This window comes from Colossoma macropomum, unplaced genomic scaffold (genome assembly GCF_904425465.1).
Source record: "Colossoma macropomum unplaced genomic scaffold, Colossoma_macropomum, whole genome shotgun sequence".
Taxonomy (NCBI): Eukaryota; Metazoa; Chordata; class Actinopteri; order Characiformes; family Serrasalmidae; genus Colossoma; species Colossoma macropomum.
Genome location: NW_023494787.1, coordinates 5,839,556 through 5,911,644, shown reverse-complemented (window position 1 = coordinate 5,911,644; position 72,089 = coordinate 5,839,556). Strand labels below are relative to the sequence as shown.

Sequence of the window (72,089 nt, the reverse complement as noted above, 5' to 3'; positions counted from 1 at the left end):
AATAGAGTCTGACCAGTCATGTCATGAAACCACAGTTTACAGTTTGCCTTATTATGGTCTAAACTGCTTTGGGTTTAACTGTTTACAGCATAGCTGAACTGAATGACATAATTTATTAGAACATTTACATTTTTAGGTCATATTGTGCAAAATTTCATCCTTAAAATTTGATCTTTCAGTCAGTTCTTATTTTTAAAATTTATTCTGGAAAATTGAAAGTTTTGTGTACTATACATTTCTGTGAAATATTAATGTATTAATAATGTTATACAGAAACATTATTACATTATATTATTATTATTATTGAAACTGTCATAAATATACACACGGGACATTTTAAATACATATAACTTATAGATACTTACATATAATACAAATGAGACATTATTACAGTGAGGTGCTTCCATATCCTCACTGTCACACAAAAACCTCTGTCTATTTTTTTGGCTTTTCATTAATTTATCTCTTTATACATTTGCATAATTTGAAAAGGCTACTTACCCTTTGCCCTTTGAACAGGATGATATAAATCGCAAAAAAATGCTTAGACTGTGAAAAACATTATCACTTATACTTTCTTATCCTGATCTTTCTTTCAAAACATTAACAAGTACAATTCTAATCACTCAGGTGAGCGTAAAAACATAACATATGAATGGTAATATACTTCAGTTAGATTTCAATCTTAAGAATTTCTAGGGATACCAATTGTGGCGCACATAGATTTAAGAAAAATATTTTTTTTCATGACAAGATAATTTTTTTTTTTCAATCATTATACCTTAAATAAAGGTTAGATTTTTGCTAATGTTTTGAATGAATTTCAAAAAGAATAAGAATATTTTTACAGCGGGCGGCACGGTGGCGCAGTGGGTAGCGCTGTCACCTCACAGCAAGAAGGGCCTGGGTTTGTATGTATGTATGTATGTATGTATGTATGTATGTATGTATGTATGTGTTTTTACAGCTAATTTTGTTCATGATTACAGGGGTGCCAATATTTATGGAGTGGGATGATCACTGTACATATACTTTATGTAGTTACATTTAAATAATATATATATAAGATATATAAATATATAAGACCCTGCGTCCTTACAACTTACAAGGGATAAAAATAATAAACGTAAACTGTGTGTGTGTGTGTGTGTGTGTCTGTGTGTGTGTGTTTGTGTGTGTGTGTGTGTGTATCTGTGTGTGTGTGTGTGTGTGTATCTGTGTGTGTGTGTGTGTGTGTGTATCTGTGTGTGTGTCAGTGCTGATGGTGCTCAGTAGTGACAAGCTGTCTTCACTCCTGACTTTGCCCAATTTACTGACTGCTTCCCTGCTGTTAGACCTGTCTCCACCACCACACTGACACTGTGTGTCACTGTGTGTGTGTGTGTGTGTGTGTGTGTGTGTGTGTGTGTGTTTGTTTCTGTGTCTGTGAAATTGTTGGTTTATATGTCCATTTATGTCCATTTAAATGTCCATGTTTATAGATAACAGTGTGTCATGGAGAGTGAGAACCAACATAATCCAGTCTATCAGAGATGCTGAACAACTCCACACAGTCTGAGGCGAGTATGTGATGATTTAGGCAAGCAGTTAGCACTGTGCTAACTGGTGGGGTATAAGCTTCTGTTACACGTTAGCTACATTAGCCTCATAGCTCCAGTGCAAAACTAAAGAAGAAAACTTCCAGACATGCCTTGACTGAATTTGAAAGAAGGAGGAAAAATGGATCAATTTAATTTTAGGCCAAATCATCGCTGTAATTTTTTTCCATAGTTGGAAAAAAGGCTTTATTTATTTTTTTAACCCTTGTGTGGTGTTGATGTGTTTGTTACTCTGTGGTCTGCTGGACCCACCACATTATTGCTTTATTAAATCAATACAGCCATAACAGTTTATGTAAAAATACCAGATGTTTAAAATATCACAAGTGTCCAGCATAGGGTTCTAATTTAGCAGCTGTAGCCAGTCAGCAGCCTGTCTATGTTGTCCACCCTCACACACACACACACACATATACAAACACACACACACACACACACACACTAACAGCAGGCCATGTAGGACGAGAACAGAGTGAAGGACACAGCACCTCCACATTTTTACTCCCCGCAGGTTCACCCAACACCACACGTGTAATATAAATGTGTGGGGGGTGAACAGAGTGAAGACACTGAAAATGGGTTATTTTATATGTTCTTCACAGAAAATGAGCAAAGACCAAGAATCTGAGGTTGAAAAAATAATAAATTGCATTATTTTTCTTTTGGTAAACATTGAAAATGGATCCCACAGACTTGAACACCACACAAGGGTTAACATAATTTGAAAAATGCCAGCGGTTGTTTACAAAGTGTCAAAATTTCATGGTGAGTGGACCAACATAGATGGTGTACACAAAGGTGTCAGCCTCAGGATTGTACAAGCTTAAAATTGAATTTGAATTTTGGGTGAATAACTTTCCGTGACGTTGTGTCTGGCGGGATTTTAATGTGGGTCCTGCAGAGATTTTACCGGATAAATACCGTTATTTACTGGCTAACAGAAACCCTCATGCTCATGACCCAGACTGAGCCTCTTATCTCCCTTTACCTCCATTTCCTGTCAGCTTTTCTCACCTCTTCCTTTCAGAGGCTTTCAGATTTTATCTCCGGGGTCATCAGGGAATCAGGAGACGGAACAGCCACATTATTATCCTCACTCGGTGGCTCACATGACCTTTCCTTCAGGCGGTGGACTCTGTTACTGCTATCGCTCTCTGGCCAAGTTTAAACTCATTAGTCATGTTTCTAGAGTGAAAAAGCGCAGAGATAAAAATCCCAACGGCAACAACACCCGCCTTCAGCGCACAGACCAATCGAGTTTCTCCGCAAACTAACCAAATTATGAATCACGTCTGAAGGTGACTGGTCAGGGGCTTCAGGCCTGCACATGTGGAGCCTGTTTGGAGTTTTCCTTCAAAATCACTCCCTTTTTCTCAGACCTACTTATTTTAGACTAAAATCCTTTTGCTTTGAGTGACTCTTTATCTTAATTATGTTTATTTTATTAAAACAAATGATTGAACATTCCATTTTGTCACTAACAGAACAATCATACGACTAACAAAACTTTCTGAAGTGTTTCAGTACTGACCCTTGCTCAAAAACACTAGCCAGTACATAACTAGCAAACACAGCTTTGGCCTGTCCACTCTGTAGACTCTCCTCTTCAGCTCGTCCCACGGGTTTTCTATGGTGTTTAGATAGATAGATAGATAGATAGATAGATAGATAGATAGATAGATAGATTCAACTTTATTGTCATTGCTCAGTACAATTACAAGGCAGTTAGCATCTACCAGAATTGCAAATAGTAGCAATAGTGCAAAACAGACAGTGTAAATCTGCAATAACAGACATAAATATGACGTATCTATGAAATATATAACTATATATATATATATATATATATATATATATATATATATATATATATAGTTATTTATTTAGTTATACATACACACACACACACACACTAATATATATATATATATATATATATATATATATATATAAGGGAGATCCAATTTATGGCCCAGTTTAAGCTTCCCGTCTGAGTCAGGTGTTGATGTTATTTCTGCTGCTGTCTGATGGAGTCTGTGATACAGTGTATCTGAATAAACTGTCCAGGACCTTTGGAAGATAAACAGCCCCACAGTGACACAGATCCACCACCATGCTTCACTGAGGGGATGAGGTGCTTTTCTGCATGGCTGTCTTTGTGTCCACAGCAAACTCACCTTTGGTGTTTGTTGCCAAAAACCTCTATTTTGGTCTCATCTGACCACAGAACTCGGTCCCACTGAAAGATCCAGTAATGTTTGGCAAACTGTAAGAGCTTGAGTTTGTTGGTCTGTGACAGCAGAGGCTGCTTCTTGCACCCCCACCAAACAACTTGTGGTCATAAAGACGGTGTTTTGATTGTAGTTTGGGAGACGTTGTGACCCCAAGACGTCTGTACACACATAAACTCATCATACTTTTCATTAAAACTTGAAATCTGTTTCAGTAATGACCATTCTTAATGTTCCGCATTGAATTTCAGACTTTGGGACACATTTGCTCCAAAAAACGGGATCTAACTGCTCACCATGTGGCCATGAGGGACAGGGATGCAGCCTCACTTCCTGCTCTAAACTGCAGGGGTGTGGCTAAAATAAAGCCCCGCCTACAGACTAAAACTCTTTGTGTTTCGGTGCTGACATGAAGATGTGGGACAGCAGTTTTTGAATTTTGAAGGTTTTTTAATATGTTAAATTTTTCACTTTAAAAGACAAAAAAAAGATATTTAAAAAAAAATCAACATTGAAAAAAAACTAATGTAAATATTATTTTCAGAAGTGTAAATTTAGGGGTAAGGGTTTGGGGCAGACACCTCCCAACAGAAAGAACCCTATAAATGATGATTTTGTACATTTTTAGCTTATTAATATCTCTATTAATGTCTTGGGTTTAAATAGACTGTAACATAATCCCTGTAAATATCTAACGTCTGAATATTTTTATTTTCCTTTTTTACTGTGAGAGCGCAGTTTCAACTTATTCATTAGAATGGTCCATATTTATGATGAATATGGGGGATTAATGATGAGATGAGAAACAGAGAGAATAGAAAAGAAAATAATCCTTGTTTCTTGTCCACTTAATCACAATAATGATCTGACTAATCAGCTTCTACCATCATCAGCACCATATCCACCCACTTTAATAGAAACACTTACAGTCAAATACAAAGGTGTGAGCACCCCTGGTCATACCCCTGTGATAAGAAGTGAACACATCCTCTACAGAGACACACTTCACAGTTTTAATGCAAACTTACTGTTTATTTGTTACATTTACCACTCTGCGAAAATATCAAATATAAAATGCACATTTTATAATTTTTTTCTTTTTTTCTGTTAAACTAACCACATAAATAGAAACTGTGCACTAAAGTTTGCAGAAAAGATATCATATTTAAGTGTGTCTCTGTGGAGGATGTGTAACTTATTTTCACTTAGAAAATCAACAAAACAGGTCATTTAACCACTTTGGCATTCGGCTCTGCCTTCTGCGTCCACTAGCTGGCCACTTTATTGGAAACACCTACAGCTCCACTATGTAGATGTACAGTTACAGACTGTATTAAACCAGTTACTGCACAGCTTATCCGCCTGTCTGACCACAGCACTGCTGTCCAGGTATTATTTGCGTGGTAGTCCATTCGTTCGTTCGTTCTTTCTTTCTTTCATTATTTTTCTTCTTTCTTTCTTTCTTTCTTTCATTATTTTTCTTCCTTTCTTTCTTTCTTTCATTATTTTTCTTTCTTTCTTTCTTTCTTTCTTTCTTGATTTCATTATGTATCTTGATTTATTTCATTGTTTTTCGTTCTTTATTTCTTTATTTCAGTATTTTTCTTTCTTTTTCTTTCTTTCTTTCTTTCTTTCTTTGTTATTTTACTTTCTTTCTGTATTTCTTTATTTTACTTAGTTGATTTCTTTTTCTCTCTTTATTTAATTTTTTATTTTGTTATTTATCTCACTGTCTGCTTTTTTTCATTGTTTCTCTTTTTTGTCTCATTCTTTTTTCTTCCTTTCTCTTTCTCTCCTACTTTCAATGATTTTTTTTACTGATGAATACAGCCATGTTTGTCCTGCATGGTCAGTAAAAGGTGTTTAATCACAGTTGTCTTAAGTCTGATTTTAAACTTCTGACCAATCAAACTCAGCGTCAGTTTCAGCTCCTCCAATCAATAAAGCTTCACTGTCAGTGTTTCAACAATTAACCATTGATTCCTGGAGTCTCTCCACCAATCGAATGAGCTGTTCTGTGACAGCACGTCCAATCACACGGCCCGCTGGATAACAGGCTCCTTGTTCTCTTAGTGAACACACACACGCACACACACACACACACACACACACACACACACACGCACACACACACACACACACACGCACACACACACACACACACACACACAGCTGCAGAGATCACAATCATAAGCCAAAACAAGAATTCTCTTTTTCCACTGATTCCTCTTTCTTGCATCATGAATTATTTTATGTCATAACATTTTGCGCCACAAAGTGCAGCTACAGATTTCTACTACCTTATCATGATCTCCACTGACCACGTCAGCATAAGCACATTTTTAAAACTTTTAAAGCTTTAAGAGTCTTAATTACAAAACCAAAGTAATCTACAGTAGTTATGGAAAAAATCAGTGTATACTAAATAATACTTAATGCATAATGAATAATTCACAGTAGTTAGTAAATAAGTCAGAGTAGATACTGAATAATAAGTCTTCAGATAAATAACTGAACAATAAGCCTGAAGTTTAAGGGGTTAACAATCTTGACTGTATAGCTCCATTTTTTCCTCTAAAATAAATTCAGATTCTGCAAAAAGCTCTTAATATCTGTGAAGCAATCATTTTTCATAATAATGTGGAATTGTGGGTAAAGTAGCCTGAACCTGACCTCCAGTGAAGGTGTTGATACTTCAAATTCTTTTGCTTAGAAAAGGAAAGAATGTTTAAGCTGAACCTTCTGCATTTTTACCTTAACTTAACGTTCTGGATTACAGAGCCAAACAACACACACTGCATCACTGTTCAATGACTTTCAAACTGCGCTGTATGAATGATGCAATACCAATTCAAATGAAATCAGATGCGGCCAATCACAGGCTCAGAAACTCCTCTGTTTCGGTCCATTGCTGAGCGTCAGCCCCTCAAATCCCCCACTGGACAGCCTGTGTGCTGAATGTGTCATAGTGTCTGAGCAATGTAGCTCCGAGCAAAGGAGCTGTTCAAGTCACATGTAGCAGATTATTGCAATGTGAGTGAGATTGCGTTCAGCGCGGCTGCTTCGACTCAACATGCAGGCAGAGTGGATGCTGTTGGCTAATCAGGAAACGGTGAAGAAATGAGAAACACTCAGCACCCAGCAGATTAATCAAAAACACAGGGATTTTGACTGAACGTAATGAAAGTTAAAAAAACCCTAGAATTATTTCATGATTTGCTGAATCACTGTGTACATACATTGGCCACTTTATCAGAAACACCTACCTTGTATTTCCGCTCACTGGCCACTTTATTAGAAACACTGACCTTGTACTCCAGCCCACTGGCCACTTTATTAGAAACACTGACCTTGTGCTTCCACTCACTGGCCACTTTATTAGAAACACTGACCTTGTACTTCAGCCCACTGGCCACTTTATTAGAAACACTCACCTTGTACTTCCTCTCACTGGCCACTTTATTAGAAACACCTACCTTGTACTTCAGCCCCCTGGCCACTTTATTAGAAACACTTACCTTGCACTTCCACTCATTGGCCACTTTATTAGAAACGTTGACCTTGTACTTCTGCTCACCGGCCACTTTATTAGAAACACTGACCTTGTACTTCTGCTTACTGGCCACTTTATTAGAAACACCTACCTTGTGCTTCCGCTCACTGGCCACTTTAATAGAAACACTGACCTTGTACTTCTGCTCACCAGCCACTTTATTAGAAACACCTACCTTGTACTTCAGCCCCCTGGCCACTTTATTAGAAACACTGACTTTGTGCTTCCACTCACTGGCCACTTTATTAGAAACACTGACCTTGTACTTCTGCTCACTGGCCACTTTATTAGAAACACTGACCTTGTACTTCTGCTTACTGGCCACTTTATAAGAAACACCTACCTTGTACTTCTGCGTACTGGCCACTTTATTAGAAACACTCACCTTGCACTTCCACTCATTGGCCACTTTATTAGAAACATTGACCTTGTACTTCTGCTTACTGGCCACTTTATTAGAAACACCTGCCTTGTACTTCCGCTCACTGGCCACTTTATTAGAAACACCTACCTTGTACTTCAGCCCCCTGGCCACTTCATTAGAAACACCTTGCACTTCCACTCAGTGGCCACTTTATTAGAAACACTGACCTTGTACTTCCACTCACTGGCCACTTTATTACAAACACCTACCTTGTACTTCAGCTTACTGGCCACTTTATTAGAAACATCTACCTTGTACTTCCACTCACTGGCCACTACATAGATTTACAGTTACAGACTGCAGCCCATCTGCTGCTTTCCACTGTAGAGCCAAATAGTTCACAGGGTACTGTGCCGTTATGCACAGTAGTGCAGATTTGTTAGGCTGGTTATGTTTACTTTTTCCATCTGTTGTGCTGCAAAATCAAAACCAGGAAATATTCAAGGCAACTACACAAAAAAGTGGCTAATTGCTAACTGCTAACAGCCTAATATCTACACACATACACACTACAAAACACATTTGATTCAGTCTGTCACAACACAGTCTCTCTGCATGCTCTCAGATTCTTTCCCATTTAAATGGTGTTGTTTGAGCATAAAACTGAAACTCAGTCAGTGGGTGGCATCTGTAGCTGGCTAACTAGGCTAGCATTAGCAAAGGCCAGCAGGGAACAGCTCAAAGCACCACAGAACAATTCTATTTTTTATCTTTCTGTCACTTTAACACCAGACATTCAGACTTATTTGTTTTTGGGTTTGAAATAATGCCGCAGGTACAATTTCAATTGCGTTACAATACTAACATATACGTAGATCCAGTCAGCAAGTAGCTTTGTCGTTACACCATCTCACAAACCGTTCTGTGGCCCTGAGCATGGTTAGCTAACCGTGTCAAAAAACTGCACTGACAACGGGTTTAAGTGTTTCATGTCGAACCATATCTGTGTAGAAATAACGGTAGAACGGTTACCCTCCATAAGCCCCCTCTTCCCTCTACAGGATAACTAACCCAAACTGTGCATCAACAGATGGGCTTTAGTCTATAACTGTACACCAGCAAGGTCCCAGACAGCAAGCATATCGCTGTTGCCGGAACAAAACCTCATATCTCCAAAACTTTACAGGAAAAGGGAAAAAACTACTTTATTTTCAATGTAAGTCAATGGTACCAGACTTTTTCCCAATCATTTTAGGCCATTTCTTTTGGTCCATTCATCATGAAATTTACACACAATGTAAAGGGTGACAGGCATTTTCAAATTATGTCAAAAACTGAAAAACGACAAAAATAGACATACAAGATTTTCTTCCGACAGCAGCAAAATATCAGTCCTCTGGCTTAATAAGGGTGGCACCACACTGACTGTTCGCCACTTCTGGTCCATCCTTGGACCACCTAGATTATTGTCCTGCATACAAGCTCTACCTAGTTATACACAAAGCTTTTTATTTTGGAAAATAAACTAAGATAAATATTACAAACAACTGAAAGAGAAAATAATAATGACTAGCCCTGATATAAAATGATTTTATTGAAAATGTTAACACTGGGCTAGATTAAAATTATTTACTAAACTAATATTAAGTATAATTAAGGAAAGGAAGGAAGGAAGGAAGAAAAAATAAATCCTAGTAAATTGGACTGTGAGTGGAGCGAAGGTAAGTGGAATTTTGTCTAATATCCTCCTTAAACACCGTTAAACCGCCAAGAAAACACTGAGCCAAATGCCAGCGGACCACCAGCTTTGCCATCAGTGGTCCAACAGTGGCCCACTATCCATTTGCTATCAGGGGTGCAGCTACAAGAGAGGGGTTTCTAATAAAGTGGCGAGTGAGAATACATGTCAAGGGCATTTAAATCTTGTGCAGCATGACATAACCCAGCTATAGCTGATGTAGGTTGGATTACGTAACTCTTCTGCTGTCTCCTGAGTTCCTCCAGGTTCCGACCCCAGTGCTGATGGGTAAATGACTATCAAGCACGACAGCATATGAACCATCTGCTCTTACTGTGGGGAGCGGAGTGAGTCCTATCACACACCTGCCGGTGTTGCTCTTCTCTGCTGCACCTATGGACTAATGTGTACAGTATCAAACTCACATTAGCTAGAAAACAGTCGCTAAGTTGGACTGGTTAGTTATAGGAGCTGTAACTGAGAGTTTATAGGCCTAAATAAAAGCAAACACACCATTAGGTCAGCCACTGTGGAGAAGTTATTATAGGAAGAGATCTGATAGGCCCATGTAGCACAAGGCCCCACCCACTTCCCTCCAACTTGAGAGCAAACTTTACTGCTGCTTTGTTATGATTTTATGATGGCACTTAAAGAAGCAGGAACATTAATGAAGAGCTGCAAAATGATAAATTAATCACAACCAAACAAAAAGCTGCACGTGACACAGGTGTACTAGTTTGTTTATCATATTACTCAGCTTTTATTTTTTTTTTTGTCTGTAATGTTTTGCATCAGTTGCCTCATCAGTTTGTACTGTCTTTTCATCCCATAATATCCTTTAGTGTCCTGTTTTTTTTTCTGCTAAAGAGAAAAATCAACTGCAATTTTAGCCATTAACTGATCAAATTAATGACTACTATTACTATTACTTACTTACTATTAATTACTAATAATAACTACTGCAAACATTTGTTGTTGATATGAGCTTTCTCTCTTTCAATGAGCCATGCAAAACCTAACTGAGAGCTTGTGGAGAAACTTCAAGCTGCTAAACATGAGTGAGTGAGTGAGTGAAGGAAATTAAGTTTTTTAGGTTTCATAGTTTCTTTTTGTTTTTTTAGGCGTATGTGGTTGAACACACATAATGATGAATTAAAACAGTGAAACAACTTCATACTTTTTTATTTTTGTCTAAAATATGTTCACATAGCTCTGCTTAGTTGTGGCCATTTTGCTGAACATGATATTAAAATAAGTCCGATTCCTCTTGGGGTGGGGGACTTCAGAGGTAAAATCTTGCATAAGGCCTTCTGTGATGTAGAGCTGGCCCTGGTTGGATGCACTGTGGATAGGTGGAAATAAGGAACAAGTTTTGAGTAGACTTTTGAGAAAGTCCTGCAAATGTCCTGCAGGGTCATAATGTCAGGCTATTGGCTATTCCTGACAGCCCATCACCCAATTATTGCAACTCTTCCACCCTAAAGTGATTGAAAACAACAGCAATCAATCAGAACGCAGGATTCACATAAACACAACAAACACTGAAACACTAAATCATACATTCATTCACCACAGGCATGTTTGCATTATGAAGACAGCACAACCAAGCTGATATGTACAAAGACAAAACCAAAGAACACAGCAGACTTCGAAACCTAAACCTAATCATCGTAGGCAAAGGCATATCTTTACAGTCCTTTTATGTCTTAACTGTGATCACTTGATGCACTGAAGTAATGTTAGACATTTACCTTGACATTTTCACAAAACCAATTTCAGCCTTTATAGTAAAAGAGCCATTTGTTTCTGGCTTGGATGGGTAATAAATTTATACTCTACAGGATGGATCTCACTTTTAAACGTCCCCAGTTACACCTTTTAACTGCAACTGGGGCTTCAAATTCAAACAACGGTGCAATGATAACAGACTGAAGGCTTGAAGTAATGGCGGAGAGCAACGGTTGCTCACCAGTGATTGGGGGTCTGAGAAAGGAAAGTGGAGCTTGGTGGGGAACACAATGATTTGATTGGCCATAGTACAATGACAGCACTCAGAAAAAAACACAACACTTTATTTGGAGTGGTCCTTTGTAGATGATTAATAAACTCTTAACAGAGTATCAGTAACACATCAATAACATATCAGTGCAGTAGCAGTAGTGAAGCATCTGAATACGCTCAGGTAAATATCTTGTAGATGTTCTGTTGATACATTACTTACATTAAGTAGATGTTTTGTTAATATGTTACTTCATTACGCAAAACCTAATCATACCAAACGTTACCAACACCTAACCCTAACCCTGGCCCTAATCCTAACCCTAACTTTAACCTTAAACCAAAACCTAATCCTAACCCTCACTCTGGCCTTAATCCTAACCTTAACCTTAACCTCAACCCATAACCTAATCCTAACCCTCACCCTGGCCCTAAACCTAACCCTAACCATAACCTTAACCCAAAACCTAATCCTAACCCTGGCCCTAATCCTAACCTTAACCTCAACCCAAAACTTAATCCCTGGCCCTAATCCTAACCCTGACCTTAACCTCAACACAAAACAAATTCCCAACCCTCACCCTGGCCCTAATCCTAACTCTAACTTTAAACCTCAACCCAAAACCTAATCCTAACCCTCACCCTGGCCTTAATCCTAACCCTAACCTTAACCTTAAACCAAAACCTAATCCTAACCCTCACCCTGGCCTTAATCCTAACCCTAACCTTAACCTTAAACCAAAACCTAATCCTAACCCTCACCCTGGCCCTAATCCTAACCTTAACCTCAATCCATAACCTAATCCTAACCCTGACCCTGGCCCTAATCCTAACTCTAATTTTAACCTCAACCCAAAACCTAATTCTAACCCTCACCCTGGCCTTAATCCAAACCTTAACCTCAACCCATAACCTAATCCTAACCCTCATATAAGAGTCTGTTGAGTGTTTCCTCCAAAAGGACCACTCAGAATAACGTGTCACTAACAAATCTAATTACCTGAAAATATTGACTTAATTCTTTCTTTATTTGATCTGGAGAGGCCATGACCACTCTAGCATAACCAGGCCTAGTCATGGCTACACCCCTGGTGTGCACATTGGGAACTATGGGAAACACATCATGTGGTCCACTGGCCTACGGGAAACATTTTTGTCTCTGTCCAAACATTTTCCATTTCCGTCTCCCTCCTCTATATTGTAAACTCCAGACTGGTCTGGGGGAAGATAAAGACACATTAGAGCACAAAGGCCGACACGGACACACAGGCCGTGATTTGTGTCCATCAGAGAAAGGAGGAGGAAGAAAGGAAGAGGGAGGAGAGAGTTGATTTAAGGAGGACTGCCCCACCATCTGCTCAGCACGTCCACTTTCACTTTTAACCCTTTAATCTGTTCTTCATCACCTTCTCCGCCTCACCTCATCACCCTTTCACAACCAGTGGACAGAGGTTCTGACCTTGGTCACTGATCTGTCCTGAAACCACATGTCCACCTCCTACTTTTCTCTCTTTATTGGCCTGGCCAGAAGGACAGTGTCCATTTGGGAGTGCATCTACAGACCCCATGCCCTATACACAACTTCTAAAAGGGGAATCTTTACATTTTTGGCATAATTAAATGCTTAAGATGTAAACAAAGTCATTCAGAGTGGTTTGGTGTGAAACGCTCTGTTCTAGAGAAACTTACAGAGTCAGAATTTTTCACAGTGGTGGTGATAGGAACCAGACGTCCACCTCTAAAAGCTAAATTCACTGCCTGATGTTTTGTGATAATTTTGAGAAGATTTTGGCCTAAATTGTAGTTTTAAAAGCCATTCTTGGTGGAGGGGTACATGCACGGCAAAACTTAAATAGAAAAAAAAACTCTGATTTTGCACTATTTTTCCATCCTCAACATTCTATATAAACTCAGAAGACTCGTGTAGGTTCACTGGTGGTTCTGGATAGTAAATAAAATGTCTATATTTTGTGTTGTAGTCATGGCGACCCCTGGTTCCTATCACCACCACTGTGAAGAAAGCTGAACCATTTCACACCAAACCACTCTGAATCACTCTGTTTACATCTCAAACGCTGAATTCTGCAGAAATTTTGTTGGATTTTCATTATTTCTGACTTGTATCTCATTGAAACAATGTCAGTAAAAGAGAAGATGTTTTAGTATAGCATAATTGTTTATACTATAATAAGTTATTGTTGTGTGTATCATCTTGTTGTCCTTTACATTTTTGCCCACAAACAGAAAACAGTCAGAAGTTCAGACTCAGACCTGTCCAAACAGAACGTAATCCAAAAGCTCATTATGTAAGTAATCTTGTAATTATTATTATTATAAATAGTTATTAATTTACCATTTAATGTAAACTGAATGAGCACCAAATTGACAACGGTAGACTTTGAAGGGTTAACAAACACTCTGAGGTGAATAATAATAGGCATACTTCTTGACGGTGACGTCACACCTGCTGTTTTCAGGGCTGTGCAGTGCTGTTCAGCTGGAGATGTGTAGGTGTTTCTGGTTTCACTGCACTGTGGTTAGCTGTCTCACACAAGAAGAGGAAGAGTGACAGTTCTGGAGTGTTAGAGTTGGTATACATGGAGGACTTTTATATCGACGTGTCTTTGGCTTTGATAAAGTGCCAGACTGTCTTTGAGGAAAATGTTTCGTGTGTTTGTATTGTCTGTAGTTGTTAAAGTGCCCGCTGGTTAGGGCAGTGTGTGTTAAAACTAATGCACAGTGACAAGGGTACTTCAGACAACCAGTACGGACAAACACACACACACACACACACTCTTGCAAACTTAAGGCAGCATTTTAGAAAACAGTGTTACTCTTTGCAAAGTATATATTCGCTGTTGTCGGAACAAAACCTCGTATCTCCAAAATGGTAACTTTACAGGAGAAGGAAAAAACATACTCTACTTTTAATGTAAGTCAATGGAACCAGACTTTTTTCCAAGTCATTTTGGGCCGTTTCTTTTGGTCCATTCATCATAAAATTTACACACAATATAAAGGACAACATGTATTCTCAAATTATGTCAAAACACTGAAAGACGGATGGAGATGCGAGGTTTTATTCTGACAGCAGCGAATTGTAACTAGAAATGTTTGTGAATGAACTTGCCTAAATAAACTGCCTTTTTTTAAAGCAACCTAACAACACCTAATTAATAAAATAAATGAACAAATTAATACTTTAACTTGATTACAAAAACATGCTTTTCATTAAGAAAATGAGTGTTTGAGCAGCTTAAGAAATTTCCTAGTACTTTTATGGTGTTGCTCAATGAGGGCCATTCTGCTCTAGGTGGTTGCCAGGGCATTGCTAACTGGTATATATATATATCTAAGGTTTTCCAGGTGGTTGCTAGGACATTGTTAGGTGATTACTCGATAGTGGATGTTAGGTGATTGCTAAAGAATCACAATGGTCTTGCTAGGTAGTTGCTAGAGTGTTGCTAAGCAGTTGCTAGGTAAGCCAGGTCATTTTTAAGGTGTTGCTAGACTGGTGAGATGGTATCTTAGGTGGTTGCTATGTGGTTGCTAGGGTGTCATTAAGTGATTGTTAGAGTATTGCTATTTGGTTGCTGCAGTATTTTAGGTAATTAATAGGGTGTTTCAGGTGGTTTTTATGGTATCTCTCATCTCTTATGGTCTTCCATGTGATTGCCAAGTGTCTTGATATGAAGAACCGGTTTTACCTCAATAATGATTTGACAGTTTTCTCCTATTGTTAAAAGCACAAATTCAAACCTTTGATCCAAGGGTGAGATGAACGACTGCAAGGTTAGAGAGCTGACATCACAGCAAGAGGATAAAATGGGCCTCCTTTAACTTCATTCCCAAGCTGGCATTGTCACTAATATTGTTACTAATATTTACACAAGTTACACAGCTTTTTATTTAAAAAAAATAAATAAATAAAAAAAACCTGCTGGGTCTTTTATATGGTCAGTTATTGCAAACCAATGAAGAAATTATGCTAATTTGCATCACAAACATTGTGATGGCCAGTGCATGGAAGCAAAAATCATTCACTGGTCACCACAGGCGGCTCTTTTTCCAAACTATATCCATCCCACTAGCCTCCATAACCTCCTCCCGCCCCCCCACCTCAAATGGACAACTGGTCCTGCCTGTTTCTCAGACAGCTCACTGTGGCAGACTCACAGACGTGCGCCTGCAGACTGTATTTTAAACCTTAAAGAAGGCCTAGTTTAAAGCCATCAGCTGGGAAATGAGAACAAGTGGGCGTTCATCGCTGAGGGACGTGTTTGGATTCAAAACACATCAAACCAAAGGGCCATCTGCAGTGTCCAGCACATCCAGAGGGGTTTATGTCCAGTGTAGATTTACAGCGGTGGGCCTGTGCTGTTCACACACACCCCCAGACTGCCTGTGTGTGTGTGTGTGTGTGTGAGCACAATGGCAGTGTGTGGCTCACACATGCTGAGGAGGGGCAGCAGAGAAGGGTCCTTTCAAACAGAAACAATGGCCACGGCTAACAGGTGCATAGCTGGGCCTGGACGCATCCATAAAGCCTCATTCTACTGTTTATTAGTTGTGCCTCACTGATTAAAACACACAGAAAAGCAAAGGATTCACACTGTTTTACTAAACTGACTAAAGTGCAGTTTGTTTGAAGAGCAATACAGGATCGAATGCAAGCATTGGTCACCTATCATGCATGACAACCTTAAATCCTCCTCCTCCTCCATTTTGATTAACAGTTTATGACGCATAGCTCATTGAAATCAGAGGAGAAATTGTGTAGAATGTGCAGATTCAAAACTTTCAGTCCATACCACTTTTGTGTTCGCGAGCAGAAGATGAGATATTTCTTTATGATTTGAATTTGATTGTTGTGCACAGTCTTGTTTTGTGGGGAAACAAAAACACATCATTTTCATTTTTATGTTTTTGTAATTGCTGCACATCAAAACTAACAGAAAGCAGTCAGACACGCAGACTGGAACCTTTCCATGCTGAACGTAAATCGAATGTGAGTGTAATTCACTGTGTAACTGACTATGCAACTCGTTATGTAATCACATTTAACTTACTGTGTAATGTGAAAAGAATATAAAGCACACAAAACGTACATAAAAGTGAGTGGAAGCACAAGGTAGGTGTTTCAAATAAAGTGGCCAGTGAGTGGAAGTATAAGGTAGGTGTTTCTAATAAAGTGGCCAGTGAGTGGAAGTACCAGGTAGGTGTTTCTAATAAAGTGGCCAGTGAGTGGAAGTATAAGGTAGGTGTTTCTAATAAAGAGGCCAGTGAGTGGAAGTATAAAGTAGGTGTTTCTAATAAAGTGGCCAGTGAGTGTAAGTATAAAGTAGGTGTTTCTAATAAAGTGTCAAGGATTGTGCACTAAAAAGGGATTCAAATGCTCAAAATGCAAAATTTCCATATTAACACAATCATTTCCAAAAGTAACTAAACTGAAAGACAAAGTGTTTTAATGTATATATTTTATTTATGCTGAAATGATGTGCACATTTAACGATTACTCAGTGCAGCACCTTTTCCAGTGTATTTCCTGTTTGTTAGCAATTCAGTGTATACAGTCTCAGCAGGTGTCAGAAATGGTGAGAAAAGTGACAGCTACTGAAACCACAGCACTCTGTGTGTACTATTCAGAAGACCTGCAGGCAGGGCTGTGTTATTTTAGCAGTGGTTTAGACCAAGTCGGCCTGTCTCTGCCAGCTCAGTGTGCTTTTGAGTCAGTCTGTCATTCTTACTGTGTTTCTGTCTCTTTCAGTCACTCCATCACTGTTTCAGGGGCTACAGACTTACTGATCTGTCAATCATTTTGCTCTAGCGTGGTAGTTCATTTGAAAACCAGGCCAGCACACTTCTCCGGTCTTGCACCATGCACAGAAAAACAGCGCTGCACTGAGTACGCTTGATCCAAATGTGTATATCATTTCTTTTTTTTCTAAAAATTAAAGAACTATTTGCTTGAACTTTGTTCAATTATGCCTCACATTTCCATTCCATCAAATAACAGAGAGTTAGCATACAGGCTTTACTGCCGAGACACAAAATTTAACTGCTGATGGAACAAAATGTAAACATTTTAGTGCATGAATTTGTTTTTCATTGAATGTAGTTTAATTTGACTCTATTTTCTTTCGAATTCAGTGATTTCACCTGCTCACTAGGTCTCCTCCAATCACACGATGCTAACAAGAATCACACGATGGTAACAAGGAGGTGAAGGCTAGCATGTTCTTCCTCTGAGACACATAAAGCTCGATTTTTTTCCAAACTACAGGCTAACTCAACGTCATTGGACAGCTCAACATGCTGGGAGGAGAACACTAACTGCTAATTCTGTAACATCAGCTAACAGACACTTGCGCTGGGTACATCATGCTGAGTAATTCGGGGGGGCAACCCTGAGAAAACCCAGAGAAAGAGAGGACAGTCATGCTCTCTTTGACTCCATTTCTTGTATGTGTAACATACTTGGCAAAATAAAGAGATTCTGATTCTGATTCTAACTCTAATATAATGGCTATACAATGTAGGCCTTTCTAATAAAGTGACCAGTGAGTGGAAGTACAAGGTCAGTGTTTCTAATAAAGTGACCAGTGAGTGGAAGTACAAGGTAACCATCAGGATGTTCATCATCACATTGTATCTGTAATACAAAACGCTAGAGAGAGGACATCAACTAACTTCCATGGTTGACATTGATATCAAAATCTGCACATTTGACAGATATTCTTCATTCATTTAGATTTAAAAAGTACTTGTATTTACTATTTATTGGAACTTGTTTATGTCATTATTTGTATTTCACTATAAATTTTGAGTAACGCCACAAGCAAATCCCGCTGAAGCCTGCAGGCCAAGCGGCCTCTGTGGATGTAACGTCATGTCAAGTTCACGTGTCTGCAAATCCAGAGAAAACTGAAGATTTTGATCGTGCAAATTACCCCCCAATCCACCCCCCCCACCCCCCCCACCCCCCCCCCAGTTTTGAGCTTCATCTTCATGAGGCACTGGATTGGCTTAGAAACTTGACACTCATTCACACATTAATAAGTCTACACTTCCTTCCACTTTTAGCCCAAAACTTGTCATGGTTGTCTCCAGACGTTCTTGTTTTGAGATCACCTTTAGCTCTGCAAGGCTGCACCGGTACTACACAAAGTAAACAAACTGAAAGAGAATAATTGCATTATATATATTTTATTCACGTGGAATTGATGTACACATTGAAATCAAGTAAAGTCAATGCATCACACCTTGCAGTCTGTTTGGACGTGTAGGAGTGTGCATTTCCTAACATGAGCCCCTATTTCATAACAAAGGAAGTGAGACTCGAGTTATGGCACTTCCTTTTTTTTTGAGTGAACCGCGGGCACTTCCTTTTTTAGTAGCCACCTCGCTGACCTCCTGCTTTAAGAGAAAATAAGTCAAACCGAGAGATACGCTGTCAACTAACGCTGACAGAATAATCTATAACGAACATACTAATACTGCTCACAGTTCTCCAAGAACCAGGGATAAACATCTTATATCATTTCTTTTAAGTTACCAAAAACATACATTTAAACCTGAATTACACTGTAAAACCCAAATCATTGAAAAGGAACTACGAGGCTGGCATGCACATCACCACTGTAGCAACATGATTCATATACTTACACATTTTTCATCGTTTTTAATCGACCATTTTTTTGTTCCACTGCAACATATTTACACTGAACTAGTTTCTAATCTGCTTGGCTGCAGATTCTACATCTGAACTCTACTCATATATTTTTATAGCAGCATTGAAAACATTGATAAACATCAGTGACCACAACTCATAGAGTAATGGCACCTAGAGTCGACTTGAAACACGACACTCAAATCCTGAGTCTCTGATGGAGGCCAGACGCAGCTGAGCAGTCGTAGAACAGCAGTCTGGAGCAAAAATATCCATGAGTTTATCAAAGTTTATCTCTTTCGATGAACTCTTCAGTGCTTGAAGGCCTTTAGTTTGCACTCTTTAATCCAGTAGAATATTCCATAGAAGCTTTCTGTGATGGTTGATAAAGTCTCCGGTACCATTTTAGCCCAAGTGTTTTGGGCGTCCTCCCAAAGTTTCTGATTGCAGTTTCAAATCACGTCACTTTTTGATTGGTTGGCAAAAGAAAGCAGTGAGTCCATTGCGGGAATATGATTGGTGGATTGCTATTATCTTGCTACGTTTAAGTGTCGACAAAATAATATAGCATTTCTCGACCCCAAAGAGGCTCATAAACAATATTTATTCGACAATATCTTAAGTTTCTCTTGCTAAAGTGGACCTACGAGTGGCCAGTTTGAACTGTCCATTAGCATTAGCATTACTGCTAGGTTCACTCAGCCGTGCTCCTGAGGCATAGACAGATACGAAATGACCTAAACTTTTGTTTCTCACTTAAACAAACCACTAGCTTATAATATTTCATCCTACGTTCTGCAAGAACACCCATGATGTATGCACTGCTAGCCTGGTAGCATGTGTGCTAATGACATTACACATTCCAGAGCTAGCAGAGCTGATGTACGTGAGAGAAACAGTGAATAAACAGTTTAAAAGCAGAGATAGGCCAGAGCCTGGGGCAATGCTGAGCAGACACGAGAATCCAAGTGGAAGCAAAGCTGGTGTCTCACTGCAAATCGTACTCAATGTGCCATAACAGAGCCCTGCATAGGCCTTATAGAGCCTGTACACATCAGCCGAGGCCAAGAACAACCACTGCGTCTGTGCGCTCACCGCACAATGAGGGGATATTGAATCTAGTTAAGCAGGCCACACACAAGAGGTGGTGTGTTTGTGGAGAGAGAGAGAAGAGAGAGAGAGATTGAAAAGGACAGTGCAGCACGTGTATGTGATAGCGGGTCACGGCCAAGCCAAACCCAGACACAGAAGCCCTATGGTTACAAATGGACGCTGTTGGACACACAAACTGTCTGAAGATAGAGGCCAGAGGCAAGTTAAAGTCTGAGTCATCGCATAAGCTATCCTTAACAAACCCTCTGGCCTCCTCACCCCATCTTGTAGGCACACAAGCAGCCTCCTCCACATGTCTGCTTTCTGAGCTGCCCGTCATAAGTCTGGGGACACCCTGGCTTCTCTTAGGAACATTTAGCTTCAAAAATCCTCGTTTTCTATTTTAAAACTACTTTAAAAATGAGTATTCCATCATTTTCATTTAAATTCTGCATAATCTGCATAAACTGAGATGTCAGATTATATTACGTTAAAGGTAAAAAGGGGAATTACACCAATTTTTCAGAATTTTTGCCCTAGTGGTTGAGATATAACCCGAGTCATTCAGAGTGGTTTAGTGTGAAATGGTTGATTGTAGAGGCTTAGATGTCTTTACAGTGGTGGTGACAGGAACCAGGGGTCGCCATGACTACAACACAGATATAGCCATTTCATTTACTATCCCAAACCACCAGTGAACCTACACACGTCTTCTGAGTTTCTATATGCAATGTTGGTAAAATGATGGTAGATCTGAAAAAATAAGTTTTCTTTTGGGACGATTTTGCCTTTCAAAGCACTGCATGTACGTCTCCTCCACGAATCGATTTAAAATATGGGTTTTAAGATTTTAGAGGTGGACGTCTGGTTCCTATCACCGCCTCTGTGAACAATGCTGACTCGGTAAGTTTCTCTAGAACGGAGCATTTCACACCAAACCACTCTGAATGACTCTGTTCACATCTCTACCACTGAATTATGCAGTTTTTTTAATGGTGGAATACTGGATCAGGAATAACTTTGTCAGTTGTTCCTTCAGTTTCACAAAGAAAAAGTAACTACAGAGATTTTCTGTTTAGCGAGACGTCAGCAAACTTTTGATAAGCAATATGTGAACCGCGCTGAGCCAGGCCTCTAAAACCCAATATAGAAAGGGTTGTTCTGTCAAATGAGCTGATTCTGACCCCAGCGTCCTCAGTAATCACTACACAGAACAGCAGTCGTTATATGAAAAGTGGACATGGAGTGAACTTTGCTCATTCGTATCGCAGCCAGCTGCTCGCTGACTTTTAAGTGTTGCTTTTTCATGTGCCTATTACATAATTACACCAGCGGGCAGCTAATCGAAAGCAGGCCGTGTGCCCATGCCAGGGTGTGTGGAGGGTCACTGGCGGCCCGGGGGACCGAAGGGCAGAGGGAGTGTGAAAAAAGAAAAAAAAAAACTAAATCTCTTCTGATCTGAATCTGAAAGGCATCTTGTTAGCACTGTGTTTTCATCTCTCTCTGCACGATTGGGCAGGAAAGGATTATCGGATTACTGCCGTGTGGGTCTATGTGTGTGTGGGAGAGGATGCGTGCATGTGCACGTGTGTATCGGTGCTGGTTTTGAAACTCTGTGGGATATTCTGGGTGCGTTTATGCGTCCGTCTGAGTGCTGTTCTGAAACCGTGCACCTCAGCTGGTGTTTATGGAGGTATACTGAGGTGTGTGAATGTGGGAAACAGGCTTGTGAACTGCTAAAACGCTCAGGCACAATCAGATTAGCTGGTTCCTCTCCTGCCAAATGTTGTCTCGGCCACCCTGTCTGACCCGCAACTGGATGGCTACACCTGAAACCCCCCCCACGCGTTTAAAGGCGAGGGGTTTTAGAGTGCATTTGTTTTCGCGCAGTTTCAGAACCAAAACATTCGGATTTTGACCTGAGAAACATCTCTGTGTCCTTCATGTCATGACTTTGTTTTTGGCTCTTCAGGTAAAGACTAGAGCTAGAGAACAGATTCTCACAGTTGCATGCAAAAGTTTGGGCGCTCCTGGTTAAACTATATGGTTTGTTGATTTTCTGAGGGTAAATAAGTGACAAATTCTCTCCAGAGAACATAATTCTGCACATTTTACTGCACAAGAACGGTTTATTAACTGAATTTAACATATAAACATAATAGGTGGCCTGTGCAAATTTATTTTTAATTAATACATTAATAAAAAGCAATTAATTTTATCCAAATGTAATAAACATGTAATTGTATATTTAATGTTGTATTTTTTCTGAAATTCTATGTCCTCTGTAAAGAATGTTATTATCACCTAAAACAAATCAACAAACCATGACATTTGACCACATTTAATTACAGATTGTTGCTGTCAGAACAAAATCATCATTTTTAATGTAAGTTTATGCATCTATAATTTATTCAAGGTGAACATACAATGTTTTGTCCCAACAGCCACAATATATATGTAATACATATTGGACATATTTTTATTACATATAGATGTAATCTATGTAATAAGGGGCATTCCAGCCTAAAACCTAAAGCCTTTTTTAATGTTATTCGTCTCTGTACAAATAAACTAACAGCTTTGCACACTTGTAGCCTCTCAAAGTTCACCTTCACCTTCAAGATACATCATCAGAAGGGAGCTTTTCTAGTCATAACACCAGGAAAGCTTTAGAGACTACTTTGAGGCTGCTTTAAGAGGTAAGTATGCATGTTCACAGATATAGATGTAGCTAAGGTTACGTTTTAGAGGTAGGAGCACCTCTTTAATGTACTTGTAATGTAATTTTATTACTAGTAGTAGTTTTGGATGATTTCTATTGGTCATTAATGTTCACACCATGCCAAAAAGTGACGGTGTTTTCAAAAGATGTGTAAAAAAGGAAGTTTTTGCATGACAGCGGTGAGATACGAGGCACGTGTATAACCCCACATCCTTATACCGTATAAAAACACGTGCTTGTGTTGGGAGTTGCATGTTACATCCATAATCCATTATAGATGCTTCACAGACTTCATGTCTATGTGTGATTACTTTCCGAAACGCTGTGATTAGAATAATCTCTCCATATGGACAGCAGGCTCGGCAGCTGAGAGGTGTCTTTAAGGTGAACTGTATATTTTGACTGATCGTTTTCACTTTCTGCTGCTTTCAGGGGCTTTTTTTGGCTTGGAAACTGAGTGTTACATGCACAGCTTGCACGCTTCCCTAGTGTGAAGATGCACGCACACACAGACCCCCCCCTTTGGCTCGGGGGCTCATCTGTGCGGCGAGCTCAACATGCACACACGTGGGACCCCTGTTAAAATGACTTCATAGAAATGAAAGGCCAAAGTGCATTCAGTCTGTCATCCACACAGTAAAAGATCAAAAGGGGGCAGAGGTTGATTAGACGGGTTTTTTAAATTTGGGTGGATAGACTGAAGTTGGATTCATGTTATTTTGCTTTTCTTTTAATTAGGTTCAGGTTGAATGACGCTTTTTATATTAAAGGGGGGTTTTTCAAAAGTTCGGCATAATTAAATGGTTAAGATGTAAACAAAGTGAATTAGTGACTCCTGGTTCAGCACGAGTCCATACACTTCTCTACAATGAAGCATTTCACATCAAAGCTCTCTGAATGAGTCTCAAACATTGAACTGTGCAGACATTTAGTAAAAAAATGACTTTAACAGCAGTTTGGAAAAAAAATGAACTTGATCCAAGTCTGTACATCATGTCTTGTCTTTTGTGGATAACTGTGTTGGTGTAATATACTTCACACAAACAGAAACACTATACATTTGAATCAAGCCAAAGCAGCAGTTATTCAGTTCATTCTGAATGCTTCTGTTTCTTTTTGAGCAAAGAGGGGGGAAAAAAAGGGTTCTGCATCCCTGAAAAAGCCCGGTTTCAAAGAGGACGCGCACCTGTGCATCTGACAGTAAGGTCTTTAGAGTTTTAGAGATGCCTCAGCTCATCTGATCAAATGCACTCAGCTCAGACAGTTACTTCCTGCTGAAACGCACAATTTCACGTTTTTATCTCAGCTCAGTTCTTTGTACTACACTCTCAGGAAAGAAGGTATTAAACTAGGGTGCTTCCCTCAAGTGTACGTCTTCAGGACCTTTAGTTAGAGAACATAACTACCGTATTCCATTGCAGTTATGTTTATGTTATGTAAGTTGCATCGACTCTGTACACCATGTCTTAACTAGGGATGTGCACATCTACTCGAGCACTCGGTTAACCGTTCGAGGTGCCAGTAATCGAATTCCTTACTCACTCTGAACTGAGTAAATCAGCAGGTTTTAACTGGACTGTGCAATGTGACAGCTTTGTCAGTAAGTATGCCACACCGTGCTACTACAAAACAAGCGTGAGCCCATGTTATAAGGACGTGGCTAAGAAGTCAGAGAATGTGGCCAGGTCTGGCTCTGCTTTTATGCTAAGTAGGCTAACCACCATGTTGGCACAATGTCCACTGAGGAGAAAAGACCTCCTGTAGACGACTGCAAGCCCTCTTCAGCATCCAGCTTTGTGCCGGTTAGCATTAGCTCTTTAGCTTAACTGAAGAGGAAGCTTCTGTTACTCATCCGACACAAAACCTACCGATTTCCCTCGGCTATCTTACAATAATAAAAGATGTTTTTAAACCTCCGGTGCTGGCACCTAAAAAACAAGCCCATAGCCCAAAGCTAACTTAGGCCAAAGTCCAGTTTCTTTTCCTTCCCCGTGGTTAACCAGACATCCGTTCATTAAGTCTTACGGATATTAGTCAAAATGCACATCCCTAGTTTTCACTTTGAGTGTATTTTATTTTATTTTTCTATTTTAAGACATTAGATTGTGGAAAAGGTACAAATATCCTTCTTTCCTCTGCGAAAGTGAATGTAGCGTACCTTTAAATCGCATTTAAGGTACACAATTGGACCTCAAGACCATTGTTATAGCTTTGAGGGCGCATTTAACCTAAACTGTACCTGTACGGAACCTTTTTTTCTGACAGTGTAGAGGAGCCAGAGAGGTTTGGGCCAAGCACACAAGCAGTGTGGATTAGCTCTGCAACCCATTAGGCTGGAGAGCAAGGAGACGCACTGTGTGGGTGTGTAGATGTGTATGGCGGTAATCTGTTAATCTCGTTAATGCCACAGCAGCCGGCACCCTAATGCTGGGTACATGAAACAAAGCAAGGACAACGCAGTGACCAGCAGATGATGGCTGTCGTTTGCACATATTGCTTCCACTTGAAAACTCTAATAGAAAGAGGGGGACCTCTATTAGATTAGATAGAGAATAGAAGTGCTCAGTAGAGGCGGGCAATATGGCGATATTTATTATTATTATGATAAAATACATCACAATACGCCACAATAAGCTTTTCTGAGTTAATATTGGGGATATTCTCTGTCCTTAAAGTCCACAAACTTCTTGTTTAATTACAAAGAGAGCATAATTAGGGATGATAGTATTTTACAGCACTAATGGAGAGTTTGTGTTTGTTCAAATTCAATACTGTGGTACACGTCATATACTTCGTGAGGTATTGTGATGTTCGATTTCTGCCATATTGCCCACACCTACTGCACAGCTTTATGCTGATGCAATGACAAATGTACCAAACTTTAACCAAAGCTTCAATTTCATCGATTTCAATGTTTGGCATAAGTCATATGTTGAAACATAAATGGTTACTGTTGTGTCTGAAGTTTAGATGATGGGTTTCTTTAGGATATTTCTTCCAGTTTGGGGATAAATCCTCCTTTTTTTGTTTCCTTCTGCTTGACGAACACATTGGACGCCTCATCTGACATGAAATGATCCAAGAAAACAGATCCATCATCAGTGGGACAGTGCAGTCTGCTACCATTCTGGCCACAGGATGAGTGAACTAATCTAGCATTTCCACCATAACGGAGCAGATGCTAAGATGGGGTGGACGGACTACCCATCGTTCAAGTAATGTCAGGTGTGTGCCGTTCAGTTTCTGTGCCTCAGAATGACCTGGGCAGAGGCTTGGGCAGAGCTTTAGACTTAAACTGGCTCAGAGGACAAGTTAATATTGTCTTGTTTCTTGTCTCTATTCGTTTTAGTGATAGGTTCCGTCCCATTGAGGGAAAACTGCTTACATCTCTGATGACCCAGGGTCATTTGGCCACATGTCGCAATGAGAATTACTACTGGAAACGTAGTTGCAAAGAATCATCAACATACTCCATTTTCAAGGCACCTCGCATCTGCTTCGAAATTGGTCAAAAAGCAGATTTAATTTCCGATTTTTGACGAATGTCAAGGCAGTGTCGAAGGTCAAGCGCCTGAGAAGATCAGACAATGATTGAATGATTTTGAAGTGGCCCTACAGATCTTTACACCGCTGAGGTATTAAGAGATACTGAATTTCAGGTCAGGGCTGATTTTTGAGGACAAGGACACAAAAGACGCAAAGATGTGTTGAGGGAGCTTTTTTTCTCTCTCTCTCTCTTTCTGTCTCTTTCTTTTTCTCCTCTGCACTCACCGGTCCAGCAGCCGGCCATAGTCCTGCGGGCCGCAGCCGCCTTCGCTTTTGAGCTCGGCGAAAACCTGCGTGAAGAAATGTGGATCTGCGTTGATGCGGAGCATTTTAGAGCTTGTGGCATCGATGATGGCCAAACAGCGGTCCCAAAAGGCCTCTTTGGCTGCCTCCACTAGAAACGGCTTGAGAGGGTAGGATATTTCATTGCCCATGTAAGAGTAGGACAGATAGAGGCAGGTTAGGAGAATGGCTTGGAGCTCATGTTCTGACGAAACAAGGTCGCCATCCACCACATCACGGCAAAGCATGTATACGAAAACCACATTGGCTGGAGTTACAAAGGCCTGGTCCTGCCAGCCCTGGAGGAGAAGCGATCGATCCACAGCCCGGAGCCACAAAACTGGATCAGCAGGGGATAGGTGCTTTAGCCGGTAGCATCGACCGCACAGAAACTCCCCCAGACAGCGCAGGAGCTCGCTAGTAGACGCCTGGACGATCACACGCTTCGGAGACCCAGCGCAGGTACCGTGAGGAACCTTCTTGACTGAAGAAAGCTGCTGAGGCTTACCGTAGCTTACCAAGGCAGGCCCGATTCCCATGCCCATCCCCAGGCCTAGACCTGCTGGGCCTTCATAGTTGGAGAGGTTGGCGCACGAAAGAGATTTCTTCACATTTTCACGATTGAGGTGCAAGACGGAAGGGTCCTTCTGGTTCTGGTATATATTGTTGTTATTAAGTGGAGCTCCAACCGCTCCCTGGGTTGGATAAGCTTTCTTGGAGCTGCCCCGTTTCTTGGTAGAGGCCACCAGCCGCTTCCAGGTCAGGGCGGGCAGGAAAATGGACTGTCCTCGCTTGAGGCCGCCACGCTCCTTCTGAGGGCAGTTCAGCGAGCGGCTGCTCAAGCTCGGGTAGCGGCTGAGGGACCCTGGCCGGTCGTCATAGTAACCAGGTTTCCGGGGACCCGGAGACAGGGACAGCACGGTGCCCATGGCGAGCGGACTGACGAGACCCCACGATCCAAAGGTTAAACTGCGTGGGCTCACGCAGGAGGACCTCTGATGTCAGACTGTGTTATTGCTCCAGTTTAGTGGCTGAATTCCCTCAGAGCAAGACAAGAGAGGTAAACAGCAAAGATGGACCCTGGAAAAATTACATACAACATATTAGATTGCAAGAAACAGTAAATCAGCTTTTTATAGTGGCTCAGCTGAAACATGCACTACCCATCAAAAGTTTGGAAACACCTTGCCTTCTTTGGAAACTTGAATCGTCTCACTTTTTTGTTAACAAAAATAGCTATTTACTAGTGCTATGGGTACGTCCTTGGTATGAAGAGCAGGTTTTGCCTAAATAATGTTTTAACTACTCTTAAAAGCACATATTGAAACTCCTTTGACTCAACGGTTCCTTAGCGCAAGAGCTGTTTACCTCTTAGACCAGCTTAGGCTTTAATAATATATTACTGCCAACTGACAAAGCAAAAACAATTGTATTAAACAGAGTAGGCGGGTAAGGGGAAAAATGGGGACCGTCTGACATGTAAAAAGCACCAAAACATACAGATTTAATCAGGAAATTACATACACATCATTATTAGGCCACAACAAAGGGCAATAATCAGTTCAAAGTAGGTTGGTGTACGTATCGCTGTTGTCAGAGGAAAACCTCATATCTCCAAAATGGTAACTTTACAGGAGAAGGAAAAAACCTACTTGACTTTTAATGTAAGTCAATGGAACCAGAATTTTTTCCAAGTCATTTTGGGTCGTTTCTTTTAGTCCATTCATCATGACATTTACACACAATGTAAAGAGTAACATGTATTTTCAAATTATGTCAAAAACTGAAAAACGTCAAAAATGGAGACGCAAGTTTTTCTTCTGACAGCAGCGATATAAAATGAGAAACTAAGGACCCTGTGATATAAAAAGCATGCATTTTATTAAACACAAATTAAGCGTAGGCTATAAACAATATTAATAATTAGTTTTGATAGGTTAATTGACATATGAGAGGGATGATCTGGCATGTAAAAAGCTTTAAATTTATCAGCAACCAATTTATAGTAGGTCAGGCAGTGTTTAAGGGGGAAAACAAACACTTTAAGACATATAAAGAGCACCAAAAGAAAGGTCAGAAGGAAAATTAGGACATTTTGAAGTTAAAAGCACTAAAGCTAAACAAATACGACTAGCAACATCATGTACAGCTTAAGATTAAACTGCTACTTCACTAATCCATTTATTATAGGTCAGTAGAGATGTAAAGGGGCAAATTGACAGCCTGTGATATCTAAAAAAAGCATTGAATGTTTCTAGGAATATTATATACATATTAGAATTAGGCTACACCAAACATTTTCAATCAGTTTAAGGGAGGTAAGAAGGAAAAATAGAACATTTTGGTTCAAAACTCACAAAAAATCATTGCAAAAATATATACAAATTGAAATCAGTGTATAGTAGGTCAGCTGATAAATAAGGGGCAGACTGACACCCACAGAGCACTAAAAGACTATGATATACATATCATGATCAATGCTTTAGCAGCCAATTTAGAGCAGAGCATGTGATATATAAAAGGAAATCATGACCTTCTGATGAAAAGAGCACTAAAACTCATAAATGTGTCCAGCAAGATTTTACACACATTAAGATTTCACCACAACAGATACCAGAAATCAATTTAGGCTGATATATAAGGGGGAAATTGGCATATATAAGCAGTAAAATTCATTGAATTGTGTTTGCATGAAGGTGAATAAGGCAATAATGCACAAAAGGAGCTTCCCAGGCTGCCCGTGTCCAGCGTGGTCCAGCTCCACACTGTACCAGACACGGATTTGCAGGGCATTGTGTTTCCCCTCAAACACCCCTGAGTCTCGTGAGGGAGACAGACAGCAAATCTGACCCACTTACGCAGGGGCAGAGCCTGCGACCCAGGGGCGTTTTGGACCACGGCATAACTCAGTCCAAGTGGACTCTCCTTAAATGACCACTCTGTATAACTCTCATAGAGAGCACTAATACTATAATCCCATATGATTAAAGTTTATGTCTGAAGCAGACTGCATTAAATCCAGTGCGTAAAAACAGTCCCTTGGCTTCCAATTCAAATTCTCCAATCCACCTTAAATGGTGCAGGAGCTCCTCTGGAGCCCGGGGCGCCAGAATGTAACTGCTGCCCCATTTAAGGTGGAACGGAGAACTGGAATAAGAAGCTGGCGAAGCCCTTGTGTATCTGTGGAAGAATCAGGGATGCTCACCTACACGGTTGATGTCCAGATCGCTCCAACTTGTGCATGCACGGTGCGTCTCCAAGCCAGGAGGCAAAACTCATTCACCTCAAAGGCTTGACCCCCAGTTAAGCACAAGCGATGCTAGAAGAGTCCAACTGAGTGGACAACACTGTCAACACGCATGCCCTGCTTTTCAAACGCGCACCAAATCCAGACGTGCGGAGAACTTCTCTCAACATGGCTTGAAGCAGCGCGAACAGCCGGTTTAAATATCCAGTCCGGCTGCAGCGTCGCTCCGCTCCTCTCAGCTCAGCGTAGGAGTGAAAAGCGGCGCTGTTTCAGAGAAACTGGCTGCGTGTCTCGCGGTCTGAACGCACTGAGCTGCAGCGCGTCAAAGCTGTGTGGAAACTCCTCCTGGCGGAGCGCAGTGTTATTGTTTTTTTCCCACCCGTATTCTGACAAGTCGCGCCCTCCTGCGCTGAGATTGGCTACTAGGTCATGCTTACTTATATACGACTAGCCAATCCAAGCACAGGAGGTGGGGCTTGGCTGAATGAAATTGGTGGAAAATGTAATCAGCCAATCACAGCACATAAGGCGGCATTTGTGAATGAAGGTGATGTGAAATAAAATGTCTTACTAGCCAATCACAGCACAGGAGGCGGGGCTTTTGTGAATAAAGGTGGTGGAAATAATATCAGAGCTGGTTTAAGAGGAGCCTGGCCGCTTCCTATTTCCCCTGTTATATCAAAAACAGGACTGTAAAACAGCAGAGGGCGCCCGCGAGCGAGTCCGCAATGAATGAGGGTTGATAGAGCTAAATGGCTAAAAACGAAAAGTTAAAATAGTTTCTAATCACTCACCCAGAACTTTCCTTTAATTTTAGAAAGTAAAAGGATGAGTTTCACTAAAAGAGCAAAGAAAACCAACCTGAATGGGCAGTACAATGCTAGCATTACTGCTACTGAGTGCTGACTGGTTGGCGAGTGGAGCAGCTCATTAGCTGTTCGTGCTCACTGACTTCATGAACATACATGAGGTGCCATTTTAATCTCCTATCACTCGAGTTCAAAATATAACAGCAGCGTTAAAATGTTTTATGCTATTCAGTGTTCAGGATATTAATGCATTCTTTTATATTAAAAATGTTTAAGCATTTATAAACTATGATTTTACTCAAATGCTCCATCTTAACCCATTCTTTTTGCACTCGCTTGGGAGTTATGATATATCACTCCCCTTATAATATATCCTACTAGCCAATCACAGCACAGGAGGCGGGGCTTGTGTGAATGAAGGTGGTGGGAAATAATATAAGTAGCCAAACACAGCACAGGAGGCGGGACTTGTGTGAATGAAGGTGGAAGGAAATAATATACTCGCCAATCACAGCACAGGAGGAGGGACTTTTGTGAATAACCTTGGTGGGAAATAATATATTCAATAAGCCAATCACAGCACAGGAGGCGGGACTTGTGTGAATGAAGGGGGTGGGAAATAATATATTCAATAAGCCAATCACAGCACAGGAGGCGGGGCTTGTGTGAATGAAGGGGGTGGGAAATAATATATTCAATAAGCCAATCACAGCACAGGAGGCGGGACTTGTGTGAATGAAGGAGGTGGGAAATAATATGTCCTACTAGGCAATCACAGCACAGGAGGCGGGGCTTGTGTGAATGAAGGGGGTGGGAAATAATATATTCAATAACCCAATCACAGCACAGGAGGCGGGGCTTGTGTGAATGAAGGGGGTGGGAAATAATATATTCAATAAGCCAATCACAGCACAGGAGGCGGGGCTTGTGTGAATGAAAGCAGTGGGAAATAATATATTCAATAAGCCAATCACAGCACAGGAGGCGGGGCTTGTGTGAATGAAGGGGGTGGGAAATAATATATTCAATAAGCCAATCACAGCACAGGAGGCGGGGCTTGTGTGAATGAAGGGGGTGGGAAATAATATATTCAATAAGCCAATCACAGCACAGGAGGCGGGGCTTGTGTGAATGAAGGGGGTGGGAAATAATATATTCAATAAGCCAATCACAGCACAGGAGGCGGGGCTTGTGTGAATGAAGGGGGTGGGAAATAATATATTCAATAAGCCAATCACAGCACAGGAGGCAGGGCTTGTGTGAATGAAAGCGGTGGAAAATAATATATTCAATCAGCCAATCACAGCACAGGAGACATCCTTGTGCAGGAACCAGGACAATCAATTAGCTAATCCTACTGCAGGAACCAGGATAGTACTCATCAATCCTAACGCTGGTAATGGGGCTACTACTCCTCAGTCCTAGCAAAGTTAGGGAAATACTACTAGCCTTATAGTGCAGAACAGAGGACAGTACTAGACAGTCCTGTTGCAAAAGGCAGGATGCAGCTCGTTAATTCTGATACAGTAGATGGGACACTGCTGACCAGTGCTACTGCAGGGAGCTAATAAAATCTACCACAGATTGCAGGTATTGTTAATAGTAAGTTTATGCAACATTTCAGCATTTGTGTAATGTAAAAGATTTAGCATATTTTATGCACTGGATGGTGATTGGTCCTAGACTGTTGAAATTTGGGTAAGAGATGCTCATGAGCACAAGTATGAACACAAATGAGAGATGGGACACCCTGCAGACCTCACCCTGTGAGCTCATGCAAATGAGGACCGCAAAATGCACCAATCACAGTTGCCTGACCAACTTACTTTGTCTGAGCTGCCTTATGCTCACAATTTATATTGGACCAATGTAGATAAGCAAATTTTTAAAAAAGCAAATTAAGCCAAATCTAGAGCTCTTGTGGTCTCTTGCCCTATATGTCATTGTTGGCATCACTAAACTGACATAGGACTATTTGGGACAGACCCCAAGTCTACTTATTCAAACCTTCCTGCCACAAAGCTTCACAATCAAGTGGTCCCCATGTTCCAGTCAACGTGTACAAGATTTTAAGACACAAAGCATCTTTTGACACACTTTTTAATGTGTATCCATGCAACAGGAGCTCACAATAAGAGCTGTTAGGTAATCATCTCTTTTCTGGAAGAAAATACAAAATTCTAAACATAAGGCCAAGACCTCTTGCACCGCTTAAGGCGAGGCATATGCTGTGGAAGATATTAATAAATTCTTGCTATTTTTGAGGCAAAGAGAGAGCAAATAATGAATGGTTGTTGGTTAAACAGCCACAGGAAGAGCACAGAGTGAATGAAGTGCTCCACTGAAACACAAGGACCTTTTCATGTCATCATCGTGATTAGGCGCAGGAGTGCGGGGCATTAATGAAGCTTGAAGGAGTCGGAGGATCCTGAGCGGCGACGGCAGGCGGACTGATGCAAGCAGGTGTAAAGCTGCTCTTTTGAAACGTCACACAGAAAAACAGGCTCATTTTTGTTCGCCTTCTGGCCACAAATGTGGGATAGCATGAGCTGAGTGACGTTACTCCCCCTCACACGGTGCAGTCATGCTTACTGCACACGACAGCCAGTGTTTTCATGTATGCTTCATCGACAGCTTACAGGGTGCAGGCTGTCCATTCGTAACGAGGGGGTGGCTCAGCCACGTCTTGTTGCTGTTTTTGGTAAATGGGCCTGCTGTGACATTTCTCATTCTGACTGAACGTTGTGAGAGTGAGGGGACAGGAAGAAGTGTATATGCGTATGTGCACTTGTAAATCAGAGAAAAGAAGGCGAGAAGACTTGCTGTTTCTGCTGTAATTCATGGCACAGTCCAAGCATTAATATGTTTATTTAAATAATGAATAAATTGGCCATTTAAATATTGAATAAAATCACTAAAGTTGGCATTGGCAGTGGACACGCATTCAGAACCATGCTTCAACGTCTAGCAGTCTGATGGATGAAACTGGGTCTGCTGGATGTCAGGAGAACACTGCCTGCTTAAATGCAGAGTGCCCACTGTAAAGTTTGGTAGAGGAGGGATAATGAGCTGGGGCTGTTTTACATGGTTTGGGACGATCAGATTTACAGGCAAATCTTAATGCTGCAGCGTATGGTCACACATCAGAGCAGGTTCTCAAACTTTTTTGGTCTTGGGGGTTTGAAGTGCAATACTTTTGGTGGGCCGAGGGCCAAAAAGACAAAACAGCATATAAAACAAAAAGTACATAATTGAATAAGATGTGTAAGATAAGGCATATCATCATGACCACCTCCTTGTTTCTACGCTTGTTGTCCATTTTATCAGCTCCACTTACTATATAGGTGCACTTTGTAGTTCTACAGTTACAGACTGTAGTCCATCTGTTTCTCTGATACTTTGTTAGCCCCCTTTTACCCTGTTCTTCAGTGGTCAGGACCCCCGTGGACCCTCATAGTGCAGGTACTATTTGGGTGGTGGATCATTCTCAGCACTGCAGTAACACTGACGTGGTGGTGGTGTGTTAGTGTGTGTTGCGCTGGTCTGAGTGGATCAGACACAGCAGTGCTGCTGGAGTTTTTAAACACTGTGTCCACTCACTGTCCACTCTATTAGACACTCCTACCTTGTCAGTCTACCTTGTAGATGTAAAGTCAGAGACGATAGCTCATCTGCTGCTGCACAGTTTGTGTTGGTCATCCTCTAGTCCTTCATCAGTGGTCACAGGAGGCTGTTGGCTGGATATTTTTGGTTGGTGGACTATTCTCAGTCCAGCAGCAACACTGACATGTTTAAAAACTGATGTTGTCCGTACAGCTGGAGGAGGTTCATATTGAGCGCTTGTAAAATTAAATAATAAACTTTATGCTCACTTAAACCATTTACAGTTCACTGCATTGATCTGTAATGATTTACAAGTGAAATCAATCTTTTTGAAGTTGGCTGAATCTTTTTGAATCACCCTGCGTAACGTAAGTGAAATGAATTCTCCGTCCACATAAGACAAAGTATTTAATGGCCTCACACACCACCGTCGTCTACAGCGCTGCCTCTTTCATCTCTTCCATAGCAGGTACATTATTACTGTGTTTGTTGTTGTCATTTGACTCTGGATTGCCCTCTAGAGGACGTACTGCTTAACATCCATGCCATCAAAAAGGAAACAGGGAAGTGTGAGTGCAGTGATGGTTGCATTGAAACAGACATGTTTATTTCATACATAAAGGGAGTAAAAATGAGACTTTAGGGTCATTTTTTGGGCCAAATCAAACATCACCCCAGGCCAACTTTGGGCGGCTCTGTTTTAGAGAATTGGCTCTCACTTTATTTGAATAGTCCACTATAGTCCCCTATAGATTATCTATAGATGTTCAAATCATTAACAAACTTCCTGTTGAAACTTGACCTAAACAGTGTGGGGTTAGGGTTAGGATCAGGGCCAGGGTGAGGGTTGGGTTTAGGTTTTGGGTTGGGGTTAAGGTTAGGGTTTGTGACCCTCTCCATCACTCCATCAGGATTAGAGCCAGGTTTAGAGTTAAAGAAAATGATGGTCAGTTTAGTAGATATTTAGTTGAACGTAATAAATTTAGTATCTACAAAGCATCTAAAGTGGACTATCCTAATAAAGTGTTACCTGGAATTGTGAGGCAGCAGTTTAGGGAAGACCCTTCCTGTTTCAGGAGGACAGTGCTCTCATTCACAAAGTGAGGTCCAGTAGGAAATGATTCGCTAATTTTAGTGTGAAGCCCCTCAGCCATGTTCCAAAATTAAATGGAACGCCTTCCTAGAAGAATGGAGGCCGTTTTCATGACGTGTTTGTGAGTGAATCACCGGATCAGGGAGGGTCTCTGATTCAGCTGAGCGCTTTCTCTCCATGATAGGTCGGGGTGGGAAAGGAAAACGTGAAACGTGAAACGTGATATTATTGATTAATAATATTTTGCCCTGCTTGCTGGTTCACATTGACACTCAAAACTCATGAGATGTTTAGAGGCGGAGCAAACGCCGTTACGTTTAGACGAAAAACATTGTTTTTAAGTGGTGTGATAATGGGAATCAAGTGTAACACAACCAAGGACCTCAAATAAAAAGATACAGGCCAAATATGATTTCAGGTTGAATTTAACAGCTATGATTTTAGAACAAGGTATTGAATGTGCACATATGTGATGTTTGTCTGTCTGCGTACCGTCGTATGCAAAAGTTTGTGCGTCCTTGGTTATATGAAAATAAGTGTGAAATTAATTGACATCCTCTGTGGTGAACACACTTCTGCATATTTTAAAAGATTACTGTTTATTGACTGAATTAAATATATTGGGGAAAAAATAAAAAATATATATAAAAACATAAAATGTGACCTGTGCAAAAGTTATGGCACCTTTTATATTTTAGCTTTTCATAATATGTTCAACTTGGCTGAGAAAAGGAGAAAAAAAAATACAGTATAATAAATATTACAGAATTGTGCTCTAAAATTTACAGAAAGTAATGTATTACATTTATTTTCACCCAGAAAATCAACAAATGTAATTTGACCAGGGGTTTAAATGTTATAAACAACTGTACTTTTAAGTGAAACAATGTTTTGTGTGTCTTAGTTTCTAATCCAAACTTTGCATGGTTTAAAACGTAAATCTGAAACTGAGAATAAAGACAGAATAGCTGATGAAATGCACTTAAATTAATATTTTCATATAGGAATTTTTTACTGGCAGATCCCTGTGAAGCAGATATCCTTATGTTATCTGAGGGTGGATATTATTTGCACCATTCCAGGTCTTTTTGCAAACATACCTGAGTCACATAATGCAGCAGCTTGAGGAAACTTTACCATCTTCAGTCTTTCCAAATAGGAGAGAGCTGATTGGCTGACAGCTTTATAAAGACAGCTGTGGGTCATGAGCAGGTCTGGACAGCTGAAGGACTTTGACACCAGCACATGGATAAGCACTATTTATAATGGCATCAACTGAGTGCTGCTCACAATGGCATGAATGTTTTTCTTTATTATATGTGTCCTACAATTTTCTTGCATTCATTTTTTCACTTATATAGCAAAAAACACTCACCATTATTTTTATTTTGTTTTTTGTGATGTCACAAAAACACTGAATCCAAAACGGATTTTGCAGCTTAATTTTCAGAAATAGACTGTATGAACACATTTTTATTGTCTCTTAAAAGCATTACAACATCAACAAACATACCCATTAGACCTTTGATATTCAGATATTTCCAAATTTCCATAATCAGCTAGGCTGGCTTGTTTATCCTTCTGCAGGATAAAAGCTGCTTAACAATCACATACCGCCCTCTAGTGGCCAGACTCATCAATAACTTCAAATTCGCATGAGCTGCCGCTACTGCTGACCCTTTAAGGCTTTGACATTGTAGAAAAAAATACATATACAGTAGAAACAATAAAGGTCAAATAGAAAATAACTCCATTTGTTTACAAACCATGGCTGACATATATTTTTTACAGATAAATTTAAAGGTGAGTCATCATATTAATCAGGTTTAAACAGTGGAACAGCCAGACACTGCCTTCCTCTCCTCCTCTCCTGAGAAGTTCTGTCTTTTTTAACAGCTAAGCTAAGCTCAAGTATCATGGCATCATCTAAGCAGAAGAATTTTACTTTTCACAGATGTATTTTTTCAGTTTACGGCAAGAAGCATCAAACCACCTTCATTCCCCAGACTCCCACAGTTCTCTCCTGAAGGGTCCTGATATTTCCAGTTATCGGGCTCACCTTGTTGATTTGTCCGTTTATGCCAGAATCTACATGAATCAGAAAGACTGTTAGGCTGTATTAGTTATTAATTTTGCTCTTCTTGAAACCAAACTAATAACTGTAAAACTGATCCTAAAGCAGTTTATGAACTGTGAGAGTGAACGCGGCTCTTACGTCACTCCCGTCTCAGTCAGGGTCTGGTTGTTCACCCACACCCACTTTTCCTCAGTCTCCAAGTCATTCAGCCCGATCCAGTGATTTTCTCCGACACTTGAAGATAGAAAATCCTGATGGGAATAAAGTAATATGGAGATTTTCAGGTACATCCATCATGATTGGTAAGAAATAAAAGCTCAAGCTGGACTCACCTGCTCAGCTCTGCTGGTTATTATGACCAGATGACCTCCTTTCTCAGCACAGTGATCTCTGCTCTGTGTCCAGTTCAGTTTATCCGTAGAGAAGTAGTAGCACTTCACACCAAAAGGCCTCCATCCTTCTCCACACAGAGCACACTTCTGACACTCTTATTTTCAGGAGAGATAAACAATAACAAATGGCATTAATCTGAATTATTAAGTTTATGCTCAGTAATATTAAAGTCATTGTAAGCAACAATTAACACAAAAAATTCTCATGATTTCTATGTAAATGTGTGAACAAGTCCAGCATGAAATGCAAAGCATTAAAAGTTGCTTCAGATGAGCATCATTTTACCATTACACAGACAGATGGGTATAAAAATGAATGTAATTCAAGTAAAATGTAGTCTGTTATATTGAACATCAGTAAAGTTTTAACACCACTGACTACAACTGACTGTAACACCACTGACTGTAACAAGGCTGACTGTAACAAAGCTGACTATAACACCACTGATTGTAACGCGGCAACACCATTGACTGTAATATGGCTGACTGTACACGACTGACCGCAACACAACTGATTGTAACACCGCTGACTGCAGCACCACTGAATGTAACACCGCTGACAGTACATGAATGACTGTAACACCACTGACTGTAGCACGGCTGACTGTAACACCACTGACTGTAGCACGGCTGACTGTAACACCACTGACTGTAACACCACTGACTGTAACACCACTGACTGTAACAAGGCTGACTGTAACACCACTGAGTGTAGGCGACTTACTGTAACACTGCTGACTATAACACCGTTGTCTGTAACATCACTGACTGTAACAGTACTGACTGCAGCACCACAGACTGTGACACCGCTGGCAGTACATGAATGACTGTAATACCACTGACTGTAACACCACTGACTGCAACTGACTGTTACACCACGGACTGTAACACCACTGACTGTACCACATCTCATCCCACAACATGAAGCTGTCATGTTTTTTAGCTAAATTGATCAGAAATATAAAAAGAGATTTAACCTTTGATTTTCTACGCTTAATTCAGAGACCTTCCTGTTTATTTTTAATAGCATTTATGTTTCTGTGATTTTTGTGACACACAAATAAATTCAGCGTTATTATGAGACAGTTATATTTATGTAATTTTAATATATGACACATTCATTTTAATGCATTTTTACAATTTAAACTGAAAAATAAGTATTCTTTTTATTAGGGGTGCGGGAAAAAAATCGATTCTTAGATGCATCGCGATGCAGACATGAACGATTCTAAATCAATTCACAAATGTCAAAAATCGATTTTCTAAATATTTAATTTATAACGTAATGTTGACGGAACGCAAAAGGCGGAAAAGTGGGTAAGTGCAGCGCCTGGACAGTCTGTGGCGGCACACAACAAAAACAGTACTGGATGAGAGAAATCTGACCGCCACCCTCTGCATTAAAGCCAGGTTAGATCAGGAGTCACAACACAAATGATCAAAAGAGCCATTTTGTCCTTTCAACAAAAATCAAACCACCTTGGCAGCCATAACATTTAATGTCCAGTATGTCTCAGTGTGTGTTAATGTCCTAGTTTAGGCTAAAAAATATAAACGACATCACAGACTTACTTTGATCTGCTTTAAGCTTCGCCTATAGCCGCTTTCCTCCCATCTCCGCCAGAAAACTTTTCCTCAGAAGTTGAATAGTTTCTTGTAAAATGTCTCTCAGCGTTCCGCTGTTTTACGAAGCTAAAGTCACTTCTCATTCGCCAACTTCTTGCTGAACTTTCCGGTTCCACCTTAAATTCTGACTTAGACGCCGAATGTAACTGCGGCACCATTTAAGGTGGAACAGGAAAATTAGAAAGAGAAGGAATTCATCTTCGCAACTGTTTAGTGTGTGACAGTCTCTCGTTGCAGACTTAACGTGCCAGGAAACCAAGTGTGCTGCTTATAGATGCGAATTTATAAGTCCATTAATCTCCCAATGTTCGTCTGTCTTTTTGTTTTCTACAGTATTAACAAGTCAATATATATATATATGTATGTGTGTGTGTGTGTGTGTGTGTGTGTGTGTGCGCAGCATAGACTTTAACTGGCTCGAGTCTCTCCTTTCACCTGATGGTGGCAGCAGTGCTGTAAAATTACAAAATTACAGTGTAACGCACTTAAGAGCCTTTCTACTTTGACTAGAACTGCAGCTTCATTTACTGAATGACATGGCAAGATAGAAATCTGAATGCTCTTCCATTGAGAACCACAGCAAATGTGTGTGCCTCATATTTCAAAAGCCTGTAATAAATTCAATATAGACATCAAATAAAGCACATACAAGAAACTGAAGCAACTGCAATCTACCCAAATCTCCCAGCATCAATTTCTTATCAGGGCGAGTTCAGTAGTTCAGTAAATATTAACCCTTTTAGGGTGAACAAAACGTAGCAATTTATGCTGTTTAATCTGAGCTTTTCTTATAATAAAGTGATTTCCGAATGCTGCTGCTGATCTGTAAAGAACATTTTCTAACAAAACTGAAAAGTTATAGATTTTTGTCTAGTTTGTCTCACAAAGTATATTTTTGAAGAAGTAAACACATGAATAAGAATGTAATCAATACAGCAAAATTAGACATGTTTCATTGAGAGTGTCTACATGCAATCAATAATCCGATCATAATCAGATTTCTGCAGTTATCTGATTATTCAGATGGTCATGTAAACAGCGCACTCTGATTTCTTAAACTGGAGTAAAGTCTAGAAATCTGATTAAGAAATCCAGTAAAGAGAGCTGAATTTTAGCCCAGTAATCAGATTTCTCAGTGCATGTGAACTCTTACTCTGATTTCTTTCGGATTTCTCAGTCTGAGCATGAAAAAGTGTGAAAACAGACAGCAGTACCAGAAATAAGCCAGCAGCGTCGCCACGAAACACGGCAAAACACTTTTGGAGTGACACTGAAACCAAATACATGCTTGACAAAATAAAGGATTTAAATATTCTTCATCTTCTAGGTGATGTATGCTCATATTTTCAGGTAAAGTGAGTCGATGTTTTGAAAAAAAAGCCGCAGCATGAAGTTTGAGTTTTTACATTATATTTACATTACGTCTTCTTCTGTGAGTTTATTGGCTGGTTGCAGAAATCTGATTACTGTCTGACTCATGTAGACCCGGAGTTTCCCCCTTATCTGATTACTCAAGTGCATGTAAATGTGTTGATTGATGTACTGACAAAATCTGATTTTCGGATTATTAAGTGCATGTAAACTCACTCGTTGTTACTCTTAAACAACTTAATATTTTGTTATAAATCCTTGCTGATCTCAACAGTAAAAGAAGCCTTGTGCATCTTTTATACAGTGATAGGAAACACAGTAACCCACAGAGAGCACTGATTCTAAGCACTAATTTATTGAAAGCTTAATAGTTTAATCACTTGTGAATACCATGGCAACCCTCAGGTATTTTGACATGGTACAATGTAATAAAGCTGTCATGTAGAGGGATGTGCAGGGAGGCTGGATTTAAGTTTGAGCAGACTTTAATAACCAAAATAAGCTAACAAAGTACAAAGTAACTAACTACAAGATTTAAACAAAGAAACACAAGAGCAAACAAAACACAAGGCAGGGAAAGAACAACTGCAGCAGACAAAGTGACAAGTAGACAAACACTGACTGAAACAAAGGGCTAGATAAAGGTTACAACAAATGGGGAACACCTGGGGGAGGGAGGAGACAGAAACATCAGACAGGTGATGATACTAATGGAGGAGGTGGGGGAAAGGGCGGAGCACAAGAACCAAAACACAAGCACATGGCAGAAATCACATGGCTACAAAACAAAGCAAGAAACAGACACAGGAACAAGGGGAAACCGTGACAAAAGCACTAAAACATGCCATTTAATCAGGGGCACCCAAACTTTTGCATATGGCTGTTTATTATATTATATATTATACTAGAGATGACATGACCTCACTTTCATTTATCGAAACTATGGACAATACCAATCCAATATTAGTTACAATATACAATATACTGCTACAATATACGAAATAATACGAATTAATGTGATATTACAGATTTGGCCTGGGGGCTTCTGAGTGGAGTGTTCATCTTACCACTGCAATTAGACAAGACTTCATGAGCCGTGCGGTACTTGACCTTCAGTGCTTCATACTTTCTCTCTGTTTCTAACAGAAGGAGAAATAGTTCAGTGTATTTGGTCTGTATCGTTTTCTTACCTTATCTAGCTTTAATCTACATGAAAGTCATTCTGGGAAAACTGGTATAAATTCACCTTTGAATGATTTAAACTCTTCAGCTAAAGCAGGAGGCAAACATCTGACATCTTAACTTGGTCAGTCTTTTTTAGGCTACAAATGAATCAAGAAGTTTTAATGCATTCTGATAGTTCACCTGAACCTCAGTCAAACGTGACTGTAACTCTTTAGTCAGAGGACAAGAAAAAGAATGAACGCATGTCATTAATCAAGCATGATAACAGCTAAAAATTAGTAAAGAGCAAAACTATTTTATCTTCTTTGAATGTTACTCTGATACACTAAGAGCTGGATTAAGCCTAATATTGGACTAAACTGCAGTGCCAACAGTGAAAATAGTTAGTACTAGAAGATACGTATCACAAACCACTCACCATCAGTCTTTCGTTCCTGCACTGACAGTCTCTCTACAGCGCTGCTGTACTGCTCACTTAATGCTTCATATGAGACGCCTTTATTATAATCTGTCAATCAAAAAGAAGTAAATAGGAATAAATATGAGTTTTGTAATGCACTGCATCAGCAAGCCACTGACCAGAGAACAACAGGAACCACTGTGTGACCCAACCGCAACGAACATTGTGAACATCCTTTCTGTGTTTTTGAGGACGGCCCATTGAGGAAGGTAAATGACTGAAGTGCTACATTAGAGGGTGATGCTGATACTCACACAGGATCCTCAGAACACAGAGCGCCACCAAAGCACAGAGCAGAAGGAGGCAGAGAGCAGCCAGGAGGACCTTCAGAGAGTCTTTAGTGGACAGAGGGTTCCTCTGCCTGACTGACTGGACAGCATGTCCAGAAACATCTGAGAGAAATCACATAGTTAAGGTGGGAAATAATGAGCTGCTCTAATTACAGTACTTTAACAGGACTTTGAGTAGAATTGAACTGTAAAACTTCTAATTTTAAAGATAATTTCTAAAAAAAAAATTGTCATTACACAGAAAATCAAAGTGTGCATTTCATGAACAAGTCATTTGACCAGGGGGTGTTCAAACTTTTGGGCACAACTCTAAATGTAAATGATTACTACAGTAACTTCCCTCTTTAGTAGGAATTTTCAATATTCTTTCCACCCCTGTTTAGCTCAGACAATTCAACACATACACTATGTTATTGGTAAATAAAAATCCCTTGTAATCGTTATTATGATACATTTTGCAATCATAGTTGAAACTGGCAATCGACGACTAATAAACTCAAAACATCATGAATGATATAAAAATGATATTTCTGAACTAAATCACACGACTAACACACAACCAACTGAAGGTGCTCCTACCTGTTGAAACACGACATCTTTCATTTCCAGAAGTTTGGGAGAGTTCATAATCAACATTTCCATAGAAGTTCTCCATTATATCAGCTTCACTAGACACCACTGAGCCAGACAGGCTCACACCAAGAAATGTGCAGAACATATATTTGTACTGAAACAGGAAGTGTGTTACCGAAGACCCAGAAGTGTTAATCATGTACAAGTTGACAAAAAACAAAAATAGATTGCAAAAAAAGTGTGTGACCCATGTTGAGTCCTGTGAAGAAAGAAATGTTATCTACACCCCATACACTAAAGAAAGACAAGGGAACTGCAAAAAGCAGTGTTATCGGTGTCAAAGCCAGTGAAAAAACTAAAGAAACTCCCCCGCCCGGCCTGCTCCTCAAGCTGAACCTCCAGTGCTGGCTCTCAGAGAGCCCCACTCAGCCTGAGTCATCTCTGAACCAACACTTCCTCCTCTACTGATCTAGTCTTCAAGGTGAGTCTCTGGGGTTCTGTTTCTGGCTTTTGCACCTCCCTCTTCCCGCACCACTGCCTGCAGTTCCATTCTCACCTGCCCCCACTGCTAAACCAGACCCTGTCCCCACTTTGTGCTCTGTTGGACTGCCCACCACCAGCACAGAAAGTAGGCACCAGATCCCACAGTGCCATCCAGTGTTCCAAAGATGCTTCTTGAGCTGCTCCTCTAGTGCCTGCTGCTCATGCTGAACCTCCAGTGCTGGCTCTCAGAGGGCCCTACTACACCAGCTTCCCAGTGCCTTGATAGTCCAGCTTCTGAGTCAGCATCCCCAGCCTCTATCACTGAGACAGCACTCCCTCCTCTACTGATCTAGTCTTCAAGGTGAGTCTCTGGGGTTCTGTTCCTGGCTTTTGCTCCTCAAGCTGAACCTTCAGTTCTGGCTCTCAGAGAGCCCTGCTCAGCCGGCTTCCCAGTACCTTGTTTGGCCGGCTTCTGAGTCAGCGTCGCCGGCCTCCATTGCTGAACCAGCACTGTCGTCCATCACTCTGAGAAAGACCAGGGAGAACAGCAATGATGTGTGACAAAACGTTGTTGAGTTTGACTAACCAGGAAATGGCTATAAGAAATTTGCTAAACAGTGCTCACTCCTCAGCACACTCACACACACCCTGAGGTGGTTTGCAGCCCCGCCCTCTCTTTGGTAACAGGGTTGCACATAAAATAGTACAAAGTTTTATTGATTTTTTTTTTAAATATATGCCCATTCTGAATTCGATGCCAGCAACATGCTAAAAATTAGTTAGGACGGGGGCAATTTTACCACTGTGATTCATCACCTCTTCTTTTAAGTGTTAACTGAGGAGACACTGCTGTAGTTTTGAAAGTGAAATGTTTTCTCATTCTTGTTTGACATAGGATTTCAGCTGCTCATCAGTTCAGTTCAGTCTCCTGTATCGTGTTTTTCATATCTTAATGCGGCAAATGTTTTTAATAGATGACAGATCTGTTGAGCACCCGGACTGTTTTACTACGGAGCAATGCTGTTGTAATAGATGTAATGCAGAATTTGGTTTGATATTGTTTTGCTGAAATAAATAAGGTCTTTCCTGAAACTAATGCACCCCCAAACATCACAGATGCTGCCTTATGAATTGTGCACTGTAAACAAGCCAGATGGTCCCTTTCTTTTTTAACCTGGAGGACACAGTGTCCATGATTTCCAAAAAGAAGTTTAAATTTTGATTCATTGGACCACACAACACTTTTCCACTTCACCTATTAAATGAGCTCAGGCCCAGAGAAGGTGGCAGCATTCCTGGATCCTGTGTATGTACAGTTTCTTCTTTGCGTTTTAAAGTTTTAACTTGTATTTGTGGATGCAGTGACGAACTGTGTTCACAGACAGTGGTTTTCAGAAGTGTTTCTGAGCCCATGTAGTGATTTCCACTACAGAATCATGTCTGTTTTTAATGCAGTGTGGCCTCAGGGCCTGAGAAATTACAGCCAGTCAATACTGGTTTTTGGCCTTGTCCCTTACATACAGAGATTCTCTGAATCTTTTATTGTTATTATGTACTGTAGATGATGAAAAGCAAAAGTTCTTTGCAATTTTATGTTGAGAAACTTTATTCTTGAATTGTTGCACTATTCACCCACACAGTCTTTCACAGAGTGGTGAACCCCTCCTCATCTTTACTTCTGAAAGACTCAGCCTCTCTCAGATGCTTTTTTAGACCCAATCATGTTACTGACCTGTTGCCAATTAACATAATTAGTTGTGAAATGTTACACCAGGTATTTGTTTTAGCATCAGACAACTTCACCAGTCTTTTTTGCTCTGTCCCAACTTTTTTTAACATGTTGATGGCATCAAATTTAAAACAGGCATATATATTTTTCAGAAAGCAATTCCATTTCTCAGTTTCAACATTTGATATATCGTCTTTATAATATTTTGTCTTTCTACCCCTCAATTAAATACAGAGTTTAAATCATTTGCACATCATTATTTTCTGTTTTTGATAATATTTTGCACAGCATCCTAAATTTTTTGGAAATGGGGTTTTATGTGTTCTCTCATCATTTGGTTCCCAAATGAACCTTTCAATGGTAGTTTTTAGCCATTTAGAACCATTTTGTTTTGTAAAGGTAAATGTAAAGCTTGTGTGAAGAATTCTTAAACAGCTGTTGACCCTTTACATTACATGAACTTGAACTTTAGTAAACCAAGATTGCTCAAAGAAACCTTTGTGACATCTTTTTTTCAAATAGCAGAATTTTTAATATGATCATGCAGTGTAATATTTTACTTAAACAACAGGCATGAAACACTCCTGGAAACATTTACATTCACTTTTGATTGGTATAAAATGCACATTTAGCAATCAAACATCATTTATTAAGAAAATAATAGGACAGTTACATTCTGGACATTCAAACATTCATTACATTGTGTCTGGTAGAGCAACTACTTCTGAAATGCAGCAGGATAAAAGCTGCTCTACAATAATATACTGCCCTCTAGTGGCCAGACTCATTTAGTAATCTCTTAATGCCTCTTCTGAGTCTGTAAGCAGTGGCCTAACTAATGGGGATGGGGGTCAGTCACACTGGGACCATGTCATCCTGTATTGGGCCTCATTCAAAAAGCACTCAGAGCTGAAACACTCCCCAGAACTTAAATATGAGTGGGTGGAGCTTGGCTAATTAGGCAGATATACGTAAAGGTGTTGTTCCATGTATGGACAGTGTGAAATGGGGAGGCAATGGTTTGTTTTGAAACTTGGCCTTGTTTTGACAATGTTTACACATCACTTCAAACTCCTTTATTCTAAAAAAGCAAGAGAAATTTGGTTTTCCATGATATGGCCCTTTAACTGAAAGTAATGGTGGTCCCTAAGATCCTATTTAGCAGACTAAACACAATAAAACAGTGTTGGGGAAAAGCAGCATTGCTGGAAAATCACAGTTTTGGCAAAACATGTAATATATAAATGTAAATAATTTTAAAAAAGTCACTTTGGTACATTTTTATACAATCAAGTTCTGTAGTTTTACTTTTGACAAATGTATTTTTTCTTTTTAAGGCAAGAAGCATCAAACCAAATATATGTGCCACTCGACTCATTGCCCAGAGCAGCACAGTTCTCTCCTGATTCGTCCTCCTCTCTCCAGTTATCAGGCTCGTGTGCTTCATCCTTCCTCTTATGCCAGAATCTGCATGAATAATAAAGAATAAATTTTTGCTACAGTTTGTAGAAAAATCTACTTCTTATTGTTTAAAAAAAATCTCTGACCACAATCATCATTGCATTGCTGGGCATATAAAAGTCCTCTAAAGCCAAACCAAAAGGAACATATGTGAGAGTGAACATGGCTCTTACGTCACTCCCGTCTCAGTCAGGGTCTGGTTGTTCACCCACACCCACTTTCCCTCAGTCTCCAAGTCATTCAGCCCGATCCAGTGAGTTTCATGAGCGCGTGAAGATAGAAAATCCTAATGTAGATTATTTGATATTATTTGAGTGCATTGATAAGTAGGCTAAAGGGCTCATATCAATAAACCCAAAGAGTCTGAGAAAATGCACTATTCATTCCACAGTCACAGTCACAAAAGTCAATTTTTTTATATATAATATTTTATATATTTAATTTTATATATATGTATAATATATATAACAGCAGCACAGTAATAAAGACGAATAAAAACAGCCTGTCTAACTCTGTGATAAAGAGAGGTTAGTGCTACTGTACAAATGAATTATAACTGTATATTATGAGTGGACCTGTAGGATATGGGCCCTTTAAACATAATACTAGTAATGTTGACAGTAATATCACAATCTGTACTAAAGTATTCATACTCGACGTGGCCACTGTACTCATGTTCCACAGGACGAATACACATGGGTAGATGGTGATAAAGTCATGTAGCAGCTTCATTCAAACAGTGAAGAAAAAGGCAGGCAGGTCCAAAAATGTAATCTTAAGCTCCTGAATGGTAAGCTGGACTCACCTGCTCAGCTTGGCTGGTTATTATAACCAGATGGCCTCCTTTCTCAGCACAGTAATCTCTGCTATTCATCCAGTTCAGTTCATTAGTAGAGAAGTAGTAGCACTTCGCACCAAAAGACCTCCACCCTTCTGCACACAGAGCACACTTCTGACACTCTTCTGTTGAAGAGGCAAAAAAGAGCTGCTATGAAATCATTGCATTGACTTTTATTAAGAAGGGATGTCACTAGTGGGGTTCTGTAAGCTTCTTCCCTGTCCTGAATAAAATGATGAAACTGAAAGTTCAGCTACTAAAAACCGAGAGAACCGAGGAGGTAAGAACCCAGTTCTGTTTAAACTGAGAAGCTGACAGCTTATTTTCAACTAACAGGCTAAAAATCATCTCCACTTATGCTACAGGCTTTGAATTAAAGTACTTGATTCAGTGTAAAACTGCAATATAGAAGACTAATGAATATGCCACATGAATGTCTTACATGTCAAATGTCTGTGTTTTAGTCAGTTCTTGCCTTAAGCAGCATTAAACTAGTGATGGGGAGTCTGGGACTCGTTCTCGAGTCTGAGTGACTCTAAGAATCGAAATGCATGGAGTGGACTGCTTTGGATCCCTTTGCCAAGGGGATGAGTCTGATGACAATTTTGAATTTGACCCATTGAAGATGAAAATATGGCAAAACAAAAATAACACGATAAACTAAAAATGACTTATTTGTAGTTAGTTAGCTCAGCAAAGAAATGTCATAGTGAACATTTAGCAAATCGCTTTATTTAATAACCATTGCTGAATTTATAGAATGAATGCAGTTTCCAGTTTTAATCACCAGTGTCACAGATCACAGAGCGACAGTGGCTGCATGTTTTATTTCATTGACTAAAATAGTATTACTTTCATCTACTAAAACAACTTCCCTAACATTAATGATTTAAAAGAAATCATTTTATTCCAGCTAGGTTGTTCAGTGTTTAAGAGCTGGAAGATAAAATTTCAAGGATTCTTAGAAAACTAGTATAAACTCACCTTTGAATGCCTCAAGACGTTTTACTGCGTTCTCATAGTTCACTTGAACCTGATCCCAGTGAGATTTTAACTCTAGCAACAGTGGAGGAAAAAGAGTTAAAACATACCATTAGCAAGGTGTGATAACGAAAAAGCAAACTACTACTATTTCTTGGCCCAATAATTGTTCATCTTGACTATTATTAATAATGTATTAAATTTTTTATTGAAAATTGCATTTTCTGATGTTTTATGTCCACATTTTAGCCACTCAAGTTTGCAGTGTTTTTAAAGCGAGGGCTTTACTCTGTTTTGCACTGTGCCTAACACACTGACCCGAGATAACATCACTGTAATGCACAGCCTCTTGTGGCTTATTGCTTTATTTTACGTCACAGAAAAGTCAGCGGAGTGTTCATTTCAGGTTTGAAGTTCTTGTTTTATTGCCTCTGACTGCAAATGAATAAGTCAGGGGGACCTGGAGTTCAACCAAGCTGTTTGTTTTGTAAATTTGATGCTGGTTACTGCGAGCACTGTTACAACACTGACATGCCAAAGGTGCTGAAGATATCATTTTAACCCCTTAAATGGCCAGAGCCATAAAGCTTTATTACACACTTCTATAACCTAAGAATAGCTCAGCCAGTTTGCATTGAGGCCCCTGTAGTTAATAAGTAATTAGCCTTAGTATGTAATAAGCCTGAGACTTTAAGGGATCAAAAGCCATCTAAAAGCTGTATTGGTTACAATCACAGATTCTATCAAAGTAATAATCAGCAAGCTACATCTGAGCCTCGGCCTGGACTCAAATATATTTTTGATCATAGAAGACTGATGACTAAAAAATAAACTATTTACAATCCCATTTCCAAAAAAGTTGGGACACTGTTCAAAATGTAAATAAAAACAAAATGTAATGATGTGCAAATCATTCAAACCCTATATTTAATTGAAAATAGTACAAAGAGAATATATCAAAAGTTGCAACTCAAAAATTTTATTGTTTTTGAAAAATATATGCCCATTTTGAATTTTATGCCAACAACACGTTCCAAAAAAGTTGGAACAGGGCAACAAAATGCTGTTAAAGTTGTGTAATGGTAAAAAAAAACACCTGGTCATTGACTGGCAACAGGTCAGTAACATGATTGGGTATAAAAAAAAAACATCTCAGAGAGTCTTTCAGAAGTAAAGATGAGGAGGGGTTCACTCTCAGACGGCACTGCATTAAAAAACAGACATGATTCTGTAGTGGAAATCACTGCATGAGCTCAGAAAAACTTCTGAAAACCACTGTCTGTGAAAACAGTTCATCACTGCATCCAAAAATGCAAGTTAAAATTCTAAAATGCCAAGAAGAAACTGTACATGAAGAGGATCCAGAAATGCTGCCACCTTCTCTGGGCCCAAGCTTACTTAAAATGGACTGAGGCAAAGTGGAAAAGTGTCCTGTGGTCTGACGAATCAACATTTGAAATTCTTTTTGGAAATCATGGACACTGTGTCCTCCGGGCTAAAGACCACTCAGCTTCTTATCAGTGCACAGTTCAAAAGCCAGTATTCATGATGGTATAGGGGGGCATTAGTGCACATGACATGGGTGACGTGCACATCTGTGAAGGTACCATTATTGCTGAACGATATATACATGTTTTGGCAACATATGCTGCCATCCAGACGACCTCTTTTTCAGAGAAGGCCTTAATTATTTCAACAAGACAATGTCAAACCACATTCTGCATGTATTATAACAGCATTGCTCTGTAGTAAAAGAGTCTGGGTGCTAAACTGACCTGCCTGCAGTCCAGACCTGTCACCACTGAAAACATTTGGCACATTATGAAATGAAAATTATGGCAAAGGAGACCCCAAACTGTTGAGCAGCTGAAATCCTGTATCAAACAAGAATGGAAAACATTTCACTTTCAAAACTACAGCAGTGTCTCCTCAGTTCCCCAATGTTTACCGAGTGTTGTTAAATGAATAGGTGATGAATCACAGTGGTAAACAGGCCCAACTTTTTTGGAATGTGTTGTTGGCATCAAATTAAAAATGTGCATATATTTTTCAAAAAACAATCAGATTTCTCAGTTTCAACATTTGATATGTTGTCTTTGTAGTATTTTCCTTCAGAAATATGGCTTACATGATTTGTACATCATTGCATTCTATTTTTATTTACATTCTGCAAAGTGTCCCAACTTTTTTGGAAATGGGGTTGTAAATCCAGCTAGGCTGTTCACTGTTTTTAAACTGCAAGAAAAAAAATCTCACGGATTCTTAGAAAACTGGTATAAACTCACCTTTGCATGACGCAATATGTTTTGATGTGGTGTCATAGTTCACTAGAACCTGATCCAAATGTGAATTTAACTCTTCAGCCATAGTCGGGGGACAAGAGTTAAAATATACCATTAGTGAAGCATGATATCCTCCTACTGCTGGACTGACTGACCTCCTACTGCTGGACTGACTGACCTACTACTACTGGACTGACTGACCTACTACTGGCGGACTGACTGACCTACTACTACTGGACTGACTGACCTACTACTGCTGGACTGACTGACCTCCTACTGCCGGACTGACTGACCTCCTACTACTGGACTGATGTTAATAAGGTTACTAACACTAGTAATGAATGTATAAGTGTTTTTATTTTTCTACTATTGTAACAATGTATTTTTCCCTTGGGATCAATAAAGTTCTATCTATCTATCTATCTATCTATCTATCTATCTATCTATCTATCTATCTATCTATTTAACTAACAAAAAGCAAAAACGTCTAATGTAAAGTCTCTTCTAAGATTTGTATGACTGTCTGTTTAAACATGCATATAATCACTTAATTATTCCATTATATAACATATGATTGTATATAAGTAGGTACTTATATCTGAATTGCATTCAAAATTTTTATTTTTAAATGAAAACCTTGTAAATGTCATTTTAAACACTAAATTCAACCAGAATTCTGCCAATTTGTCAAAAATTCTGCACAAGAGTAAAACATTTCTACATGCAGAGTGTTGGAAGTAAAAATAGTCCAAAAAGAAAACTTATTATTTTAGATTTTTCACTATTTTACCATCATTAACATTCTATATATAAACATGTGTAGGTTCATTGGTGGTTTTGGATAGTAAATAAAAGGTCTATATTTGAGTCGTAGTCATGGCGATGCCTGGTTCCTATCACCACCACTGTAAAGAAATCTGAGTCTGTCAGTTTCTCTATTAGCTATTTCCTTGTTTTAGTGTTTCAGTGTCATGTGATGTGTTTCTCTGTAAACACTCTTCAAACTTCTTACCGCTAGCGTTGCGTTCCTGCACCGACAGTCTTTCTACAGCACTGCTATACTGCTCACTTAATGCTTCATATGAAGCTTTTTTATTGTTATCTGTTGAAAGAGAACAGATTGAGGTGAGATTAGATTCATGAGAAAATCATAAGAAGCATGAGAGGTGCACTGCATTGGACAATAACCACACAATCGGCCTCATTCACCAACCGTTCTTAAGAAAATTTTTCTTCTTAAAATCCACTTATGCAGTTTTTACGAAGATTCCGGCCGATGTTTCCTTATTTGGGATTTGTTCTTATGTAAGAATAGAATCTACACTCAAGAGCACAAAGGTGAGAACAGTTCTGCACCTAAAGAACACGTCATGAATCTGACGTAGACTTTTTCTTAGAACCTTTTTCAAGAACACAGTGAGGAAGATATTGGTGAATGAGGCCCGTTGACCCAACTATGACCATCATCTCCATGGTTTTGAGGACGGTCCAGTGAGGGAAGTAAATGACTGTAGTGCTACATTAGAGGGTGAAGCTGATACTCACACAGGATCCCCAGAACAGAGTGAGCCACCAAAGCACAGAGCAGAAGGAGGCCGAGAGCAGCTGTTAGAGCCTCTTTACAGGAAGGATGGTTCCTCTCTCTGATTGGCCAGCCAGCACGGTCAGAAACGTCTGAGAGAAATCAGACAAACTCATAACAAACTCATAACACAGCACACTTAAGCTTTGTTTTATGTAGATGATTCTACTGAACTGGTTCAAAACCAGAGTGAAAACACATTTTACTGACTTGGACTATAGACTAAACTCCTTTTGCTTTGAGTGACCCTGTACCTTAATTATGTTTACGTTTATTTTAAAACAAATGATTGAACAGTCCATTTTATGACTAATAAAACAATTATAACACCCAAACTCTGAAATGTTTCAGTAGTGACTGTTTCGGTCGTGACAATTTTAGCTCATTTTCGAGCAGAACTCAAAAACACTCGCCAGTACGTATGATATATTGATCAGTTATGGTGCATATCTTAGTACAGATGATCAGTATCATCATCATGTATTTCAAACCACAGTAATCAAACATCTTAGATCAATTCAGCACATCAAATTGGAACATTAATAAATAAATCAAAAACAAATCACTCTTCTGACTAAATTTACCTGTTGAATCATGATGCGTTTTATCTTCAGACGCTGCAGAAAGCTCCATTTTCATAAGATTCAGTCCACACCACTGTGCCAAACTTCCTCTTGCCAGAGAATGTGGAGAACATTTATTTTTACCCAGATGGACAGGAAACTTGAATTTCACTTATTGTTTTTCACTGAAACAGACAGGAAGTGCTCTACTGAAGACTCACTCTATGATGTACAGCAGTTGACCAATGTTGTGTCCTGTCTTCTTGCACCAATCTGTTCTAACACACCTGATTCAGCTCCAGGTAAACTTGCCCTTCCCTAATGATGTGACTCAGAAGGAAGAACACTCCATTGTCACTGTTTGAACAAAAGCTCGGATTTCCAAAAAGGTATCTTCACAGGAGAAGGGGAACGCTCCTAACTTTCAGTGTATTGTTAATGTAACAATATTTTATTCTAATCCATTTCCATTGGTCTGTTAGTCATAAGGTTATTTTCATAAAAAAAAGACAAAAATAGAAGTTTTTACTATAAAGACAACATGCAGGTGGACTAAATCAGGGGAGCTGTTAGACACTAAACACTACGTATTTCAACAAAATGGTTTTCTCATATTTTGTTTTGGGCAAAACCAATATAATGTATATTGTGCACCCCATATTGCTTTTTTTAGCTTTGTTTCCGATTATTCTTATTCAAGTTCTGCTTTTATTATGTTATTCCAAGTGAAGTGAAACTATTCTGCGCACATACACACAAACACACACACACATAAGTATATAAGTAAAACAAATCTGTGCTGACTACAGATTTCTTGCAATCCATTAAAATTCTGATCCAGTTTCTCTATGGACTGGAGATCAGTGGAATCTGGCACATTCACATTCTGTCACAGCAATTTGAAATAAATTAACACTCCCTTCACTGCAAAAAGGGGAGTTTGGGTAGAACATGAGCGATGAGCATTTGGAAAACAGCAGTCACCTGGAAATTAGAAGGAAAAACATACAAAACTAAAATATGGTGTCCCACAAGGTTCTGTTGTAGGGCCACTACTATTTGCATTATGTATATACTAGTACATACCAAATGCCCCAATCTGTCCAAATGTGATACCTACCTAACGGTGTCTATTTTAATTTTTTTTTTTCCTGGGTTCTGACCACTTCAGAACACTTTTTTTTCCCAGATGTTTCAAATGAACTTTATTAGCCACTTCCATCCTTTCATTATTTTAGTCAGAGAGGTGAAAATCTTCTGTGTGAAAAAATAAAACTATGAAAAAATAAAATACAGTCAAAAAGAGAAAATAATCTAATGATTGTGATAGTAATGATGGACGATTACCCCCATATTTATTCTCTCCTTAGATAAACTTAAAACAATAAACATTTAAAGTGATCCTTAGTTTAAATGTTCTAGTTGCTGATTGAAACTCAACCACACAGGAAGGCAGTTTAGTTGTAATGTAGGCCTGTTCATTATTCAAATCACTGAATAAACATGATTGTTTCAATTTTCTGTTTTTGGTGGGAAATAAAAGAATGGAAAACAGAGCGTTTTACATGTTTTCTTCTTAAAACATATTATTTTATTAACTAAAGAATTGAAACCAGAAAACAGCTAATATTTTTTCTTTCATTTTGTATAACTTTGGGAGTTCAGGTGGAGGTGGGAAACAGAGTGAACTGAGTGGAAGCAGCTGAAGAGGAGCAGTGAGGACCACATCTTTACAGGCTCAGTGTAATACAGCTTTAAGTATGACCACAAAAAAATTTTATTGGTAAAATAGTAAAAATGAAGCAATCGTGTTTTTTTAGTTTTTGCCATTTCTAGTAAACTTAATAAATGAATGAATCAATAATATATTGACCACGTAGACATGCTTTTTATTCATTAAAAAAGAAAAGAAAAGAAAAAAAAATGATTTATGACACTGACAATATGCAGATGGACTAAAGGAGAGGAGCTGTGAGAAACTAAATAAAATGTATTACGGCAAAATGTTTTTCCTTTTTCAAAATGTGCTTTGTTTCAGATTCTTATTCACAGAAGTTCTGCTTCCATCATTTTATTCTAGAGGAGAAGTGAAACTATTCTTTGCACACACAAAACAACGCAAACACACACACAGGTATATTAGTAAAGCAAATATGTGAGATAAATACATATTTCTTGGAATCCACAAAAATTCTGATTCAGTTTCTTCATTGACTGAACACTCCCTTCACTGCAATAAGGGGATTTTTGGGGAGTTTTTGGCAATACAGCTGTCCTCAGGGAATTAGAAAGAGAGGGAAAAACATACAAAGCTTAAACTTGGTGTTTCACAAGGTTCTGTTGTAGGATCTCTACTATTGCGTGTATGTACTAGTACACATCAAATGCCATAATCTGTCCAAATGTGACAGAGTCAAGTAGCCTAATTAACAGTGTCTATATTCATTTTTTATTGTGTTCTGACCTCTTTAGAACATTGTACTTCACAACACTGTATCTTTTTCTCTATTGTTTCAAATGACCTTTATTAGCAGGAGTATCGCCGCTTCTATCATTTTTCAGTCTGAGAAGTGAAAACATGCGGTGCGATGAATGTTTCTTTGAAATGAACACTCCTCTCCCTTATAACGAAAATCAAAGACTCAGCAATACAGCTATTAAATGGAAATTGAAAAGTTAGAGGTAATAAAAGACATGATACAGTATTGGTGTGTTTGTAGATATGGCCTAAAAAGAAAAAAAATAGATGATTGTGGTGATAATGTGATGATGTTGATTATATCCCATATTTATTGTCTTTTGGAATGAAATAAAATTAGCATTTAAGTTAGTCCTTAGTTTAAATGTTCTACCTGCTGATTGAGACTTGACTACAAAGGAAGGCAGTTCAGTTGTAATGTAGGCCTGCTTTGTATTCATTAATGCCAGATTGTATTTTGCATATTTTTACAGTAACAAATGGTTTCTGGAGGAAGAATCTGAAGAGTGTCGCCTCTTAAATGGAAAAAAAACTGAATATAAACACTTCACTTTTGTCTTTAAATACCATTTTTGAGTGTTTTTGTGCAAAAATCTTCAAAAATCTTCTGGGTTTTCAGACTCTGGGGGGCGCTCATGAGTCCTAAATGAATGGGTTCCTATGGAGTTCTGTACAAAATCATATTTTGTAAAAGCTTAATCATTTTCATACAGAAAAACGCACGTTTTCTCAGCACAGAACAACACTGCTATTATATTTTTGAGCACTTATGTATTTCAATTATAATTATTTTCATGATATCATGATCATGAACCCTTTACTCAGCCAATGAGCTGATCAGCTTTCCAGCCGATCACTCAGTAGCAGTAATGCTAACCAATCAGCACTCAGTAGCAGTAATGCGAACCAAAAAGCTCTCAGTAGCAGAGTCTGTAAGTTTAAATCATTTCACATCCGACCACTCAGAATGACTGTGTGTCCACCTCAATCACTGCATTATGCAGTGATTTTGAAAAACATCTATGGGATTTCATTTCACAAGACTTGATCTGTCCTTGCCTTTTACACTGCAGAAAAAAACTGGGTAACACTTTCTATGAATGTCACCTTTGTAAGCATCTATAAACACATTCACAACATGTTATAATGCATTCATAAGACATTATAAACATGGCTATAAATATTTATAAAAATGCATTATACGTTATAGCCATGCTTATTATGCATTATGAATTGTTAACATAATACATTATAAGTACTGTTCATAACAAATTATAAGAGCTCATAAGTGGTATTTGTCCGCTCTAAGTAAAGTGAAGCGTACTGTACTAAAGCCCCCTCCAGTGTTCAGAGTGAGGCTTCAAGTTGAAGTATTTACTAAAGGATTTACTGAAACACTAAAACATTCACAGTAAAGCACATTACAGGCTTCAAATGTCAGAGTTTAAACTAGAGCTGCCATCAGTGTTTTACCCAATGTGGGAAAGGTAATGTACACCACCGTTAGCTTGGTATTTGTCTTTACTTTGCAGTCTCCAAGCTGGGTCTGACTTCTTTGGCACTGACAGTATAACATGTTATCAACACTACTTATAATGCATTATATTAACAATTCATAATGTATAATAAACATGGCTATAAAGTATAATCCAGTGTTTTTCATTTTTATAAATGTTTATAATCATGTTTATAATGCCATATGAAGGCATTATAACATGTTATAAATGTGTTTATAGATGCTTACAAACGTGACATTCATAGTGTTACCAAAAACTGCTTTAGTACCACTTTACAATAAGACTACCCTTATAAATGGTTCATGAATGGTTTAGAATTATTTTGTTAATCGTTCTTAATTAGATCATAAACAACACATACATTCAAAGGGCAACAGTGAGCTGTTATGTCTGATAAACTGAATGAATATCTGCTGAACCCGACTGGTTTAATGCTGACTGATGGAGAAGACAAAGAAAGATAAAGATAAAGAGTAGCCAACAAGATTTTACTACAAATGAATGTGAGCTCACTATTTGGCAAGCAACAAGTGTGTAGCCCTTTGTATTTGTGTGTTATAACCGCTTATAAAGAGTTTAAGGTTTGCATGACCTAATAGGACCCTAAGACCGCAAAACGGTGGGTCACTTCTAGCCTTCATAACTTCAGAACGGTTTAAAATACAAACATGATCCACATATCAGGACATTCAGCAGACCCGCCCCTAACTAGCAATCTGACGTCATCGAGCTGTGACGTCAGCATCGGTGAGTAATTCGGCTTGGAAAATCACCCAAAATCCTGATCCTATTGCTCTGCTGTTTGGCCTTCATATTCCAACAAAGGTTTAAAACAGCGACTTGATTCACAAATCAGATCACTCATCAGACTCTGCCTCACCATCCAGAGTGATTTCACCCATCTGTGACCATCAATCAGCCAGAAATCCAGCTCCAAAATCACCCAAACCCCACTGACTACTGTTATATTACATCTCTGCTTTTAGCCTTCATATTATAAACAAAGGGCTTTCAGTTTACATTGAGTATTAAAAATATCTGATATTGAATATGCAACTCAATTTGTAATTAAAAATAAAGCCTGTCTTGCTGTGTATCGGAGTTTTAGCACTGAGCACGAAAAGAGGACAGAAAATCAATAAAAAACATGTCCAACTTATGCTAATTGTTTATTTTTACTCATAATAACCAACAGAATGAATCACCATCAGAATTATTGCACTTTCAGCTCTATCAGTTTTTGAAAAGACAAGTACAACTGCACCTGTTTTCAAGATTCCTACAGTTAAAAAAATACAAAATTTTGCAGGCGCCGGGTAAATTTTTGATCGGAAACGACCCAAATTCATAAAGATATCAAATTTCTGTTAGCATTTACATGTCAAACAATGGCATATCTATGTAGCCCAGGGTCTCCTGAAAATGTCACATGTAAATACTTTATAATTGCAATTGTAACTGACCCAAAATAAAAAAAAAAATCCCCCAAATTACAGGGTTCTAACCATTAATACACTAATTTGAAACCATTCACAAACAATTTATAATAGTAGTCTTATTATAAAGTGGTGCCGACATTTCAAAGCTAACGCTATGATAAACTCAAGCTGTGGTTCCATCTAAATGGATATACTTTTCTTTTCACAGATGTATTTTTTCAGTTCACGGCAAGAAGCATCAAACCATTTATCTGAGTAATCTAGCTTGGCACAGTTCTCTCCCGAAGGGTCCTCTTCTGTCCAGTTATCAGGCTCAGTAGGTTGGCCACGCCTCTCGTACCAGAATCTGCATGGATAAGAAAGACTTTTTTCATCTCAGCTTCAGTTTGTTGAATGATCTTCTTGCTTTCTTTAAAAATTCCCTCACTAAAGTAAGCCTAGCATTGCAGGCCCTCTAAAGCTAAACCAATAGCACTGTATGTGAGAGTGAACACGGCTCTTACGTCACTCCCGTCTCAGTCAGGGTCTGGTTGTTCACCCACACCCACTTTCCCTCAGTCTCCAAGTCATTCAGCCCGATCCAGTGATTGTCATGAACACCTGAAGAGACGAAATCCTAATGCAGAAGACTGGAGATTATTTGAGGACATTACCAAGTACTTTAAGCTTTGCTAAGGTATTTATATTTGGTAATGGCATCATATTCATATTTCATAATATGAGTACAAATGAGAAGAAGCTTGAGCTCCTGAATGGTAAGCTGGACTCACCTGCTCAGCTCGGCTGGTTATTATGACCAGATGGCCTCCTTTCTCAGCACAGTGATCTCTGCTCTGTGTCCAGTTCAGTTCATTAGTAGAGAAGTAGTAGCACTTCGCACCAAAAGGCCTCCATCCTTCTCCACACAGAGCACAGTTCTGACACTCTTATGTTCAAAAGAGATAAATAAAAAATCTGTTACAGGGATTCAAATTTGATTCTGCTGTTTAACAGTGAACACACACCAACCAGCAACTTCATGATCAGCTCCACTGACCATATAGGTGCACTTTGTAGTTCTATAGTTACAGACTTTAGTCCATAGGTTTCTTCTTAACTTTGTTAGCCCCCTTTCACCCTGTTCTTCAATGGTCAGGACCCCCATGGACCCTCACAGAGCAGGTACTATTTGGGTGGTGGATCATTCTCAGCACTGCAGTAACACTGACGTGGTGGTGGTGTGTTATTGTGTGTTGAGCTGGTACGAGTGGACCAGACACAGCAGTGCTGCTGGAGTTTTTAAACACTGTGTCCACTCACTGTCCACTCTATTAGACACTCCTACCTTGTCAGTCCACCTTGTAGATGTAAAGTCAGAGACGATAGCTCATCTGCTGCTGCACAGTTTGTGTTGGTCACCCTCTAGTCCTTCATCAGTGGACGCTGCCCACAGGACGCTGTTGGCTGGATATTTTTGGTTGGTGGGCTATTCTCAGTCCAGCAGTGACACTGAGGTGTTTAAAAACTCCAGCAGCACTGCTGTGTCTGATCCACTCAGACCAGCGCAACACACACTAACACACCACCACCAGGTCAGTGTTACTGCAGTGCTGAGAATGATCCACCACCCAAATAGTACCTGCTCTGTGAGGGTCCATGGGGGTCCTGACCACTGAAGAACAGGGTAAAAGGGGGCTAACAAAGTATCAGAGAAACAGATGGACTACAGTCTGTAACTGTAGAACTACAAAGTGCACCTATATAGTAAGTGGAGCTGATAAAATGGACAGTGAGTGTAGAAACAAGGAGGTGGTCATAACGTTATGCCTGATCGGTGTATGTGAACTGTTCTTTGGACAGAGATGGAAAAGAACAAAAATAACTGACACTTAAACCAACATTTCATACATGGGCGTTTTGAGGAGTGAACAGAATTTAAAGTGTAAAAATAAACAACCAACTTCTCTCACCACTACAGTTAGAGATGACTTCATGAGCCGCGCGGTACTTGACCTTCAGTGCCTCATACTTTCTTTCTGTTTCTAATACAAAAAGAAATAGTTAGGTTCTTTGATTTGTCTGTATTTTTACAGCACACACATCTATTTAGAACCATGAACACTCAGCGAACGCTTTGCATGATTTAATGGTTCTTTGCATTGTGAAATGGTTCTTCAGATTGATGGAGAATGTGCTGTAGATGGTTCTTTATAGAACCTTTTTGAAAAGAGCTTTATATAGCACCAAAAAGGGTTCTTCCAATCCAACAAGCCTGACATCATAACACTAGAAGAATCCTTTTGGTGCTACATAGAACCCTTTTCAAAAAGGTTCTATAAAGATCCATCTAAAGCACATTTTCCATCAATCTGAAGAACGCTTTCATGATGCAAAGAACCCTGTAATCATGCAGCTGGTTCTTTGAGAGTTCACGGTTCTATATAGAACCATTTTCTTTACTAAAAAAACTCATCATTTTAAGTGTGCAATCTTCATGCGTTCTTCAGTTCACCAGAACCCGATCTAATGTGATTTTCACTCGTCAGTCACAGTGAGGGAGAAAGAGATGAGCATCAGTCAAGCTTTATTAGTGTTTTAGTTCACTGTTTAATTATTTCTTCATCCAGTTCAGCAGAAAATACATACTGAAACATGTTTACTAAATCAGTTGACAGTTTTACTTTGATTTTATTTCATTTCTCTCTCTCTCTCTCTCTCTCTCTCTCTCTCTCTCTCCTCACTGATTACTAAAAAGTTTACATTAAAAATACATTATAAAAATCTGTCTCTACCAAACACCAGCTAGTAGTAAGGTCAGCTACTCATACAGTTAGCCACACATAATACAGCCTGATGCTAGTTAACACTGAACTTTCTCATGCTGGTTGTAGAATATGAGGCAACACAAAACAACACCTACCATTAATTTCACTGATATGAGCCAACTACTCAAAAACTACTGAGGAGCTACTGTAGTTAGACTGAAGTGTGCTGATTTAGCTGGCAAGGTTACAAATGGTCTAAATAAAATAAACAGGAGTTGCATTTTACCAGCATTATCTGCTAATTACCCTCAGAATCTCTCACATTTTTATCATAGCTATGTTGTATGTTAGCATATTGCATGTGTGTTGACCATATGGCAGCATATTCTGGACTTTTTACAAATTCAAATGCAAATTTGAAAATGCTAATTAAATTATAAAAGCAAAAACAATAGAGAACAAAACTGCTGGTCAGTGGCAATCATGCAAATTTAAATGAAACGGTCATTCAGATCTACAGATGTCTGACTACAGACTAAATCAGTTAAAAGTCTGATATTTGGGTGTTGAAGGTCTTTTTAATGCATAAAGTAGTTATTCACAAAAAAAAACAAACAAAAAAAAAACAAGATTAGGAGACCATTTTCATCATCTTGAACTTCACTTTGATGCAAATTAATGAAATTCTACTTGTGAAACTTGTGTCAACAACTCAGGGCTGGTGGTATATTTTCCGCCCAAACCCACAGCCACAAGAAATGTCAAAACAACAAAGCACAGAAAACTCTTCAAACCTCTTACCGCTAGCATTGCACTCCTGCACTGACAGTCTCTCTACGGCGCTGCTATACTGCTCACTTAATGCTTCATATGAGATGCCTTTATTGTAATCTGTTGAAAGAAAACACCAGAGTCAAAGTCAGGGGTGCAGCTACTCAAATCTTCAGCAGAGTCGTAATTAGGATCACAATTTTAGTGCATTTAGCAGAAAAGTGACACACTTCATAATAATCTAACTGCCGAATATTTGTGTTACACCAACTGTCAAATTCTCCATCAGGTTCATTTCTTCATTTCTCCTTTTTAGTCCATTGTGGAACAGTTAGTGTTACTGATCCACAAACTGAGTTTGTAACAGGAGTTTGTTTCTTTGAAATGGTAGTTAAATATCGTCGCTGTCCAAAGGAAACCAAGTATCTCCAAAATAGTAACTTTACAGAAGAAGGCAAAAACTCTCTTACCTTTCAATGTAAGTCAATGTAAAGCGATTTTAATCCAAGTGATTTTAAAGCATTTCTATTGGTCCATGCATCATAAAATTTGTACACAACATAAAGGACAGCTGGAGTGTTGAAATGATGTAGAAAACGAAAAATCGACAAAAATGGAGATGTATGGTTTTCTTTAGACAGCGACGATATGAGAAGAAAAACATTCTCCACTTTAAATGTACATTAAGATAAGAAGCTGTTATTCCAGGCCATTTGGATCATTTCTATTGATGTATTCATCATGAAATGTTCACATGATTTAAAGACCTGTCAGCATTTTTTAATGTGTTTTCAGATCTGAAGCAAGAGTGGAGCTTGATTTTCTCCTCAAAGCTTTGAGTGCTGTTTATCTGATGGGGATGGTTCTGGTGGTCCACCAGGTCCTGCAGTTGGTTGTTTGGAGTCCAGTTTTCTCTGGAGCTCCTAATCATTTTTGAAACCCCAGTTTTGGGAACAGTTTTGATAGGACAGTTTTAGACTACTCTGTTTAATTTGTTTTACTTCACTTTTTAATTATTTATTCATCCAATTCAGCTGAAAGAACCCTTTCACGATGCAAAGAACCCTTTAATCATGCAAAAGGTTCTTTGAGAGTTCATGGTTCAATATAGAACCAATCATCACTTTAGTTGTGCCAACACTTAAACATATTTACTGCCCTGTTTGCAAGTGGCTCCAGCACCCCACCGCGACCCAGAAGGACAAGCGGTTTAGATGATGTGTGTGTGTGTGTGTGTGTGTGTGTGTATGTTTGCAAGTGCATTTTTGCTGTGAACAAGGCTCTGCTGTCAATCAAACGCTGTAGGTGGCACGTCGAGAGGGACTTTTTATTGCTTGGTGTGTTTTAAAAGGAAGTGACGGAAGAGTTTAAACCAATATTTGAGGTAGCTGGTTTAGGTCAGAGTTATAATACGTAACTAAAACTATTACTAAAACAAAAACTAGCAGTGAAAAATGTGCTTGTTAACTGATAAACGAGGATAGTTTTCAAAAACACAAATGCTAAATCAAAACTATAATCCACTGCAAAACTAACCTAAAATGTAACAGAATTGCTAAGAAAAAAAGTTTTTCCTCCCTCAGTGTGAAAATGAGAGTTTAGAAGTGGGTAAAAATCTGTCACTGGGGTGGGATCTTCAAGGGTTCATCTCAGTACCTTTAGTCAGGGAACATAACTGAACCATAATCCACTGAAATGATATGTTCTAAGCTGTACTGACTCCACACACCCCGTCTCGTCTCCAGGCTTTTATTTTACTGTTCTGTTTTAAAACATTCAGTTATGAAAAGGTACAAATACGAACTTTTCACCTGGAAAAACTTATTTAAGGTTCACAATCAGACCTTAAAACCACTGTTGTAGCTTTGAGGGAACATTTACACTGTTTGTACCTTGATGAACAAAAAAGTACCCATGCAGTACCTTTATTTCTAACAGTTAATGTTTGGCTGTTTTTAAAGAAACCTGGCGCTAGCCCAGGCTCAGTCCGCTGTTGTGTTCATTTTACTATACTGTTATCAAATAACTACTATCACAGCATTCATCATAATGCTAAAAACTAAAACTAAAACTGAAACTAAATTAAAGCTAAACTAAAACTATTACTGCCCTGTGATGGACAGGCAACCTGTCCAGGGTGTTTCCTTCCTTCCTCCCAATGACTGCTGGGATAGGCTCCAGCACCCCCGGCAACCCAGGAGGATAAGTGACATAGATAATGTGTGTGTGTTTGTGAAAAACTATTCCTTCTTAGAAAATAAAAATGAAAATAACACTAATAATGAACCCTTATGACTCACTAAACTGAACTGAAATCAAAAACCAAAACAAAAAACATAATAAAAACTACTGAAAATGTCAAACCTTAAACAACCTTAACTTACAATCACTGCTGATAATGAAATTGTACAGCCTGCCAACCAGGCCATGGATCATTCTGTCCAAAGTGATTTCCTGTTGCTTTTAGTGGAAGTGATTCTTCACTATGAGAGCTTGTGGCTGCACAGGCACTCATGTTAGTGACAGTGTAACTGGAGGCTTGCAGGACTGTCGGAGGAACTGGACAGCCAATGATGGAATTTTCCTATTAAGCAGATGCGGACCACATGAACATGGAGGACCGCTGTGCCTTAGCCCAGTGTTTCCCAACACTGGTCATGGAGGAACACTGCCCCAACACACCTGATTCAACTAGTCAGAACTGAGGTTCCTGAAAGCATCTTGGCACATTGATTATTCTTAAGTGGTAACATAGGCATCACAGTGAACACTGTCTCTACCAGTACTGTTAAGATGATCTTAACTATAAGCCAATTTTGGAAAATCGGGTCAACCTCATCAACAGCGCCTGAATATTTGTAATCAGTGTCTTGAAGCCCGAAGTCGGTCATGAGCTCTCCTGGTTGGTCAAGAATTCATGAAATGAATGAATGAAATGTTTAGCTTACTTTAAATATTAGGGCAAGAGTTTGCATTGGCTTCATTTGCAGTGTTTTGTGTGTTCGTTTGTTTATTTTTAAGGAAAAAGAACTGACCCCTATCAGTTATGGATGTATACGGGAGAGCGGGGCACAACCTAACACATTTTGGGTTTTGTTGAATAACTTTAAAAATATTTAAGCTGGAATAATCATATTTTTATACATGCAACATATACATCTCTGCTACAAATGAACACATTCAAACTTTGTTTCTAGCACCTACCGTTCATCTACATTTCCCCTGAAAATGACAGGAAGTGCAGTGTTACAGTTTAGCCCATGGGTGGGTTCACTATAACAGACAGAGTGTCAGTTTAACACCTGCTAGAAAAGTCTGATGAATCAGCGCAAACAAAGTTAATTCAATATAGTTAATGTTGTAAGAAACAAATATATTTCCCACTGTACTGCATACATATTATCTATCTTTAAGACAGACAGTTCAACTGATAGATACACACTCACATCAATGTATGTTAAAACTAACATGAGATTGTGTGTCGAGCAAATTCATTTTTTGTTCAGTGAAGGACAGCAAATAAAAACATAGCACATCAGTAAAATATGGAACATTGTTCCTGAATAACTACAGCTTTAAAAACTAATAATGTCAATGTCATTAATATACTGACTTAAAACCAGAATACTGACATCTGAAAGATACTAATAATGAAGGAGAACATCTCTGTTTTCAGATGTTTTCTCTTTTTCATTTGAAAATATGTGTAAACACGGAACAAAAAGGCTAAATTTACAACCTCATTTCCAAAAAAGTTGGGACGCTGTGCAAAATTTAAATAAAAAAAATAGCAAAGAACTTTTGCTTTTAATCATCTACAATACATAATGTCATTAAACGATTCAGAGAATCTGGAGAAATCTCTGTATGCAAGGGACAAGGCCAAAAACAAGTATATGCTGGCCGTGATCTTTGGGCCCTTTGGGCCCTTACTGCATTGAAAACAGACATGATTCTGTAGTGGAAATCACTGCATGGGATCAGAAACACTTCTGAAAACCACTGTCTGTGAAAACAGTTCATCACTGCATCCACAAATGCAAGTTAAAACTCTAAAACGCAAAGAAGAAACCATTTATAAACAGGATGCTGAAATGCTGCCCCCTTCTCTGGGCCTGAGCTCTTCTAAAATGGAGGGGAAGTAGAAAAGTCTTGTCCTGTGGTCTGACAAATCAAAATTTGAAATTTTGGAAATCATGGACACTGTGTCCTCCGGGCTAAAGACCACTCAGTTTGTTATCAGTGCACAGTTAAAAAGCCAGTATTCATGATGGTATAGGGGTGCATTAGTGCTCATGGCATGGGTGACATGCACATCTGTGAAGGTGCCATTAATGCTGAACAATAGCTACATGTTTTGGCAACATATGCTGCCATCCAGATGACATCTTTTTCAGGGAAGGCCTTGATTACTTCAGAAAGACAATGACAAACCACAATCTGCATGTATTAAAACAGCATTGCTCCATATTAGAGTCTGGGTGCTAAACTGACCTGCCTACAGTCCAGACCTGTCACCACTGAAAACATTTGGTGCATTATGAAATGAAAAATACAACAAAGGAGACTCTGAACTGTTGAGCAGCTGAAATCCTGTATCAAACCAGAATGGGAAAACATTTCACTTTCAGAACTACAGCAGTGTCTCCTCAGTTCCCAAACGCTTACAGAGTGTTGTTAAAAGAAGAGGTGATGAAACACAGTGGTAAACCGGCCCCTGTCCCAACTTTTTTGAAACGTGTTGTTGGCAACAAATTCAGAATCTGCAAATATTTTTCAAAAAACAATCAGATTTCTCAGTTTCAACGTTTGATTTGTTGTTTTTGTACTATTTTCAATGAAATATATGGTTTAAATGATTTGCACATCATTGTATTTTGTTTTTACTTACGTTTTGCACAGCGTCCCAACTTTTTTGGAACTGTGGTTGTACTTTATTTGTCTTTGTTTACTAAAGGTGTCTTAGCTGTAACGCTGTGCATCAGCTAACCCTGCAGTGCGGAGGCTCTACTTAAGGCCAGCTAATTTTTGCTGTGAGCTGCTTCAAAACGGGGCTACAAGATGATGTTTAAAGTAATATAAGTTTGGATTTTATGATTTTCTGATTCACACAAACAGCTCAGCAACTTGACAAAAACTTGACTTACATGCCCTAAAATCACTCTTTGGCACAGATCTATTTTAAATACTGATGAATCGATCAGAATTTTGATGGGAGATCACAGCTAGCAAATGTGATAATGTGGCCAGAAGCACACACTCCTTGACCTTCTTTAACAACGTGAAGAGTCTGTGTTAATTTGTGTCCCGCACTACCCTAAACAATAAAAATAAACCTCTACACGTTATATGCCAAATGTTCTTACGTTAAGTATTAACAACAATTACTATTTTTGTACATGTCTTGTTTTTTTGCACTAGACCATTGATCTTGGATATCATTAAGTGGTCAGTGTCCATTGAAAATTGGAAGTCATTTTAATCTGATGAAGGATATTAAGCAGAGGCCACTTTTAGTGGTGTCATCATCTTCAGAAAAAAGAATAATACAATTTCTAAAGCTGGTTTTACAGCCTGATAGAAGCTGCATGGCTGGTGAACCAGAATATTTCTATAATATTTTTGTTTTGTACAACAAAAAAAGAAAAAAAGTATTGTTATTTTTATTTGTGGATATTTGTTTATATTTTAAGTTTAACTCTTTGAAAACATGCTGATGCATATGCTGCATACCCTCTACTTTTGCCCCTGGTTAACGTAGCATAATAAAGAATTCAGCAACATTAATAATGCACTATATTGGCTAATAACAGGATGCATTCTGTGACAAAAAAGAACCAATTCAGTACCGCAGTCATGTCTTTGAGGACGGTCCTGTGAGGGACATAAATGACCAAAGTGCTACATTAGAGGGCAAAGCTGAGTGATACTCACACAGGATCCCCAGAACACAGAGCGCCACCAAAGCACAGAGCAGAAGGAGGCTGAGAGCAGCCAGGAGGACCTTCAGAGTTTCTTTAGAGGTCGGGGGGTTTCTCTCTCTGACTGACTGGCTGGCTGAGTCAGACACATCAGAGAAAGGTTATTTAGTTACCTCAGAGAACTTAGAACAGAGCACTTTGTTCTATATAGCACACCACTAAAATCAATACCAGACACATTCTGTAATCATAGCTGAAATCAAATAGAGCTTGGGAATATGATGTCATGATACATGATGACACACCATTGTGGCAGGGTTAGTTTGTCTAGGCTGGGTCAGAATAGTTAAATAAATCTCGCTTTCCTTGATTTTGGCTGATCTGTAGCCCATGACCTCACTAAATTTGTCTGCAGAGCTGACTAGCATGTGAATCTATGTGGCTACCAGATCAAAATCAAAGAAAACAGATTGGTTTCTTTCAACTATTCAGCTCTAGTTGAACAGCTCATCACAGTAAGAGTGCTAATAATCTTCAAGCTCAAGTTCAGTTTACAGATATAATCATAAACATTTAATGAAACAAAACTTTCAGCAGCAGTTAGTGGATTATTACATTTGAAAATAGCTAACTAACTCTTCATAAGCTCCGAAATGTAAGGTGGAACGGAAAATTAGAATAAGCTGGTGAATAAGAAACAAATCTCAGTTTTTAGTGAGGTATGCATCAATACGTACACTACCAATCAACAAACATGCTGTTTTTATGCTGTGACTAGGCTAGAAATGTTAGCTGAGGTGTCAGACGATAACGTTAGCATTTGTTAGCTCTCTTAAAGACTTTAGATGGACTGCCACTTCAGAGGTAACTTAAGCCATATATAACCTTATTCAAATTTTAGGATTTTTGTGGGGTTTAATATAATACATTACAGGAACAGTGCCATTAGTTTCCTAACTAGCCAGGCATGAAAAGTTTTCCAAAAGGTAACCAACAATGGAATATGCCTGTGGCTAAATGAAATATGCCAAAACCAAATGAAATATGCCAATAACTGAGTGAAATATGCCCACAACTGAGGGGAATATGCCCACAACTGAGGGGAATATGCCCACAACTGAGGGGAATATGCCAATAACTGAGGGAAATATGCCCACAACTGAATGAAATATGCCCACAACTGAATGAAAAATGCCCACAACTGAGGGAAATATGCCCACAACTGAGGGGAATATGCCAATAACTGAGGGAAATATGCCCACAACTGAGAGAAATATGCCCACAACTGAGGGAAATATGCCAGTTACTGAGTGGAATATACCAGTAACTGAGTTAAATCTGTTCGGTCTGCCTTACTTAGCAGAGCAGAGTGAGAACTACAGATACTGCAGATCCATAGTGAATTAAAATCACAGATCTTGTCAGTAATCACTCAAATTATAGTATCTTCCCAGATAAAACTAATCCAGCTCAAACAGGGCTTAAGTTAACTGAGTTCAGTCTGCCAGTGGCTCAGCAGAGCAACCATTTGTACATTGGCTTTAAGTGACTTTACTCCACTCTTTGTTTGGGAGTTTGTATTAATAAGGCTAGTTTCGTTATAATTAATCGTTATATCATTGTTTAGCTTCTCTCTGGAGTTGGTAAAAGAATTCCCTTTTCACGGCCTGAGAAGCCACAATAAAAAAGCAATCTCTTAAAGCTCTTGCAGTGTACGTGAGCGTTTGCGGTGTGTAAAAAAAGAACAAACCCTGCCAATATGGTGGAAAGATCCCATAATGCAGTGCAGTGAGACATTGGCTGTGTCCAAAACCACATTCAACCATACTAATTACCATGTTAAAAATAGTACACCACCAATAGAAGTCCATTCATTAGTATGTGTAGTATAGTAGTATGTGGTTTTGGATGCAGCTATTGATTCTGAAGTCCTTTGTCATAGGCTCATTGGAAAAGAATGTTTTTTAAAAAATGAAAATTATAAACAAAACCGCATAGCTAATTAACACGTAACCAACGAAAAGTGCCTCTACCTGTTGAACAATGACATCCTTTACTTCCAGGAGTTTTGGAGAGCTCAAAATCAACATTTCCATAGATGTGATCCATTTCATCAGCTTCATTAAACTATACCACCCCAAACACCCCGATATCAGGAAATGTGAAGAGAATTATTTATAGTGACAGGAAGTGTGCAAGTAAAGCCCCAGGCGTTCACGCACCCACATTCAGTCTTGTAGTTTGTGTTTTTTTCTATTTGATTCAGCTCCAGAAGAACTTCATTATTTGCTAATTCAGGTGAAGGAAGACATTAAACTGTGCAGTGCAGGTGGGCTGAGGAACTGGAGAAACTGGGAAACATTAATGTGCAGATTATTATGGAAAAAGTTTTGCTCATACAGTCGTATGCAAACGTTTGGCCGCTCCTGTTCAAATCACATGATTTGTTGCTTGAACATAAGTTTATTCTTATTGAATGTAAGTGTATTGTCTCTCTATGGCAGGGGTGTCCAATCTTATCCACAAAGGGCCGGTGTGGCTGCAGGTTTCCACTCAAAACAAGCTGAAGCAAACCTGACTCCACTTGTTTAATCAGTTTGTTTCAGTCTTCAAACTGCTGATCAGGTGATCTCCTGCTTTATTGGAATAAAGCTCTGCAGCCACACTGGCCCTTTGTGGATAAGAATGGACACCCCTGCTCTACGGGGTACAAATATGGCATTTTCTGCTAATTTTAGTGTGCGAGTTTAACATACTGAAAAACATACATACATCGATGGAGAATGTGTTGTAGATGGTTCTATATAGACCCTTTTTGAAGTGTTCTATATAGCACCCAAAACAAGCTTGTAATAATAGAAGAACCCCTTTGCGTGCTATATAGAACCCTTTTCAAAAAGGTTCTATATAGAACCATTTGTTGCACAACTATGCACATTTTCCTTCAATCACATCCCTTTCATGATGCAAAGAACTCTGTAAATTTGCAAAAGGTTCTTTGAGTGTTCCTGGTTCTTTATAGAACCATTTTCTTTGCTACAGAAACCTTGAAGAACCATTTTTTAAAGAGTGTAGATTATATGTTACTACTTGACATCACAATGTTAAAACTGGCCACAGCTATAATCAATAAAGCTAGAGTATCCACTCATGAGTCATGGAGACAAGTTTGCTTTGATGTGATGAAAAGACTGAAGGAAACAGTGCGATGCTTATCGTAAACTTTTTGTTTATCTCATTTCTATTCATTAATGTGTTATTTAATTTATTTCAGCGATTAGTAATGTACAGATAGAAGGGAAAAGGGGGCTGATGGGATGGGGAGGGAAAAGGGGCTTGTTTTAGGTTTACTTCTGTTCTGTAGTATTGTGATAAAGTGCTGTTTGATTAACAGAAAACAAAAAAAACAGTGAGCACAAAAGATTGTGATGTGTTGTTTTTCTTGTGAATGTGTGAATGTTACCTGGAACTGTGTGGTTATGTGTAATGCTTGAAAGTGACAGTGACACCTACATATAATGTAGAGAAAGGATAACACTGAAAACAATGTCCTCTCACCAGACACATGCTGAGCTTGTTTAACCCCTTAAAATCGTAGAATTATTACACACTTAGGCCCATTATTGAGTAAGTACAGGGAATTCAGTGCAACTACAGGGAATTCAGTGCAAACTGACTTTTGACTGTTATAGAAGTGTGTAATAAAGCTTGTGGCCTATCGGCAGTGCCCTGGCCATGAGCACCTTGTGTATATATTGCCTATGTTGCCAAAACATGTAT

The 72,089-nt window shown here is 39.1% G+C and overlaps 2 protein-coding genes and 1 pseudogene across 2 annotated transcripts; all 3 read right to left on the bottom strand.

Annotated features, from left to right (window-relative positions):
• Nucleotides 1-26,134: 26,134 nt before the first annotated feature.
• Nucleotides 26,135-30,330, bottom strand: si:dkeyp-92c9.2 (uncharacterized protein LOC571482 homolog). The gene is made up of 2 exons (XM_036565609.1): nucleotides 29,999-30,330; nucleotides 26,135-27,873 (listed from the first exon to the last, which is right to left on the bottom strand). The coding sequence occupies exon 2, from the start codon at nucleotides 27,720-27,722 to the stop codon at nucleotides 26,733-26,735; it is 990 nt and encodes a 329-aa protein (XP_036421502.1). The 5' UTR covers nucleotides 27,723-27,873; nucleotides 29,999-30,330; the 3' UTR covers nucleotides 26,135-26,732.
• Nucleotides 30,331-37,291: 6,961 nt separating this feature from the next.
• On the bottom strand, nucleotides 37,292-42,857 carry LOC118804855 (annotated as a pseudogene).
• A 4,065-nt stretch (nucleotides 42,858-46,922) lies between these two features.
• LOC118804853 (CD209 antigen-like protein C) lies at nucleotides 46,923-53,508 on the bottom strand. Its single transcript, XM_036565475.1, has 7 exons — nucleotides 53,460-53,508; nucleotides 52,839-52,967; nucleotides 52,306-52,395; nucleotides 49,015-49,086; nucleotides 47,998-48,155; nucleotides 47,366-47,478; nucleotides 46,923-47,198 (listed from the first exon to the last, which is right to left on the bottom strand). Exons 1-7 carry the CDS (start codon nucleotides 53,506-53,508, stop codon nucleotides 47,036-47,038), a joined length of 774 nt encoding a protein of 257 aa, XP_036421368.1. The 3' UTR covers nucleotides 46,923-47,035.
• Between the last annotated feature and the right edge of the window lie 18,581 nt (nucleotides 53,509-72,089).

What these genes read in the sequence shown, in the direction of transcription:
- si:dkeyp-92c9.2 (XM_036565609.1), bottom strand. Translation starts at nt 27,722, where the DNA reads ATGGGCACCGTGCTGTCCCTGTCTCCGGGTCCCCGGAAACCTGGTTAC.
- LOC118804853 (XM_036565475.1), bottom strand. Translation starts at nt 53,508, where the DNA reads ATGGAGCTTTCTGCAGCGTCTGAAGATAAAACGCATCATGATTCAACA. An exon ending in ACGTCTTGAGGCATTCAAAG is followed by an intron (nt 48,156 to 49,014) that starts GTGAGTTTATAC and finishes CCTCTTCAACAG; the next exon opens with AAGAGTGTCAGAAGTGTGCT. An exon ending in CTGACTGAGACGGGAGTGAC is followed by an intron (nt 47,199 to 47,365) that starts GTAAGAGCCATG and finishes TTATTCATGCAG; the next exon opens with ATTCTGGCATAAGAGGAAGG.